Genomic DNA, 72,089 nt, shown 5'->3' on the forward strand with positions numbered 1-72,089 from the left:
TCCTTGCAATGGCATTCATGGAAAATTGATGTTTGTATGTTTCTAGCAATAATGGAAATGTGAATTTGATTCTTTAATTTGTGGTGGTGTCTAAATTTACCAAATAAGGAAAGATTCTCATCACCCAAGTTTCAATTGGACCGCAACTTGGAATCAGGCAAGTCGTATAGTATGATGAATGAAAATCTTCATCTTTGGAAAATTAAGACTAATTCCTTGTTCACATGTATATGTGAGTCAAGTGAAGGACTAAGGGATCGAGTACACATTCTTGTGCACTGGTCAAGTCCACCACAAAAGATCGATAAGACTATTCGTCATGATTTACTAAAGTTTAGTAAATATGGCTATACTTACAAATTTAAGTATAATTTTGAAGCATTGGAAAAGTTTCGATGTATGGCAGAACGAATGAGAAGAATCAAATTTGGCAGAAAGATAAACGTTTCTCAAATCTGAAAAGATGGGAGAGTACTTTAGTATCATATTTTATGATCATCTTAATGATTGTGAGACCAAATCACAATTCATCCTCTAGGGACATCATAGTGAATTCGTATTGCTAAGAAGAGGAGTCATGAATTATTGAAATGGTTAAATCAAGAAGGTGATACATACTTCGTTCCAAAACAAGTCTTAGAGTCGTACTCCAAGATTGTAATTTGAGTGATACATCTTCAAAAAGGTTTATTAACACTTATCAAATGTAAGAGTAAAATGTGTCCTACTCTTTTACATTTGAAATTGGTAAGTTGTGATGTTTTGGATAAAACAGAGACCAACTTAGGCCAATTGTGTGAAGTGTTTGCCTTGATAAGAATCCGCACTATCCCTTGAATATTTGTTTGTCAAGGAATGGGTCTTGGCAAGAGAGTCTTATATGTCAAGAGGACAGTGGGAGTCTAAAAGATCTTGAAAGAGTCTAATCTAGAATAAAACCTGTAGTTTGTCACTAGCACACGACTTGAGGTCTATAACCTATCGTGTTGACATATTCCTATTTCTGTGCCCATTCTAGTTAAAGTTGGCTTTGCATATGAGTTCTGATAGTTCTCAATTGGTTGCATAACAACTTGGAAGCAATGGCAGGCCCTTGTGCTGCTAGGTGGCAAGAAGTTAAGACTGCACAAGTTCAGTCCATATGAATTTGTCACTAACCGTGTCTTGTGATTATGGTTTTGACAAATTCACATGGATAGGAATACATACACCATAAAATCTAAGTGTCATAAGGTTTCTCTCCGATTCATGAAAATGATGGTGATGAGATGCTTTCACTAAGAGGTTTTAAGTAGATAGCAACTGTGATATTTGCATTCTCAAAGTCGTTAGTGGAGCGTGTGTGGTTAACAGTCACACTAACATGGACTTGTGAGGAATGGCAAAGGTCTAAACAATTGAAACTATGATTACGACATCCCTTTTCATAGTTCTGAAATTGTTTAGACACACATGTGTGCTATCTAAGGAAAGGTGTATGATTTTGATAAAATTTTATCAAAGCATCTCGTATCAGAAATCTGAACTTTGTTAAGAAAGTCAATAAAGTATTGATTTCTAGAAGTCCAGCGGATTTCTGAGTACATGTCAAACCTAGTGGGAGCATAAGTGTTATGCTAATAATCATCATGTTAGTGGGAGCATGAGAATTATGATAAGTGTTGCAAGTTAGCAATATTAATTATAGAAAACAAAAGTTTCAATTGGGAAAGTTGTTTTTCTATAATTAAGGGAGAGGAAATTATAATTCATTTCAATTCTAAAAGCTTAGATTGAGATTTTAATCATCTTTAGTCATGGATATATATATATATATATATATATATATATATATATATATATATATATATATATATATGAATTATATGTTGGAATGGATCAACTTGAGGAAATTCTATATATATTGCGTTCTCAAAATTTGATTATGATTACGGCATCCCTCTTCATAGTCGAATTATGAAAACATGGAAAATAAAAATATTGTAGCAAAAGACTGGTCTAGAATACTGTCTTTATGTGACACATCATGAATCGTGTCCCATATGCTTCGGGTATAGAATCGATTGAATGTGCTATAATATTTATCCTTTCTAAATTTTCCAAATGCCTATGGCATTAAGAGGGAAAAAGTACTAGAACTGGATGTGACTAAAGTAATTAAACAATCGTCGAGAACAATCTAAGGTTTACCAAAGATTGGTTGCTCAGTGACAGTTGGAAGTATGGTGTAAATTTTTGGAGAGGACCATATTGACATATTCTGAAAAGAGGCAACTCTTGTTCAGAAGTGATAGTCAAAATGGGAATATGGAAATGTTCCATAGGTGGAAGTTATTCATTAGATCTGTGTAAGATTAGGAAACTTAATGCAAGAAAGATGTTCAAAGCAATGTACTTTGAATTTGAGACTTCATTTCCATGGAATTGATCTCCATTGGAATACTCTGTAATGTCTGATGACAAGTCTTTGTGACTTTTGGGCATAGTCATTACAAGAGGATCAATGCATATAAGTCTAGAATCTAACAGATTTCGGTAAATGGTAGGAATTTGGAATTATTACATTTACGGTAAGGATTTGAGATTGTGAAATGAGAATCATTGGAATTATGTTCAACCGATCTATTGCACAAAGTAAAGATCATAGACAAACATAGTGTGCATACTTGGTGTATGGCATGACTAGTGTTCAGAAAACATAGTGTACATGCTTGGAGCATGGGACAACTATTGTTTTAATTCAAGTATTAAGTTGATAATTTTGAAACATTATACAATTAATAATGTGTAATCAATATGGTGATAAATAAAAGGTGTTCTATTTATATTCATAAGTTCTGAGACCATATTGGATTCGATTGTTCTTGTGTTTCACTTTGCATGTTTTGACTTCCAGAATAACTAGGTCATTCTTCCTGAATGAATAAGTTATTCAAACCATCCACAGTCGATAATACGTTGGAAGTAGATATTAAGGCAATATTGTCATGAAGTTGGCTTGTAGATGTCTAAGATGTTGGACATAGCAAGAGTTTCTACAACATTCATGAGTGCTCTTAAGTTCTGAGTATTGGATTAAACCCACGCTCATTTGACTCACTTCATGGATTTTATCACGAGTGATCATGAGACGATAATATATTATATTCTTCAAACCTAGAGATATGAGTTGTTGACTATGAGTTGGTTATACATTGATTGTACGAAAACGTATTGGTAACTCGATGTTATAGAACGTACCTTTGTGTATGATTCAACAAGTAGTAGAACAAGCATATGAGTCAAAGTTTATCCATTCATTTTACCCTTGATGGGATAAAAGTGATATATGTGGGCCCCTCGATGATTTAGTGATGACACCCCTAAGTGCTTGGCCAAGCCTGGACTGACTTGATTTGTCCAATTAGTCGGTCATCATAAATTGGAAATCGGGAAACAACAAATGGACAGAGACAATGATTATAATCCATGTCTCAGTCCATATGATATCTAGAATAGAGGAATATATGATCCCTTATCTGATGGAAGTCATTGACTAGGTTAGAGTTCGACATCGGCTTTAAGAGTTACGATTGCTAGTCGGGTTTTGGAGTCATACACAATAATAGTTTTAGACTTATCCAAGTGGGAGACTGTTGGATTAGTGTCTAAGTCCATAACTAAAATTGGTATGTACTTGAGCCAATCTGGCATGGTCCATTTGGGTTGCACTTCACCGGAACAATTTATATGGATAGTCTTTTGAGAATAGTATGTTTATGATTTATATTAATATATTATAAGTTCTAATATATTAATATAGAATCATATTATTTAATTAGTATTGATCAAGAATTAATTTAGAATTAATTTAGTGATCAAAAGGAACTAATTAAATATGGAATCTTATATATATATATATATATATATATATATATATATATATATATATATATATATATATATATATATATATAGCATGGGCCAAGTTCATTTAGGTTGGGCTAAGCTTGCATGGATAGTCCATGGAGTTTTTTAACCCATGGATCCTATGAAAATGAAAGGTCATGGGTATTAGGGTTTACATGGATGAAACCCTAATCCTCCATACTATATAAAGAGGTCTTTGGCACATGAAATGGCACTAGTGTGTGAGGATACAAGAGTGGGCTGATTTCTAGTGTGGTAATTATTCTCTCAAGCTTTCCAAGGTGTTTTTGGTGATTTGTGATTCCACTTGAGGCTTCTACACTATTGGGGCTAAGCTCTTAAAGTTCAAGACTTCAAGCTCCATCAAAAGGTATGTTATCTAACTAGGCTTTTGTAGTATAGTTGCTTCATATTATGCTAGTTAGGATGAAACCTTGGAATATTTAATAGTTGCATGTATAATAGAGAAAACATAGATCCAAGGTTTATAGGGTTGCATGTACACCATAGGAGTGTTAGAATGCTCAAAACCCATCAGAATCATCCAAGGGCCTTTACTTATAAGGAATTTAGAAACTGCAAGCCCAAACCCTTCTTAGGAAATGAAGGAGTAGTAGGACTGACTCGTTGGATCGAGAAGATGGAGTTAGTATTTGAGATCAACTTTTGTGCCGAGAATCGTAAAGTTAGGTTTGATGCATGTACCTTCGAGGACGGAACATCTTCATGGTGGAAAAACCATATCAACACTATGGGAGTTTGTGCAGCTAATTCCATCTCTTTGGAGGAATTGAAGCAGCTTCTGATTGAAGAGTAGTGTCCCATAGAAGAGATTTAAAAGCTAGAAAATGAGCTCTATAATCTTACCATGCAACATACATGAAGGGTTTTGAGCACTATAACACTCCTATGGTGTACATGTAACCCTAAATGCTTTGGATCTATGTTTTCTCTAATTATACATGCATATTTTCAATTTTTCCAAAGCATTGTCCTAACTAGCATACAAATTGCCAAATGAATAATACATCTAGTTAAAAGACATACCTTTTATAACGACTAGTAGTTCTTGACCTTTGAAAGCTTGAGCACCTCAAGTGTGATGCCTCTAATGGTTCACAAACACCAATATCCAAAAGGTGACTTAAGAGAATAAGTTACTTAGTTCAAAAAGAAGGTGTAACCGATTTTGGTTCATGAGGGTTCTATTTATAGTGTCGCACATGCTAGGGTTACACTTTGTAAACCCTAATGACCCATGACTTTCTACATTCTCATGCTCCATGGATTTAACCTCCATGGACTATCCATGGATTACCTCATTGGATTAGCCCATCTAAATAATCATGGATCATTGGCCCACACTACAAGAATCATTGATTTACATAATCAATCCCTATATATTTAATTAGTCTCTTTTGACCAAAAAATTAATTCCAAATTAATTCTTGATCAATACTAATTAAATAATTTCATATTAATATGTTATACTTGTAATATATTAATAAACCATAAATAACTTTATTCTAAAAAATCCATCCTATCAAATTGCACTGGTGAAGGCAACCCAAATGGACCATGCTACAATCAAGTCAAGTACATCCCAGTAATAGTTATGGGCTTAGACACCAAATCCAACAGTCTCCCACTTGGATAAGTCTAATAACTATTACTGCTAATGCGACTTCAGGATCCGACTTAGCAATCGTAAGCTTTCAAAAGCCACTGTCGAACTCTGACCTAGTCATTGACGCGTCGTTCAAATAAGGGATCATATACTCCTCTATTCTCAGGATATCTATGCCGACAAAAACACATGGAACATAGTCATACTCATTGTCCTGCAATTTGTTTCCCGATTTCCGATTCGTCTGACATAGAACATAACTGAACACATCAATTTAGTTCTGACCGGGCCCGACACATAGTCAAAATAGAATCATCGAGGGGCCCAAGATATCTCTTTTAATCCTCTTAAGATAAAAGGAACAGATAAACTTCGACATTATATGCTTGTACTAACTACTCATTAAATCATGTACAAAGACACGTTTTATAACATCAAGTTAATGATGCGTGTTCATGCCATCAATGGACAACCAACTAGTATATATATATATATATATATATATATATATATATATATATATATATGGACTCTTATATATATATATATATATATATATATATATATATATATATATATATATATCATAGGCCAAGTTCATTTAGGTTGGGCTAAGCTTGCATGGATAGTCCATGGAGTTTTTTAGCCCATGGATCCTATGGAAATGAAAGGTCATGTGTATTAGGGTTTACATGGATGAAACCCTAATCCTCCATACTATATAAAGAGGTCGTTTGCACATGAAATGGCACTAGTGTGTGAGGATACAAGAGTGGGCTGATTTCTAGTGTGGTAATTATTCTCTCAAGCTTTCCAAGGTGTTTTTGGTGATTTGTGATTCCACTTGAGGCTTCTACACTATTGGGGCTAAGCTCTTAAAGTTCAAGACTTCAAGCTCCATCAAAAGGTATGTTATCTAACTAGGCTTTTGTAGTATAGTTGCTTCATATTATGCTAGTTAGGATGAAACCTTGGAATATTTAATATTTGCATGTATAATAGAGAAAACATAGATCCAAGGTTTATAGGGTTGCATGTACACCATAGGAGTGTTAGAATGCTCAAAACCCATCAGTGGTATAAAAGGAACAGATAAACTTCGACATTATATGCTTGTACTAACTACTCATTAAATCATGCACAAAGACACATTTTATAACATCAAGTTAATGATGCGTGTTCATGTCATCAATGCACAACCAACTAGTAGTCAACAACTCATATATCTTTGTTTGAAGATTATATAATATTATCGTCTAACAATCACTCGTGATAAATTCCATGAAGTGATTGAGGTGAGTGCGGGTTGAATCCAATACTCAAATCTTATTTCAGGAGCACTCATGAATGGTGTAGAAAACTTTTGATATGTCTAACTCCTTAGACAATCTAAATGCTAACTCATGATAGTGTTTTTTCATACTTACTTCCGACGTATGATCGACTGTGGATGGTTTGAATAATTGTATAATTCTGGAAGTCAAAACATGCAAAGTGAAACAATAGTAAATAATTGACATAAGACAGTAACTTTACTTATAAATAAAACTCCTTTTATTTAATCATCAAATGTCAATTATAATTTAGCTATTACAAGTTTCGATTTATCTAATTACTAAAACTAATATCGTCTGTTAGCCCAATGCCCCTCGCATGCTGCAAGTACTTAACCCTAGTCAGTCCCTTTGTAAGGGGATCTGCTGGGTTGTCCTCTGACGATATCCCCTTTACCACGAGGTGTCCTTCTTCTACTTGATGTCTTATGAAGTGCTACTTTCTGTTGATATGCCTGGATCAACCATGATCTCTCGGTTCCTTGGTTAAGGCAACCGCCCCTTCATTATCGCTGAAATTCTCCATAGGCTCCTTTATGGATGGAATGACTCCAAGGTCTCTGATGAAGTTTTTCAACCATATCGCCTCCTTCGATGCTTCGCTTGCTGCTATGTACTCTGATACGCTCGTTGAATCAGCTACGGTCTCCTTCTTGGAACTTTTCCTTGTTACTGCTCCTCCATTCAGGGTAAACATCCAGCCCGACTGAGAGCGGAAATTATCTCTGTCGGTCTGAAAGCTGACGTCGCTATACCTTGTCACTCTCAAGTCATCACTCCCACCGAGGGTAGGGACCCAGTCCTTAGTCCTCCGTAGGTACTTAAGAATATTCTTAACCGCAGTCCAATGAGCTTTACCGGGATTCCCTTGATATCTGTTGATGATGCTCAAAGCAAAGGCCACATCAGGGCGAGTACAAGTCATAGCATACATGATCGACCCAACTACGGAAGTATATGGTATTCGACTCATCTCTGCTATCTCAGCCTTTGTACTCGAACTCTGAGTCTTACTCAGTTTGGCCTTGCCTTGGATAGGTAAGTCACCTTTCTTGGAGTTCACCATGCTGAAACGCTTCAACACCTTGTCCAAGTAGGTACTTTGACTAAGTCCTATTAGCCTTTTACTCCTGTCTCTGAATATCCTTATCCCTAGGATATAAGCAGCTTCTCCGAGATCCTTCGTAGCAAAACACTTCCCAAGCCAGGACTTAACCTCCTGCAAGGTTGGGATGTCGTTTCCTATGAGCAGTATGTCATCTACATACAATACCAGAAAGCTCACTATGCTCCCACTAGCCTTGACATATACACAGGACTCATCCTTGCTTCTCGAAAATCCAAACTCATTGACTTTCTCATAAAAACAAAGATTCCATCTGCGAGATGCTTGTTTTAATCCATAAATGGATTTCTCAAGCTTACACACTCTATTAGGGTACTTTGCATTGACAAAACCCTCTGGCTGACTCATGTAAACATCTTCAGCCAACTTTCCATTAAGGAAAGCGGTTTTGACATCCATTTTCCATATTTCATTATCATGAAATGCAGCCATGGCCAACATAACCCTTATAGATTTAATCTTCGCTACTGGTGAGAAGGTATCATCATAGTCAACTCCCAGAGTTTGAGTAAAGCCCTTCGCAACCATTCGCGCCTTATATGTGTGTACTTTCCCATCCATTTCAGTCTTCTTCTTGAAGATCCATTTGCATCCGACTGCCTTACGACCCGGTAGATTGTCAACCAAGTTCCAAACTTGATTGTCATACATGGACTGAATCTCGCTGTCCATAGCCTCTTTTCATTTTGTAGACTCGGGGCCTGCCATGGCTTCCTTGTAATTGTTAGGTTCATCCAAATTTACCAGTGTGGTATCACTGATAAATGTATCACCTTCCGTAGTAATATGGAGACCATAAAACTCAGGTGTATTTCTAACTCTACTGGAACGCCTCAGAGGTATGGACTCGTCAATTGGATCAACTGGAGTTTCCTCCTCAGGTTGATTGCTAGTGTTTGAGGTTCCTTAACCGCTTGACTCTTGAAGCTCTTTAAGGTCAATTTGCCTCCCACTGTCCCCTTGGCATATGAGTTCTCTCTCACGAAGGACTCATCTCCTCGCAACAAAGACAACATTGTCACTCGGTCTGTAGAAGAGATATCCAAAGGATTTCTGTGGGTAGCCGATGAAAATACATCGCTCACTCCAAGGTTCGAGCTTGTCGTGAGTTTCTTTTCTCACAAAAGCCTCGCAACCCCAAACTTTGATGTGGTCTAATGTGGGAACTTTCCCTGTCTACATCTTGTGAGGTATTTTGGAAACCCTTTTGGTAGGTACTAGATTCAGGATATGGGCGACAGTCTCTAAGGCATACCCCCAGAATGAGATAGGTAATGAAGCTCGACTCATCATTGAACAAACCATGTCTAACAAGGTTCTATTGCACCTCTCAGCCACACCATTAAGTCGTGGTGTCCTAGGTGGTGTCAATTGTGAAACAATTTCACATTCTTTAAGATAGTCAAGGAACTCGATACTAAGATACTCTCCTCCACGATCGGATCGTAGCATCTTTATCTTCCTTCCCAATTGATTCTCCACTTCTTGCTTAAACTCCTTGAACTTTTCAAAAGGTTCCAACTTATGCTTAATTAAGTAAATATACCCATATCTACTATAATCATCAGTAAAAGTCACATAGAAGCGGTTAGCATCCCTTGTGGCAGTTCTGAATAGTCCACACACAACAGTGTGTATGAGGTCCAACAGACCTTCACCCCTTTAACAAGTACCAGTGAATGGTGACTTGGTCATCTTTCCAAGTAAACAAGATTCTCAAGTGTCATCCGACTTTAAGTCGAATGACTACAAAACTCCATCCTTTTGGAGTTTGGCTATGCGCTTCTTGTTGACATGTCCAAGACGACAATGCCACAAGCATGCCTTATCTAAATCATTGGAAGAATCAATATTCAACACATTATTTCCTAAGTTATCTACAACCATTGCAGTTTCATATACTCCATTGCAAGGTAATGCTTCAAAAATAAAATACACCATTACGATAAGCATAAATACCACCATTTTCGTTATTAAAGGAAAAGGTAAAACCTTGTTTATACAAACTGTGAAAGGAAATAACATTTCTCGCCATATCGGCTGAGTAACAAAAATTATTCAAATCTAAATTTAAACCATTACTAAGCAATAAAGAATAAACTCCAATCTTGGTCACATGAGACATTTTCCTATTTCCCATGAGTAACTTTATCTTCCCGTGCTCCACATCCCTACTTCTTTTTAGACCCTAAAAATCAGAACAAAATGCGAATACCACAACCTGTATCAAGGACCCAAGAATTGGCATGTGATGAGTTATTAGATTGAATAGTGTAAATACCTACAAAGGTGGGCTTGATCTTGCCATCCTTTATCTCCTGCAAGTACTTGGGGCAGCTTCGTTTCCAGTGCCTTTTTTCATGACAGTGGAAGCACTCTGCTTCCTTCAGATTGGAAGAGGGATTAGCAGAACCAGCTTTGGTCCCACTTGAAGAGGATCCATCAAGAGACTTTCCCTTGCAGCTCTTGTAGAGAGCCTTCCTCTTCTGTCCCTTCCCATGTCCGATTTCCAGAACAGGGGCAGAAGTAGTAGTAGGAGTAGACACAACCGACTTGCCTTTCAGGTTGCTTTCTGCAGTCCTAAGAAGGCCTTGAAGCTTGATAAGAGTGACCTCCTCCTTGTTCATATGATAGGTCATACGAAACTAATCATAACAAGAAGGTAAAGAGTGTAGAATAATATATATGGCCAACTCTTCATCAAAATTGACATTCAATTTAAGCAAGCGGTCCACAAATCTCTGCATCTTCTGCAAGTGGGCCGTGATGGGTTCACCATCCTTAATTTTGGTTGTGATCACGGAGGCAATCATCTCATACCTCTCATGTCGAGCACTTTGATGGTATCTTTCCATCAAATCTTGATACATTTCAAAAGGATAGTACTCCTCATAGGACTTCTGCAGCTCAGCAGTCATGGTAGCAATCATTAGACACGAAACCTTTGTCGCATCATTCAGCCTCTCATTTTCAGTTCTAACACTTCATTGTAAGTGTTCCTTACTTCCTAAGGCTGTTTCCTTTACATATTAGTTGTTAAAGGCACTAATTGTATACCTATATATGTATCATTACATGCTATTTAGGACTCGTTTGTTCTCCGGGACTTCGTTCGCGAGTATAACATCCTTATTCCAGTCTTCAATCGAATCACTCACATAAGGAGAGTTCATACCCCTATAATATACCTTTTTAAATGATTTTAAATGCTTTTTAGGGGGGGGAATACAAGTAAAACACAAGGAATCTTGTGTTTATAAATGTAATTTTACTTATTTCGTTATCTTGCCATCAAAATGAATGAGAACATGAAACTTCTTAAAACATGGAAATAAGCTATCATAAGTATAGTTATGGATCATACGAACTATTTTACAAAACCCAGGTTAAAGCATGGAAATAGACTTATAAACTATGATAAATATAGTTTATGGAACAAATGGATCTTTTTACAAAACTATCAGTTGTTCATAAAAATGTTTTCGCATTATTACTTGTAAAGTCGTTCATCTAGTTTGTGAGACGCGTCTTCGGTACTTACTTAAGTACCAGTAGAAGTCCACCTTTATGAACCAGAGTCTCCTGGATGGAGAGCGTGAGTTTGCGTATAGATCTATATGGGACCGGCAATGCCTCACCTCTACTATTAGCTACAGTTGTACCGGCAGGTCTGCAGGTGACAACCGTTATAAACGATATCGACGTCTGATTCTCGTCATATCAATCAGTATGGTCATATAAATCACAAGCAGATACCAACGATATATTTATGTAGTAATATACTTTACCTAAACTTTCACAACGGATATTAACTTTATGATACTCAATATATACAATAAGATTAGATAAAACTGAATTCCGGTAGACAGTGGAATGTGTGATTTCCGCCTTACTTCCTGTTCCTTGTTTGGTTGTGGGCTTAGGGCAGAGTCACCCATTCAACTGTCTGTTCAATCTCGGTTATATACAACTCGTATGTATTAAGTGATCGTAGGAGGGTAGTATCGACGTATCAGGTTTTCAGGGTAAACAGGTCTTTATTCAGTTTAACTTATCAACAAAACTAGATATCATTGAAGTAAGTATAATGATTTTACTTGTGCTTTTCCATCTTGGAACAACATAGACAACCTGACGGTTTTATCGAAAATATAGGATTTTCTATGGTAAACATCATTCTTGTAAGATAAACAGTTATCGATAGAACTTTCTGAAAATAATAACATTTATTACCGAAAACAATGTTTCACAATAGAGTTAGTGAAACGAGAAACTTATCTATAAAAGGTTTAATACGTTTTATTAAGCTAGTATTACATAAAGGACGTCAAATGGTTAATTCTATATTTCCTTAGTTCATACATCAGAGTTATATATAAATAATATCCTGTCACAACTAGCATTTTTAGCTAGGAAATTCTCTCCAGATGTAAACATCAACTATTGTAAGACTTGTACTAGCACGCTAAAGTTTACATTATGGTTACTAATGAACCATGTATTGTTATAACGCAAATCTCTCTATGTATCTCAAATCACTCCCAAATCTCTCTATGAATCTCAAATCTCTCCCAAATCTCTCTATGTACCTCAAATCTCTCTCTAACCTCCCAATGTAGTTTCCTTAGTCAAAAATCAACTCAAAACGAAAGGAGAAAACTTGAAAGAGCAAGCCCAATTCGGAACCCCTTAAATGAATTCAGACCCTCCCACCAGGGCAATCTCGCTTCGGAACCATCTTGATCCGGAACCTCCCGTTTTGCTCCGGAATGCCTCGCATACTCCGGAAGGTTTCGTAGCTTCGAACCTTAGGAGGACCGGACAGCTTCGCACATCGTACTGGGAGCCTTGTTGCCTCGGAACCCTCGCAGCCTCGGAAAGAAGTGGTTCCGGATAAAAGCTAACTTCGGAACAAATGGCTTGACTCCGGAATTTGAGGATTCACTCCGGAACCTCTTGAATCCACTCCAGAACTTGAGATGAACTTCGGAACTCACCAAGTGACTCCGGAACTCACCATTTGACTCCAGATTTTAGACCATTTCGGACCTTTTCTTCATTTTAAGGTATTTTGACGTTGGGAATCCCACCAAAGTCGTATTTTTCATAACTTAGACCCCATAAACCCCTATTTTATGCCAAATTTAAATATTTAAAACCTATTTACATAAAATAATACTTAAGATTTATAAACATATTATTTTAAGTCATGATGAGAATAAGATAAGGATAAGAGGGTTTGACTTTGTGAGTTGATGTAATTCCTATTCTCCATGCAAATCACAGTAACCCATGCATTACCCACCAAATAACAATGCTTTGAACCTTCAGATTTCCATGCACCTATTTGCCCCCCTTTTTCTGTATCCCCTTAAAGCAACGACATAAGAGAGAGCTTTAAACTTCACCATTTCTCTCACTTCTCTCATATTCTCTCTAATACTCCTCTCAAGAGCAAGAACAAGGATCCTGTTAAAGGGTAAATTCCTCAAGTTCTCCTTAGAGTTCTTAAGACAACATTCCTTCCAAGGAAGTTCCTCAACTCATCCAAGAGTTAGGCTTGAGATTTTCACCCCATCATTCCAATCAACTCATCAACCAACTCAAGGTGAGCTTCATACCCCTACTTTTTCGAGTTTTTACTATTTTTGGGGGAGAATGCAAGTCAAAACCTTGTTTAAATATTAATATATGTGATGGTTATACATATACGCTAAGTTATGTGTGCTAAAGTTATGAAAACTCCAAGAACTCGAAATCTTGAGCAAGTCTCAGGAGTTTGAACCATCTTTCACCGTTTATGTATGGAAACAAGAACTACTATGTTACAAAGTATAAGTCACATATTTTTATGACTAAAACCATAAGGATTTACTTCAAAATTTCTTAAACGAGCATTTTAGAAGAAATGGTCCATTTTCAACTACTCACATAGTTTGAACCACTTGTGACACTTTTTGACAGATATGAGTCTTATCTGATAGGTTATAAAATGAAGGACCATTTTTGCCAACGTCAATAACAATGAGTCATTTTGACAAGTTCGATTCAAAATGAATTATTTTCAATAAACGAAAACGAAATATCTAGTCAACGAATACAACTATTGTTATTTATTAAATAAATAACGGATTACAACGATTTTTCACAAACACCTATTAATATTCTAGTCAGACGCATCTTCACAGTACCTATATATATATATATATATATATATATATATATATATATATATATATATATATATATATATTAGTGTACGTTTAAAGTCCTGTAAGAGTTATAACCAGAGTCTCCTGGAGGGCGAGCGGGAATTTCTGTATAGATCTATACGGGGTTGACACCCCACACCTTCGCTATAGCTAGACCGACCAGTCTAGGGTGACAAATGTCTTAAACGAAACCGACGCTTGAAGAACGTCAGAACAGGCACTCTGTCATATTAGTATGGTTATAACGACTCACTTAGAATATAACAGTTATTACTTAGAACTTTACGCAAGTTACACCATTCGATTAAAAACAACTATTGTTTGGATACGTTAAACGAAGCTTTGCCACACAAAGTCGTAGGGTTTCAAGACTACTATTTTATACATCAGAAAATATAGGATTTTCTGGGGAAAACGATTTTATAAAATTTCGACAACGATAAACTAAAACACACATGCAACTGTACACGATAGGAAACAAGACTTACAACTATTTTGATAAGAAAATATGGGATTTTCTGCTTTCCAACTATCACAGATTTTTATACTAAATGCTTATGAACTCACCAACATATTTTATGTTGACGCTTTTCAAACGAATTGTATTCTCAGGAAATCAATAAGCAGGTTAATGGGATGCGGATTCAAGTTTATTTTGATGTAGTTTGAAATGTACTCAATGCTGTCTCTTTTGTGTAATTCAAGAACATAAACAAGATGTAAAACTATGTAAGTTTGTTATCTCAACGTACGATGTTTGGATTTGCTATGTTTCATTTATATTCAATTGTTATGATACTGCACAATGACGTCACCCGCCTCTGGATGTTTCTGCCGTTCTGGTCCGGGACTGTGACAGATTGGTATCAGAGCGTTGTTTATAGTGAACTAGTATATCTAGCCATACAAGATATACAACTATCAATATAATGGGACTAAAATACTCTGACTAAAAGTATACATACTTACTAGGATCATATCATAACAGGAACAAAACAAAATAACTTAAAGGTTGAACACTACAGTCAAACCTGGATAGTTATGTAATCATATCTGGGATAAATATAGCCTGATCAACTATATTTATTTGAGATATGACTAACATGTGTTTGGGAGTGGTAGTGGTGATGCAACAAGTCTAAAAACTTCCCAACTCGATTTTCAAGAGCAAAACCTAAACAATTAAAATACTATAGGGGTATTTTGGAACCTATTTACACATACTCTCCTTACACGTTTCTCACCCCTCGTGCAGACGCTATGGCTGGATTTCATCATCCTGGAGATCCCTATTTCCCCAACCAGGGGAATGGTGGATGGTTAGAGCCAGAGGAAGAACCAGAGGAGGAGCCAGAGGAAGAACCAAACGAAGAGCTTATAGGAGGATTGGCCGAACCGCTGGCCGACTCAGATGAGGAGGAAGATAATGGCAGCTACGCAGATGACTCGGACGCTGAGTCCGAAGTCATCAATCCGCCCTACATGGCAAGGGTGCCCCCATACAGGATGGGTCCCAATGGTCCTACGCCCCCATGGGCGCACGAGATCTGGAGGTGTAGCCGTCAACAAGGGGTACGACCTCCATTTGGTATGAATCGGGACTACTACGACTTAAGTCACGGTAGACCTGCAGACCGAGCCCTGTCGGTAATGGTAAGGAGGACACGCGACATTGGCGAGCAGACACACGCAACCACTAGCCAAATGGTAGCCATGAGAGTCGCGGTTGAGCGCGTGGAGAGGATCACACAGGAGGTGGTCAGGGACTACCAAGCGCGCCAGGCAGCTTTGGAAGCCCGGCTTCGGACCGCCGAGCACCACCTGGCTAGACTTCAGGACACATCTTCCTCATCGTCAGCACCACCAGACCCTACTCGTCGTGCCTAGTACCCATTTACTCGCTACCGTATTGATTTTCTTTTATGTACTACTCTATGTACTATCGAGTACATGATTAAGTGACTACACGACTCATGGAGTCGTTACTCTGTCATATTTTATTTTCATGTATTGTGTGCCTTATGAAGGCAAATCTTCATGTACTCAAAGGATTATTATCAATGAAATATGGATATATATATTTTCTCATGATGTGTTACCTGTTATGTGATCTATTATTATTATTACATGTTGACTGTATGCACACACTTGCTTATATGCAACCAAATCACCGATACTATTCTATAAACAAGAAATTGTGAAACAAAATACATTGGATACTCATTTTCCCTCTATTCCATGACAGAAAGATGCCGAGGAGACCGATCCGTAAGAATAACAACACAGCGCCACCACCGCCGCCCCCGCCGGAGATGAACTCTACGGCCTTCCATGCGGCAGTTTCAGCCGCAGTGACAGCGGCTTTAGCCCACATTCAAAATGGAAATAATGGTGGTGGGAATGGCCAAGGAACGGAAAGCTCCCACCAAGGGATGAATCATGGGCCAGTAAAGGCCTGTAACTACAAGGACTTTTCCAATGCAAGACCCCGCACTTTCAACAGGACTGTAGGAGTCATAGCGTTGAAACGATGGATCGAGAAGGTTGAGTCGGTGTTCGAGATATGCAAATGTCCGGAAAGGAGTAAAGTCAAATTTGCAGCCTGCACATTTATCAACCATGCATTGTCATGGTGGAACGGTCACATTGAAGCCATGACACTCCCTGTTGCTAACGCCCTGTCCTGGGAAGAACTCAAGGATATGTTAATCGCCGAGTACTGCCCCCGAGGGGAGGTACAAAAACTCGAGCAAGAACTGTGGAACCTTACGGTGCAGAACTCGGTCATTGACGCGTACATCTCGAGGTTTAATGAACTCGCGCTTTTGTGTCCTGGTATGATTACGTCCGAGGGAAAGAAAGTCGAACGATTCATCTGGGGATTGACGCCTCACATTCAAGGTAATGTGATTGCCTCGAAACCCGAGACCTATGACAGTACAAAGCGCCTAGCCAAGAAGCTTTATGATCACAGTGACAAGAAAAGTACCAAAGCACCGAGGGAGAAAGAAAACCAGAAGGAGGAAACAAGAAGAACTGGGAGAAAAAGCTTAAAGGGCGATAGAATTCAGGGCCATCCAAGAAACCACGGACAGTAACAGTCCATTCTGCTACCGCTCCAGCCGGACCAGCTCCAACCGCCCCAGCCTCTACCACAACCGCGCCAGCAAACTCATACACGGGTTCCAATCCCAAATGTGACAAGTGTAATTATCACCACTTCGGGGCATGCAAGGACTTCCAATGTACCAACTGCAACCGAAAAGGACACACTGTCTGATATTGCAAGATGCCCCCACAACAAAACAAGCAGCCCAATGACAACAACGCCGGAGCCAGCCGTGCATGTTACGGATGCAGAGAAACCGGCCATTTTAAACGCAACTGCCCCAAGAACAACAATCAAAACGCATGAAGGGTCCTAACCATGGGGCAAGGAGAGGCGGTTGTTGAGTATTTGAGATATTGAAACTGATATGGCATGTTTGGTTATTTAGGGAAGCCTTTTTTAGGGTTAGTCGTTTTATGATTCCCTACGATGTCTTTTCAGTAGAAGTTCTTAATCGAGCTCTTCTAAGGCATTGGTTTTATACTAAAGCATATATTTTATATTTATGGCATATATTTATTGTTCCCTATAAATAATCATTAGGTTAGATTTTGAGGGAAGCTTTTTACCAGATTAGGGTTTTCTCTGTACGTTCATCTCATAATCAATATATGAAAAACCTTTATCAGATTACTTGCATATGATGGTGATCGATTCTTGATTGTTCTTGATATTCCGCATTCGTCATCTCGAATTGATTCCCAACAATTGGTATCAGAGCGGGCTCTTGTAGATCTCAGCGATTTTTGCAAGAATCGATCTTGTTTATGGCGAAATTTTATCTTGAATCTCACCTTGTTCTTCAATTTTTGTAAGTTTTTCTGAAAAGAAAGTCTATACCTCGTTTCTATTGAAAAATCTTGTTCAGATCTGTTATCTTCTACTTGTTATTTCATCTGATTTGTTCTTGAATCGTGTTCTGGAAGAGAATTAGAGGAAAATTTTCGTGTTTATTCGAATTTTTGTGTTCAGATCTACTTTATCTCTCTAAAACTCGTCTCAGATCTGTTTTCTCCCTCTAGAAATGTCACACCCCCGAACCAGACGGCAGAAACGTCCGAGGGCTCGTGTGACTTAAATTGAAATATCATCACAATGAATATACATGAAACATAACATAAACATCACCATGCATTAATACATTACAACCGTCATTGTTCACATCCAGTACATTGTTTACATTACATAATCCCAAAAATAAATTGTTTATCAAATGACATCACACAAAAGACAGTCAGACACATGCTTGATAACTCTTCATTCTAACGGTTACATGAGAACACAAGTTATTTTGAAAACGGTCAACATATATAATGTTGGTGAGTTCATAAGCAGGTTTGATATGAAAATGTTTTGTATTGCTTGTAACACCCAGAAAATCCGATGTTTTCTGAAAGAGAAATTGTTTACGAAAAAGGTGTGATGATCCATAAGTATACGTGTAAATGATTTCAAAACATGCAAAGGTGAAATGTTTTTCGAAATAGTTTCTTGTATTATAGTTGTTGTAAGTAAAAGTGAATAATGTTATTCCCCCAGAAAACCCGATGTTTTCCGATATAAATAGTATGATAGTTTTGTATTATTGTATCGTCATAGCACATGAACATGATTTCCCAATGATTACTTAGATGGTAATGGATCTCTATGTGAGTCGTTATAACCATGCATAATAATGACTAATTCGTCTGTCTTGGCATTCTAGTGAATGCTGGTATTGAATTAACATTGTGTCACCCTAAACTGGCCGAGTCTAACTGTAGCGAACAGCTTAGGTGTGGGGGAGTCACCCCCGTATAGATCTACACACAAACTCTCATTCTCCCTCCAGGAGACTTTGATTATAACTACAGACTACGACCGGCACTTATTGGTGTCGCCCGTTATTTCTCACTAATCCAAAAGAAATTGTATAACATTGTTTCACGACCCGATTTATATTTACTTGAATAAAGGTAAGCCTAACAGACGAAGAGAAGAGGACTACGGAGGCCCACTAACTTTGTATGTTATTAGAGGCTGTCGAGTATGCTACGGACATGTTATAGCCCGTTAAGCATATTATAAAGGTTTAAGGTCTTATTAGCAATACAAGTGGACCATTAAGGTCCAATAGTATGTTAAAGCTAATAAAGGCCCACTGGGTATGTAATTGGGTCACCGGAAGCCCAATAAATATGTGTGATTATATTGGGCCCAATAATCAGGATATTGGGCCATAAAGGCCCAATAGCACGAATAGAAGGTATTTGAGCCCAACCATTGAATCATTTATAATTTATTAATCTTAAGTTCGTAATATAGCTGTTGGTTATAAGTGAGATGTTTATTCGAATTGTTAAAATGTTTTGACGTTTGATTTATAACGAAGCTTGGTTATACGTATATATTTATATATTTTTTTAAAACCATGCGTTATAAACTTAATATTTTTAGCCCAATAATTTAATATTTGTCTACTTGGCCCAAAAACATTTAGTTTGACAAATTCAGCCCCTTAATCTATAAAAATGGCACTTTTAGTCCCCTTTTATGAAAATTGACATTTTTGGTCCTTACACCGTTTTTCTTGACATTTTAGACCCAAACTTTATTTAAATAATAATTTCAGCCCAAAAATATTGTATTTGTCATTTCCAGCCATTTATTGTAAAAAGTTTACACTTTTGGCTCAAATTCCGTAAGTTTTACCTTTTTGACCCCAAAATCAAAAACTTTGCATTTTTAGTCCAATTTTGCATCAAAGTCATTTTCAGCCCCTAAAAATAGTTTATTCATGTTTTAGACTCATAGTTTGATAAGTTTTCCAATTCAGCCCCTCAACATTTCATTTTTTCGCAACTTTGAGCCCAAAAACTCGTGAGGCCCATTTTAAAGCCCAATAAGCTAAAATTTATGTTTTTGACCCCTAGAAAAGTGTTATTTCATTAAAGTTAGATTTCTATGTAAATAATACCATTTTGTCCTTATAAAACCGAAAATTACATATTTTACCCAAACTTTGATTATTTTTTCAAAAATGACACTTAAAAGGACTTTGACTTTGTTTTCACTTCTTAAGCCTAAAGATCCTTAGATCTTTGAAGTAAATTGTTTATTATGTACTTTGTTTATGTATTCTTCACACTTTAGCCATAGATTTCAAGATCTAGCAAATAACATCATATTTTCATAGCATAAACCAAAGAAATCACATATAACAACATACACACATAGATCAACACATGGTACTTGTGTTCTCCCCCAAAAACAAGTAAAAACCGTTAACAAGGGGTATGAACTCACCTTGGGTTTGTTGTTTTGGTTTTTGTGAAGAAAAGATGGAGGTTTCGGCCTTGATCACTTCTTGAAGAGAGTTTCGAATCCAAGATGATCTTTAGAAGCTTAAATCACGAATGAGAGTGGTTTAAAGAGAGATTTCTAGACTATATTTGAATCAAAATTGTTGGAGTTACACAATAACTTACCAAGAATTGGAAATACTTGATGAAGATCCTTAGAACTCTAGCAAAATTTCGAGATCTTGGAAGAAGGAGAGAATGATCTTTGAGAGTGTTTGGAGAGGATTTGGAGGGATGTGTGTGTGTGTTTGGTTCTCGGCCGAAGGAAGAAAAGAGAGGGAGAAGAGAGAGGTGTGAGTTGATAGGTGCATGGGGAAGTGTAAGCCTTGCATGGATGTATGGTGGACAAGAAGGAGGTGGCACCTCCTAAGTCAACCCTTATCACCATCCTCTTTTTCCTCTTCTTTTTGATGTTGGACCGAGTTGGGCTTGGTAAAAGAAACATGGATTAACTTGGCCCACTTCTAGCCTAAGTTCGAAACTATGATATTCATAAAGGAGGTTTTCGGCCCATTGGCCTTCTTTGGATGGTTCACGGCCCATATTGTATAAAAGAATGAGTTTTATGGCCCATTAGGGCTATTTATATTTGTTATGGCCCAACAAGGTTAATTAGGCTAGTTATGGCCCAATAAGGCTTATTGGAGAAGTTTATTCCATTTTAGGCCCAATATGGCCCAAAATGTCCATTCTTATGAAGGTGGGTTGAATTAGAGCCCAATTAAGATTTCTAAGCCCAAACTTGTCAAATTGGAGACTTATTGGGCCATTAGGCCCAATAAGAAAATCCTAGTCCACATTGGACTTAAACCGGGATTTTTAGGGTTTCCAATATTTTGTTGACTATTTAAAGTGTTTGCATAGAGTGATTGATGGAACTTTGGTGTTATTGAATAAACATCATGCATACTTTCAAGTTTTAGTCACAACTGTTATCATTGTTAATGTTTACAAAAGCATTAGAATTCCTAGTTGTGACATCATCTCCCCGTTAGAGGGAATTTCGTCCTGAAATTCTTTTTGAAGCTACATTTGAGAATGTGAGAATAGGTGAGGGTACTTTTGCTTCATATGGTCTTCGCGTTCCCATGTGAATTCCGGTCCGCTTTGCGTTCCACCGAACTTTCACAATCGGAATGCGACTTTGCTTAGTACGCTTCACTTCCCTGTCCATGATTTCAACTGGTTCCTCGATGAACAAAAGATTCTCGTTGATTTCGATTTCTTCTAATGGGATGACAAGAGTTTCGTCGGATAAGCACTTCTTCAAATTGGAAACATGGAACACGGGGTGTACACTGCTGAGCTCACCAGGTAGCTGTAGCCTATAGGTCACTGGACCGATTCGGGCAAGAATCTCGAATGGCCTAATGTACCGTGGGTTTAGTTTTCCCCGTTTCCCAAAACGAATCACCCCTTTCCAAGGAGATACCTTTAGCAACACCCGATCCCCGACTTGAAATTCCAAGCGCTTTGGTCATTTATCAGCATAGCTCTTCTGTCGGTCTCGTGATGCTTGAAGTCGAGCTCTGATTTGAACTATCTTCTCTGTCGTCTCACGTATGATTTCCGGCCCTGTTAATGCATTGTTTGGTATATGTCCTCTTGCTAGCTAAGTGTCACCCACCTCAGCCCAACACAACGGTGATCTGCATTTACGACCGTATAATGCTTCGAAGGGAGCAACTTTGATGCTTGTGTGATAACTGTTGTTGTACGAAAACTCAATTAAAGGCAAGTGGATATCCCACGACCTTCCAAAGTCTATCACACATGCTCGAAGCATATCTTCAAGCGTTTGAATGGTTCGCTCACTTTGACCATCCGTTTGTGGGTGGTAAGCAGTGCTCATGTCGAGTTGTGTTCCCATAGCCTTTTGAAGAGTTTGCCAAAAGCGTGAAGGGAACCTACTATCCCGATCTGAGATGATAGATATTGGCACTCCTTGGAGTCTCATAATTTCCTTGATGTAGATTCTTGTTAGTCGCTCCATCTTGTATGTCTCCTTTATTGGCAGGAAATGGGTGGATTTTGTCAACCTATCAACTATTACCCATATGGCATCCATTCCATCAGTTGTCTTGGGTAATTTGGTCACAAAGTCCATGGTAATCCTGTAACATCCCAAAAATACCAGCTAAAAATTTCATTTTTAAATTAGGTTAATTCATAAAAACATCGTTACAAAACATTCATAATATTAATTTATGTCTGAGAACCGGTAACATCATAGTAAAATATTCAGAGTACATCCCAGAAAATCCATAGTGCGGAAAACATGAGAGTGTGTGATATGCCGCTACCGCGCCGGCTCCTGTCCCCTAGCTGAAGAGGTACCTGAAAATAAAACTATAAAACGTAAGCACGAAGCTTAGTGAGTTCCCCCATAATGCCACATACCATGCAATCATATAATGAGTAACTAAAGGATACGGGCCTCGCCCACACCCATAGAGATACGGGCCTCGCCCACACTCTGCTATCCATGGCGATACGGGCCTCGCCCACACTCCGCTACTAAACCATGACATACAAGTATCACACAGACAACAAGTATACGCAATTCTATCATACTGGCATATGACACAATCAAACTCGGCTATGAGATACGGGCCCCGCCCACACTCTGATACTAACATATCGTCTATACGGGCCGGCCTTGGTGCCTTAGACCCGTCCCTACTGGAAGAAAACTCACCTCGAGAGTAGCTGCCGAAAACCTGCTCAGACTACGCCTGGCTGCCGCACCGGTAATCCCTCCGGCTATAAATCCGTAAACATGGATTAGGTACTCATAAATACCCCTAAGGTCAAATGACCGGTCAAAGTCAACTCCTTGGTCAAAGTCAACCTTCTGATTGACTGGACTCGCCGAGTCCATATGGCGACTCGCCGAGTCCTTCTATGTCTAGCCCGACTCTGACTCATCGGGTCCCTGTTCCCACTCACTGAGCCAGCCTGGATTGCTAGACGGGGACAACTAACAAACCCGCGACTGGACTCGCCGAGTCCAAGGGGGTGACTCGCCGAGTCCGACGAACAGATCTCACAAATCGCTCCAATCTCCCATCAGAACATCAACCTTGGAGATTTGGAGATTCTGGGACTATAGCTACACGTTAAATTGCTAATTCCACGTGCGACTACGGAGGGTTGGACCTCCTACACTTAAACCCTTCTTATCCTAATGACTGATCATATGACTCGCCGAGTTGGAAGAACAACTCGTCGAGTTCAAGGCTATATTCAAGGGACTCGCCGAGTTTGAAGAACGACTCGCCGAGTACCAGGCAATCTTCATAGGACTCGTCGAGTTGTTTATCCAACTCGTCGAGTCTAAGGCCATCTTCTTGGAACTCGCCGCGTGCACTTTGGCACTCGCCGAGTACCCTTCGACTCTTCACCCATTCTGGCCAAAACTGAGACATGCAATGGTTCCAAACCATAAATCTAAGCTCCTAGGGTATAAACACACGAAGTTTGGGAGGTTTAAGGTCTTGAAATCCACATATAAGGGACAAAAAGGGAATCTATTATACTAAAGATTAAGAAGGAGCTTTCTTACCTGGTTAGGAGCTTCTCCCAGGGTAGATTTCGGATCTACCACACCTCCTTGCACCCTCCAACTTCCTCCTTCTTCTTCTAAGCTTCAAACTTCCTTCACCAAACCAAAATCACTCACAAGGATCAAAATGAGCTAGGGTTTCGCTCTACAGTTCTTCTGGAAGAGAATGGGACGAAATTGGTGTTTTAGAATGGGTAAAATAGGGTGCAATGTCTGAAAATAGAGTTTCATCCAGACAGGTGGACTCGCCGAGTCCATGCATCGACTCGCCGAGTTCACCGCTCAAATCCCGTGTCTACCCTGCTGCTACTCGGCGAGTCGGGACGCAGACTCGCCGAGTTCGTGGCAAAATTAGGATAAAAACTTAAATAAAATCATACCATGAACCCGGTGTTACAAATCTCCCCCACTTATTTTAGACTTCGTCCTCGAAGTCTGCCGCTCCCTTCCGCAACAGCTCCGGATAATGCTCCATCATCTCATTCGCGGGCTCCCAAGTCCATTCCGAGCCCTTCCGATGCTGCCATTGCACCTTCACCAGCTCCACCCTTTTGTTCCTCAGTTCCTTCGACTTCCGGTCTAGGATAGCCACAGGCCGCTCGATATAATTCAGGTTGTCGTCAACCTGGATGTCCTCCAAAGGTACCACTGCTGAATCGTCCACCAGGCACTTCCGCAGCTGGGAGACGTGGAAAGTGTTGTGGATCTGACTGAGTTCGGCTGGCAGGTCCAGCCGATATGCCACCTTGCCCACCCGGGCTGCAACCCTAAACGGTCCAATATACCTGGGACCCAACTTGCCCCGTTTCCTGAATCGGATGACGCCCTTCCACGGTGACACTTTCAGGAGAACCATATCCCCGACCTGGAACTCCAGGTCTGATCGGCGCCTATCGGCATAACTCTTCTGCCGACTCTGAGCAGTCTAAAGCCTGCTCCGGACCTGCTGAATCTTCTCTGTCGTCTTGAGCACTACTTCGGTGCCCCCCATAACTCTCTGTCCAACCTCGCCCCAACATATCGGGGTCCTGCACTTCCTCCCGTACAACATCTCGAAGGGAGGACAGTCAATATTCGCGTGATAGCTGTTATTGTATGAAAACTCGGCTAAAGGAAGATAGGTATCCCAGCTACCACCGAAGTCTAAAACACACGCCCGCAGCATATCCTCCAGAGTCTGGATGGTCTGCTCGCTCTGGCCATCCGTCTGCGGGTGAAAGGCTGTACTAAAATGCAGACGAGTACCCAGCTCGTCATGAAACTTCTTCCAGAACCTGGAAGTGAACCGCACATCCCTATCCGAAATCACTGAAGCTGGCACCCCGTGCCGTGCCACCACCTCTCTGACGTAGATATCGGCCAATTTCTCGGCCGAGATGCTCTCCTGAATCGGGATAAAGTGGGCGCTCTTGGTCAATCGATCGACGATAACCCATATCGAATCCACTCCCCGCGCGGTCCTGGGAAGCTTGGTGATGAAATCCATCGTGATGTCTACCCATTTCCACAGCGGGATATCCAACGGCTGCATCTTGCCGTGTGGTCTCTGGTGTTCGGCCTTGACCTTCCTGCAGGTCAGGCACCGCTCAACGTACCATGCTACATCCCGCTTCATGCAGGGCCACCAATAGTCCAGACGAAGATCCCTATACATCTTCGTTGCCCCTGGATGAATGGAGAATCGGGATTTGTGCGCCTCCTCCATCAGAACCTGGCGCACGCCTCCGAGGTATGGAACCCACACCCTGCGGTGTAATGTCAATAATCCCCTGCTGTCATGGTCGAAGGAGGAAACCTGTCCCACAATCCGCTCACTCTTCCGATGTTCCTCCTTTATAGCCTCCTGCTGAGCCTCCCGGATTTGCTCCAAAAGCGGTGTCACCACTGTCATCCGTATGCAAATATCCCTGATTGGCGCCGCCTTGCGGCTAAGCGCATCGGCCACCACGTTGGCCTTCCCCGGGTGATAAAGGATCTCACAATCATAATCCTTTACCACATCAAGCCACCGACGCTGCCTCATATTCAGATTTGGCTGGTCCATGAGGTACCTCAAACTCTTGTGGTCCGTGTAAATCGTACGGCGAACCCCATAGAGGTAATGACGCCAAATCTTGAGGGCGAACACAACAGCCCCCAACTCCAAATCATGTGTCGGGTAGTTCGCCTCGTGAGGCTTCAGCTGCCTCGACGCGTAGGCGATGACATGCCCTCTCTGCATCAATACCGCGCCCAAACCTGAGATGGACGCATCGCAGTATACAACAAAATCCTCCATGCCCTCTGGCAAGGCTAGGATTGGCGCCTCGCACAATCTCTGTCTCAGTGTCTCGAATGCTGCCTGCTGCTCAGGACCCCAACGAAAGACCACAACCTTCCTTGTTAACCTGGTCAGGGGTAATGCTATCTTGGAGAAATCCTTGATGAATCTCCGATAGTAGCCAGCTAATCCCAGGAAACTCCGAATCTCAGATGGAGACTTCGGAACCTCCCATCTCATCACGGCCTCCACCTTGGCTGGATCCACCGAAATCCCGTTCTGGTTGACAAGGTGCCCAAGAAACTGCACCTCGCGCAACCAGAACTCACACTTGGAGAACTTAGCATACAAGTTCTCCCTTCTCAAAGTCTCCAAAACCTCCCGCAAATGCTCCTCATGCTGCTCTCGCGTCTTGGAGTTAACCAAGATATCATCAATAAATACTATCACCGACCGGTCTAACATCGGTCTACACACGCTGTTCATGAGGTCCATGAACGCGGCAGGAGCATTGGTGAGCCCGAAAGGCATCACCACGAACTCATAGTGGCCATAACGTGTCTGAAATGCCGTCTTCTGCACATCCTCCTCTCTGACCCTCACCTGGTGATACCCTGAACGCAAGTCTATCTTGGAGAACCAAGATGCTCCCTGAAGCTGGTCAAAGAGGTTGTCAATCCTCGGGAGTGGGTAGCGGTTCTTCACCGTTACCTTATTCAGCTCCCAATAATCGATACACATCCGATGCGACCCGTCCTTCTTCTTCACAAACAGAATCGGGGCTCCCCAGGGTGAACTGCTCGGTCTAATGAAACCCTTGTCTAACAGCTCCTGAAGCTGTGTAGAAAACTCCTGCATCTCAGGAGGAGCCAACCGATACGGTGCCTTGGCTATCGGAGCCGCACCAGGGACTAGGTCGATCCTGAACTCCACCTGTCGCTCTGGAGGTATCCCAGGCAGCTCCTCGGGGAATACATCCGCGAACTCTCGTACTACAGGCACATCGCCCACCGTCGCTTTACCCGCCTCCCGGGTGTCCATGACATATGCGACATATCCTGCGCAACCCTGCTGAAGGTAACGCCTTGCCCTCGCTGCCGAACAGAAAGTTGGCCCTCGCTGTGATCTCTCACCCTGAATTACTAACTCTCCCCCACTTGGGGCTCTGACTCGTACTAATTGTTGCGCGCAATCTATCACTGCCCCATTGGGACTCAGCCAATCCATACCAATAATGACCTTGTTTCCCCGCAATGGAATGGGAACTAGGTCAACCAAATACCGCTCTTCGAACAACCTTAACACACAATCTCGGAAGACCTCTGATGCTCGCACCGACCGGTCGTCCGCAATCTCGACCTCTAAAGAGCAATCCAACATGCTCGAGGACTCAGGAAACTTCTTGCTAAGTGCAAGAGAAACAAAGGATCGGGTAGCCCCCGAATCAAACAACACCTGGACTGGAATACTGTTCACATGGAACGATCCTAAACGTATATACACAGAGCACATATCAATATCATAAATCTCATATAAATAGGTCAGAGGGAAAGAATCATACCCGTCACCACATCGGGTGCAGCGCGTGCCTCCTCGGCTGTCAGCTGAAATGCCCGGCTCCTCACCATCGGAGCCTCTGCCTTGCCCTGCCGGCCATCTGTAATCCGCAGGGTCGCTGGAGCTGGCGCCTGTACTGGCGCTGCTGCTGTCAACTGGGGGCAGTTGGCCCTCTTGTCGCCCCTCTGGTTGCAGTGGAAACACAGCAACTCATATGTCTGAATAACCGGAGCAGGGGCAGTACAATCCCTGCTGAAGTGTCCCGTCTTGCCGCACCTGTAGCAGCCTGTCGATCCTAACCTACACGCTCCCTCGTGCGACCTGCCGCACTTCCTGCAGCGGCCCGGTCCTGAATGGCCTTTCGGCCTACCATCTGATCCCTTGGGCTTCTTTCCCGAAGCCCCTATCGTCTGTCCCTCCTCTGCCTTCCTCTTCCGGATGTGCTCCAGATCTATCTCCCTCTCCCTCGCCCTAGCAATCATAGAATCCAGGGTAGGGCAAGCTGAAAAACTGACATGCTCCCGAATGTCGGCTCGCAGCATGTCATGGTAGCGGGTCCTCCTCATATCCTCATCACCTGCATACTGGGGCACCAGTAACGCCCTCTCCCGGAACTTGGCAGTGATCTCCGCCACTGTCTCTATCGTCTGCCTCATGTCCAAGAACTCCCGTGCCAACTGCTGGAGCTCCACCGCAGGCGCGAACTCCGCCCTGAATCGTGTCACAAAGTCCGGCCATGTCATAGCCTCAATGGCCGCGGCTCCCAAAGAGTCACAAACCGACTCCCACCAATCTCTAGCTCTGTCACGTAGACACCCTGCTGCAAATCGTACCTTCGACCCCTCGGGGCAGAAGCTGATCAGCTGTGCAGACTCAAGGTCTGCAATCCATCGTCTGGCAGCAATGCGGTCCTTCGCCCCATGGAAATCTGATGCACCACTGCCCCTGAAGTCCTTAAAGGACAGTGTGCGTGGTCCTGACTGGCTAGCCGCCATATCACTCCTGAACGCCCTGAGACGATCCTCCATCAACTCTACAATACCCTCCTTGATCGACCCGAAGATGATGGGAGTCGACTCAAGGATGCCCCTGGTAATCTCTAACGCGATGAACTCACGTAGACCCTCATCAATTGGTTCGGACCCTGAACCCGAACCCGATCCCGATCCTGAGCCTCCCGCTCCCTGTCGCGTGGTCACCATACTGAAAAACATAGCATAACCACCATCAAACGATATTCCTCTAACGAGGCTCACCTACATACCACTAGTCCCCGGTCTCGCCTCGGCCCTTTTTGAATCGAGTACGGATCCTCCGCTTTCAGTAGTACGGGTCCATACTACCTTCCACGTCTATCCGTACTTTCCTCAAGAATTGCCTCAACTCAACCAAGTCCCTTCTACTAATAATGCGGTTCTCGTGCTACTCTCGCCCTAGGCTTACCCTAAGTAATCGCCATCCCACTCTCTGCCATCAGCTGCACAAGAAGTCCCTGCTTTCTTTCCCTAACTAGCTTGCGAATACTATTACATATTACTCAGACTAGATAATTATTCAAATGAGAGGTCCTACCCTACAACGGTTGGACTCAAACAAGAGCTGCGAAATAGGGCTAGACCCAACCTTCTGAAATTATTTAATCCTTGCAATATGTAACTTAGCATATTCGTTCACTAGTTAGTGAAAGACGACTAGAACTCCTAATAGCACAAAGCAAGCATCATTCGGGCATTGAGTACACATAATCAAGTATATACTACTCTGGCTATCATACTGACTGATCTGTACTAGCATGCAATTCTCAAAAGCCGAAACACATAAAGCAGACACATAAGGCATCATTCCTAGATCCTTAGTCCTATTCTAGCGTGTTGTTCTACTGAAACTGAACTGATAATCATAACGTAAACTTGTATGGGCACTTTGGGGAAAACTTACTTGAGCTCGGCCGGTCGCGCACATCACACACCTTTTTTTTTCTTTCTAGAAATCCCTTTTTCTTAGTCTTTAGAAAATCATTCCTTTATAAAAATCTTTTAATCCCTCGATTTGAGTCCAGACACCCCCGAAGGTGTGTCCGAATCCCTCAAACCAGGGCTCTGATACCAACTTGTAACATCCCAAAAATACCAGCTAAAAATTTCATTTTTAAATTAGGTTCATTCATAAAAACATCGTTACAAAACATTTATAATATTAATTTATGTCTGAGAACCGGTAACATCATAGTAAAATATTCAGAGTACATCCCAGAAAATCCATATTGCGGAAAACATGAGAGTGTGTGATATGCCGCTACCGCGCCGGCTCCTGTCCCCTAGCTGAAGAGGTACCTGAAAACAAAACTATAAAACGTAAGCACAAAGCTTAGTGAGTTCCCCCATAATGCCACATACCATGCAATCATATAATGAGTAACTAAGGGATACGGGCCTCGCCCACACCCATAGAGATACGGGCCTCGCCCACACTCTGCTATCCATGGAGATACGGGCCTCACCCACACTCCGCTACTAAACCATGACATACAAGTATCACACAGACAACAAGTATACGCAATTCTATCATACTGGCATATGACACAATCAAACTCGGCTATGAGATACGGGCCCCGCCCACACTCTGATACTAACATATCGTCTATACGGGCCGGCCTTGGTGCCTTAGACCCGTCCCTACTGGAAGAAAACTCACCTCGAGAGTAGCTGCCGAAAACCTGCTCAGACTACGCCTGGCTGCCGCACCGGTAATCCCTCCGGCTATAAATCCGTAAACATGGATTAGGTACTCATAAATACCCCTAAGGTCAAATGACCGGTCAAAGTCAACTCTTTGGTCAAAGTCAACCTTCTGATTGACTGGACTCGCCGAGTCCATTTGGCGACTCGCCGAGTCCTTCTATGTCTAGCCCGACTCTGACTCATCGGGTCCCTGTTCCCACTCACTGAGTCAGCCTGACTCGCTAGACGGGGACAACTAACAAACCCGAGACTGGACTCGCCGAGTCCAAGGGGGTGACTCGCCGAGTCCGACGAACAGATCTCACAAATCGCTCCAATCTCCCATCAGAACATCAACCTTGGAGATTTGGAGATTCTGGGACTATAGCTACACGTTAAATTGCTAATTCCACGTGCGACTACGGAGGGTTGGACCTCCTACACTTAAACCCTTCTTATCCTAATGACTGATCATATGACTCGCCGAGTTGGAAGAACAACTCGTCGAGTTCAAGGCTATATTCAAGGGACTCGCCGAGTTTGAAGAACGACTCGCCGAGTACCAGGCAATCTTCATAGGACTCGCCGAGTTGTTTATCCAACTCGTCGAGTCTAAGGCCATCTTCTTGGAACTCGCTGAGTACCCTTCGACTCTTCACCCATTCTGGCCAAAACTGAGACATGCAATGGTTCCAAACCATAAATCTAAGCTCCTAGGGTATAAACACACGGAGTTTGGGAGGTTTAAGGTCTTGAAATCCACATATAAGGGACAAAAAGGGAATCTATTATACTAAAGATTAAGAAGGAGCTTTCTTACCTGGTTAGGAGCTTCTCCCAGGGTAGATTTCGGATCTACCACACCTCCTTGCACCCTCCAACTTCCTCCTTCTTCTTCTAAGCTTCAAACTTCCTTCACCAAACCAAAATCACTCACAAGGATCAAAAAGAGCTAGGGTTTCGCTCTACAGTTCTTCTGGAAGATAATGGGACGAAATGGGTGTTTTAGAATGGGTAAAATAGGGTGCAATGTCTGAAAATAGAGTTTCATCCAGACAGGTGGACTCGCCGAGTCCATGCATCGACTCGCCGAGTTCACCGCTCAAATCCCGTGTCTACCCTGCTGCTACTCGGCGAGTCGGGACGCAGACTCGCCGAGTTCGTGGCAAAATTAGGATAAAAACTTAAATAAAATCATACCATGAACCCGGTGTTACAAATCCTTTCCCATTTCCACTCGGTTATTACCGGCTGTTGTAATAGTCCCGAGGGATTTTGATACTCTACCTTCACTTTAGCACAATTAAGGCACTTGCTAACATAAGTGGAAATTTTTGCCTTCATGTTAGGCCACCAATAATATTGCTTGATATCTAGGTACATCTTATCTTAACCCGGATGGATGAAGTATCGGGTCTTATGAGCCTCATTCATGACTACCTCTCTGAATCCCCCAAGTTTAGGGACCCAAATTCGGTTCATGAAATAATATGTTCCTTCCTCCTTGACTTCGAAGTTCTTTTCCATTCCACGTAACGCTTCGCTGGTTCTGTTTTCTGTCTTCATGGCATCAGACTGGGCTTCTTTAATTTGCGAGATTAGATGTGATTGAATGGTTATCGAAAGACTTTTCACACGACGATTTGAGTATTCTTTCCGACTCAAGGCATCAGCTACCACGTTAGTGTTGCCTGGGTGGTACTTGATTTCGCACTCATAATCGTTTAGCAGCTCAACCCATCTTCGCTGCCTCATGTTTAACTCCTTTTGATTTAAAATGTGTTGGAGGCTCTTGTGGTCAGTGAAAATGGTGCACTTCATACCATAAAGGTAGTGCCTCCAAATCTTCAAAGCAAAGACCACAGCTCCCAATTCGAGATCATGGGTGGTATAATTCACCTCATGTGTCTTTAGTTGTCGGGATGCATAAGCTATCACCTTCCCACGCTGCATGAGTATACAGCTTAAACCCTGATTCGAAGCATCGCAGTAAACTACGAAGTCCTCAGTCCCCTCTGGTAATGATAGTATTGGCGCACTACAGAGAGCTCGTTTCAGAGCTCGGAAGGCAACCTCCTGCTTTTCTGTCCATTCAAATTGTTGAGTTGAAAAACTCTTAGATCGATTAGATCTTCAACAGATTAAACAATAAAATCAAACAAACACAGAAAACACAATATAGAATCAAATAATGCTTAATGATTCAAACGTAGTCACGCCTCAGCAGAGCTCGACAAAGAACTTCCACTGTAGAGGCGAGCTAGGGTTTTGTAGTACAAAGCCGAATAATAATTATCAAAAGCACTGCTTACTAAGGTTGCATGCATGCACCTTAAATACTAAACCCTAAACAAAATAATCACAGTTGGACAAGCCCAAACTGGATAGCAAAACTAGGCTAAGGACCGAGCCCATGACGCAACACTATTTAACCCAACAATCTCCCACTTTGCGTCAAATGAGGCGAGAGATTATTTCTGTTGAGTAGCCTTCACTGTCTTCACAACTTTGAACAGCCGAGGAATAATAGCAAGAAGGGTATGCCGAAACTGAATATACCGTCGTAGCATGTCAGTAAACAACTTCTTGTCAGTTGCAAAGTTCTGATTGCACCTGTGGATGATCTCCAAAATATGCTCCAAGCAAGCAGTTGAGAATAGGTGCTTATCACAAAGAGCAAAAAGACATTTGTGATTTTCACCCCTAACGAACATCACTGTATGAAATTTGGGGTCGATTTTACCCTTGACCATAACATTCACATTGCCAGTCCTGCCAGATGGCTTGATCGTTGGTCGCTTGTGAATGGCAGATGCGATTTCTTGATCCATCTTCGCTACTTCATGAATGTAGCAAACAAACATTCGCTTGATATGGTCTATAATCGGCTGATACTCCTGAGGGTTGGACAGCAGAATGTTGTTGAGGATTATCCAGTCGTGAGGGTTAAGGTTCGGTAGATCAGCCAGGGAAAAATTATGAACCGAGCCTTCAGAGCCTCGGGTCACTTTAAATTTGACATTGACAAATTTCCCGGCTGAATAAGGCTTTAGTACCTTGACAGTAGTAATCTTTTGTGAGCTCCAGGTCAAGTACTGAGGTTGAGCGAATTCCAGATAAAACTCCAACAGATCCCGATCCACCTTCGGGTCCGGAGAGGGAATAACAGCAGTTGAGGTGAAGCAATGAAAGATAAATGCCTTTCGAGTGATTGGCATATCAAATTGAGCGTCCTTCGAGTTTTCAAGGCCGAACGACATAACAGGTTCGAGCCAATGAGTACTCGGTTCATCTATAGATTCTCTTTGGAGCGATTCAATAGTCCATTCTGGAAAAATGGACTTCTTTTTCTCCAAGAGCTCCTTTTCTTTTAGCTTCTTCTCGAGCTCAACTGATTCCTTCGCAATCATTTCCTCAAGCTCCTTATCAGTGGGCTTGGCTTTCTGAAAGGGCTTAGAGGGATTTTCACCCAAGGTGTCTTCAAAATCATCATCATCATCTACATCATCTTCACCAATTTTCTTCTTCTTCTTATCCCTTTTGCTGACCGAAGCTACATTAACCTTCGGTGCAGCTGTTGATTTGGGTTCGGGAGGAGGTTGAGTATTATCCCTGCCAGTTGGACTAACCTTTTCCTTTGCTTTTTCTCCCCCTTGTTTCGGCTGGACAGAAGTCACCGAAACACCCTCTATCCGACTAAGGATATCCAACGCAGGTCTGAGTTTTTCAGCTAAATGGCATCTGATGGATATAGTCAGAATAGAGTCATGGGCGTCAAGAAGATGTAACAAAATGGAATGAACGTCACCCACGGAGCTTCTAATTACTTCTCTTTCAGACTTTAAGTCATTAAGCTCAGTTATGGCAGAACGAAGCTTAAGATTTTGAATTTTGAGCTGAGAAGTACGTTTGTCAAGCTCGTCCATAATGCGATTTTCAACAGCCAGTTTGGCTTCCAGCTGAGTCAGATGCTCCTTGACATTATCATGAAGATTTTCATTGGCAGCTTCAATGGCCTGTCGAGCGATTTCAAGATTAGACCTTTCGGTTTCAAGAGAACGTTGGAGATTTTTATCCGAAGCAGTCACTATTCGAGAGTTCTTTTGAGCAGCTGCTTGCAATGAATCGAGGAATAACTGAGCCTCAGAAATTAGTTTTTTGACTTTTGCGGTCGCATCTTTGCATTCTTTCGTTGAGGCCTCAACAGCAAGCGAGGCCTTATGACATTGGGAAGTGGAGACATCAATGGCCTTTGCTGCGGCGGAGAGAGAGGCATCATGCTCTTTAACAACAGAAGAAAATAATGCCTTTAGAGCAGCTTCGGAGTAAGCACCAGTTGATGTGGAAGAAAGTAGTTGATCGAGTTTGTCAGTAACCATCTTTAGATGGCGCTTGGTAACAGGAGCATTGTCATCGTCATCACTTTGAACACGGTAGGGACTGAAGTAAGTGGAATCAAACTCCAAGTCCTCACCTCCAAGAACAGTGTTAGTTTCGGTAGATGGGGTAGGTGATGGTGGTTTGGTAGTGACTGGAGGTTCGGTAGAGACACGGGGTTCGAGTGCTGAAGAACGAGCCCCCGTATCAGATACGTTGGTTCGAACTCCAGTAGTGGTGGTAGTAGTAGCCTTAGTGAAGATGGGTGCAGAAATAGGAATGGTAGAAGATGGTTGAGAATTAATGACAGGAAGGGATGGAGACAGGAACAGAAACCGGTGGAGGAGAAGGAGCTTGGGACCGAACAGGTACCTCAGGTGTAGGCGAGCGAGGTGGTGTATCACCACGAACCGAACCTTCATCCTCTGAGCTTTCGCTGTCAGATTCACTGGGAGGATTCGTTGGTTGATTAGGAGGCACATACTCAGAATCAGAATCACTCGAGGATTGAAGAATTAGCCGGCGAGCAGGTTTCTTTCCTTTCTTCGGCTTAGGTTGAGCCGGTGCTGCCGTTTCTGACTTTCGCTTCCTAGGGGTTTGGACTTTTGAGACTTGGCCCCCCTTATCTCCCTTTTTGACTTCTGGCTTTTTGCCTCGTTTGGCAGGTTTGTCTGCGTCTTCGATTGATTTCACCATGTCAGCAGTGAGTTCCCTTGGACCAGAAGAAGGAAGCTTCTTATATTCCTGAATAAGCTTGCTTGAAGGAGGCACAAAGGCAGACATCGATTCAGGAATGGACCCAACAAAAGAAAATTTTGAAGGATGAGTAACAATGATATTGGTGGTGTGAAACGTAGCAATAGAGGAAAGCATGTAGTCTGCCATGATAGGAACATGAAAACGATCCATTATCCACTGAGTGATAACAGTCCAGAAGCGAGCACAAGAAATCTCGGTGTGGCGAGAGGAAGATGATAAACTCTGAATTAGTTGAAGCCATAAAACCATTCCATAATCTAGATTAAGACCAAGGTACACACCATAAAGTAGAGTCATGAAGGACTTACTTGCCCCGTCAGAACCAGCACTACGTTCTGAAAGCCCTTTGAAGAGTAGAGTAAAGAGGCCATTCCATTGAGGAGGAAGGCAAGACTTTTTGAACTTTGTCACAGTGGTAAGAGTTTCAGTATAGCCCATGTTGTAGAACATTGAGAAGAGTTGACCTGTGGCAATAGAATCAAGATTAACCATGGAGTCTTCATATGCAAGCCCTAGAAGAGTGCATAATCAATTCTTGGAGATGGAGGCTTTTTGGCTAAGAATATCGAAGAAAATTTTGTCTGCCCCTTTGTCATATGTTGCAGAAGAATAGATTTGAGAGAGACAAGACATCGGAACAACTTCGACTGTGGTTAGGGCTTTGGCGAGTGGGGAATATTTCAGGCATTCCACCACTTGATACATGTACGTATCGTACAGAAAAGGGGAGAGATCGATCAGCAGGTTCTGATTAGGTTTGATTGCAAGAAGAGTGGAGCGAGCAGTAGTTTCTTGAACTGAGGATGATTCTGCCATTGATAAAGCTTGTTGAGGAAGAAGATGAACAGTGAGAAATTCATTGCCTGCTTTTGCTCTAGTGAATAGAAGTCTGGTAAGGAACAGTCGTACTGAAATTAGCCCTTATATACGATCTTGGAGAGAGAAAAATCGTAAGTGATGATTGCTGAAATCTTGGAAACAACTGCTGAAAAGGCGTGATTTTGACAGCTTGCAACCCCGATAAAGTAGAGATGACGCATGCTGACCAATTCAAATTATGGCGCCTTCGAAAGTTATCCATAATTCAAATCGTCAAGCGTTTAAACTTCCTGCTGAGTCATCGGATGAGTCTTCAATAAAATGCAATCACCATGACAATTCAAAGACGTTACACCAAACCATCGCTTTTAATTTCGAAACCGTCTACATTAACTTGTTAAGAACTGAACAAGACCTCTTTGAGATTATAGAATGTGTGTGCATAAGGGTGTAAATGAGAAAGAAATAAAGCAAAGTCTTTGTGGGAATTTGTGATGTCTATCAAGACAAAAAGTGATTGATCCCGGGCATGAATCTCTTCCTTCAAAGTCAAGAGAGACTTCAAAGTGCTTGTGTGGCTTCCCGTTGACTAACGATCAAGTACTTGTTAAGAAGCATTGAAAGGCATCTTTTTAATTAAGGCTATAAAGGGTGGCTTTCGCTTCAATCATGATTTCGATACTTGATATAAGACCGAAACAGAATGAAGTACTTGTGAGGCCAATGTGGTCTGTTAAACAAGTAGGTAGGAAACATATTCAGTGACTTGTTGAAAAAGATAACAGGAAATCTCAAAAAAAATAAAACTGGATCCTTTTGGAAGAAAGAGTCTTGGTGAAAAACAATTTCATAAAGATCACACAAAAAGAAAATGGAGATTTCATAAGGTGACAAATAATAGATAGAACGTGGAAGTGTTCACCGTCAATTCATTATGGGAGTTGGATTTTGGGTTTCACTTAATTCGTGGTGAACGAAACCAAGATCATCAACACAGAAAGAGTGTAACCATAAACCTCAGTGGTTATTGCTGAGAGTCTCAAGGGTTACAAAATGGGAAGCGAACAGTGATGGAGAAAAATAAGGTGGGTAAGAGAACTGAATGTGCCTCTGCTACAAAAGATTGACAAAACAGAAAACTCTTAACTCAATTTGAGAAGAGTAAGGCAGCTCATGATCAGAGTAAATTTGACAGCCTGATTGGTAAGACAAGATTTGTATGTATCAAGTCATTAAGTCTTTACTCAAGATCGTTCGAGGCTTTGGTCAACATACAGCAGCATGCTTCTAGGGACACTTAGCTAGTACATAGATTGAGATTGATACCTGCCCCAGCTCTATTAGTGAGAGAAATTCTTGTACACGGAGTAAGCAGAAAGAAATAAAGATCTGGAATTTATTAACAAGAAACGAAAGAAAATATTTGTGGATTTTATAAGATATTCTGAAAAGAATTAAAAACAAAAAGAAAATATTTTTGGATTTTATAAAATAATCTGAAAGGAATTAAAAACAAAAAGAAAATATTTTTTGGATTTTATAAAATATTCTGAAAAAGAATTAAAAACAAAAACAGAAAGAAAATATTTTTGGATTTTGATAAAACATCGAAGAAATGCATAAAGGAAGACGCAAGAAAAGAGTATACATACTATACAACCGAAACCATAAGATAGAAATTAGAGGCGAAACGAGCCCGATAAAACCGAACCCGAAATGGACCGAGCGTTTGGTGCATTTCGGTTCCCAAAAGAACCGAACCCGAAATGGACCGAACGTTCGCTCTATTTCGCTTCTAACTTTTATTGAGATTTTGCTACGGATTCAGCTTCCATCATTCCTAAGCCTTGTAGGATTTTAATAAAACTTGCTTCAGGCAAGGCCTTAGTGAAGATGTCAGCCAATTGATCAGTGATTCTTACAAAATGAATTTCAACGTTACCATCTTCCACATGATCTTTGATAAAATGATACCTCAGTGCTATGTGTTTCGTCTTTGAGTGTTGCACTGGGTTGTGACAAATCCTAATTGCGCTTTCAGAATCACAATATAGTGGGATTTTCTTCATATTCAGGCCGAAGTCATGAAGTTGACTTTGTATCCAGATGACCTGAGATGTGCATGATGTTGCGGCAATGTATTCTGCTTCAGCAATGGAGAGAGATACACATGTTTGTTTCTTCGATTGCCAGCTTACTAGTTTGCCATCCAGAAATTGACATCCCGCAGTGGTAGTCTTCCGGTCTAGTCCACATCCCCCAAGATCAGCATCTGAAAATGCTTGGACAAAGAACCCTGATTTGGATGGGTACCACAACCCGAGACACGTAGTTCGTTTTAGATACCGAAAGATGTTCTTTACTGCCAACAGATGAGGTTCGCGTGGATTTGCTTGAAACCTGGCACAATAACAAACAGATAACATTATATCTGGCCGACTAGCAGTGAGATACATTAGAGACCCAATCATTTAACGATAAAGAGTCATGTCTGCGGCCGGTTTGTCCAGTGAAGGGGTGAGCTTTGTGCCGAACGTCATAGGAACCTTTACTTTTGAATCTCCCATCATGCCAAACTTGGCGAGTAATGTCTTCGTGTAGGCCTCTTGATTAATGAAAATGCCTTCTGGTCCCTGTCTTATATTCAGACCAAGGAAAAAGTTAATAGGACCCATTGAACTCATTTCAAATTTAGTTTCCATCAGCTTCCTGAACTCAGCAGTTAAGCTCGGATTTGTGGAGCCGAAGATGATGTCATCAACATAAATTTGAACGATCATAAGGTGGTTACCCTCGTTCTTATGAAAGAAGGTTGAGTCAACGGAACCTTGTTTAAATTTGGACATTTTCAAAAATCTAGTTAGAGTATCATACCAGGACCGTGGAGCTTGCATGAGACCATAGACCGCCTTATCCAGGATGTAGCAGTGATCTGGATATTTTTCGTTCACAAAGCCCGGAGGTTGCTCTACATACACAGTTTCTTCCAGTTCACCGTTTAAGAAGGCACATTTACATCCATTTGAAAGACTTCAAAGTTTTTGTGTGCAGCATAGGCGAGAAATATACGAACCGATTCTAGCCTTGCTGCTGGAGCGAAGGTCTCTTCATAGTCTATTCCCTCTTCTTGACAGTAACCTTTCACCACCAGCCTCGCCTTGTTGCGTATTACGTTTCCTTATTTATCCATCTTATTTCTGAACACCCATTTTAATCCGACCACAGAAGCACCCTTTGATGTTGGAATAAGTCTCCACACTTTATTTCGTTCGAATTCATGAAGTTTGTCCTGCATTGCCTGTACCAAATAAGAATGATCAAGTGCAGTCTTGACTGTCTTCGGTTCGACTTTTGAGACGAAAGAATTGAACATACAAAATTCTACTCTTGAAAAGAGTGATGTTCGTTTCTCTTTTAATTGAGATCGAGTAAGAACTTTTTCTGTGGAATCACCAATGACTTGTGATTGGGGATGATCTTTGGTCCATTTGACGAGTGGAGGGTAATTAGGATCAAATGAAAGATCCGGTTCAGCATTTACTTCCTCTTCAAACTCCGATTGAGTGTCATCATCGTTATTGTTCACATTCTCCCCCTCGAGCGATGATACGTCTTCTATTGCAGGATTAGAATCCTTCCCTTCAAAAGATGAGACTTCCTCAGTTTCAGGATTAGAATGTCTTCTTTCGAAAGATGATAACTCCTCAAATTCGGGCTCAGAGTTTTCCATTGCAGAGCCCTCCCCCTGGAATGTTGAATCTGGGTTGGGATGATCAGACGAACCCTCCCCCCTGAGCATGTGAGCAATCCTTTTGAGGTTCACTCGCGTCTGTCTTGTTGGTGTCAACATTTTGGTTTTCTTCCATATTTGCTGCAGCATCATCAATGATCTTCTTCAAGTTATCTACCTTATTGTCTGCAGCTTTGGATTCAGAGAAAATAGCCTTTTCGGGCTCATCAAACAGCATCATGTATTATTCAAATAGGTTTGAAATAGGTATGGTAACCTGACCGGAGTTTGGAAATATGTCCCCCGCAGAACCTTCGGGGGTTTTGAGCCTCTTGACGTAGTTATCTTCGAAGGTAACATAATAGGTCTCCTCGATTTTCTTTGAACGTTTGTTGAAATCCCTATATGCTTTGGAGGTTAAGGAATAACCTAGAAAGATTCCTTCATCTGCTTTGACATCAAACTTATTCCGGTGCTCCTTTGAATTAAAGATGAAGCACCTTGAACCGAACACATGAAAGAACTTGACATTTGGCTTTCGGTTGTTTAAGATATCATATGGAGTAATCGAAAAGCATTTGTTGAGGTAAGATCTGTTCTGCGTAAAGCATGCAGTATCTATGGCATCAACCCAGAAATACAAAGGTAATGAAGCGAAACTCAGCATAGTTCTGGCGGCTTCACTCAGAGATCGGTTTCGCCTTTCGACAATACCGTTCTGCTGTGGAGTGTACGGGGCCGAGAAATTGTGAGTAGTTCCTTTTTCTGCAAGAAACTCTTCAAAATCTTTGTTCTTAAACTCCAATCCGTTGTCACTTCTTATGTTACGAACAATCTTTCTCAGCTGAACTTCTACGTGCTTGATGAAGAGCTTAAGTTTAGGAGTGGCCTCCGATTTCTGATTCAAAAAGAATACCCAGGTAAATCGGGAGAAGTCATCGACTATGACAAGTATATACTTGTTTCCACCAACACTTTCGATTGAAGATGGACCACATAAATCAATATGAAGTAATTCAAGTGGTTCAATTATTTTTGTGTTGACACGAGAAGGATGATTCTGTCGACTTTGCTTCCCCATTTCACATGCAGCACACAGGTGTTCTTTATCGAATTTCAGAACAGGAAGACCCCGAACATGATCCCCAAGCACCAATTTGTTGATGTCTTTAAAATTCAGATGGGAGAGTCTTCGGTGCCAAAGCCAGCTTTCGTTTGATTGAGCCTTTGATAGCAAGCAGATAGCTGGTTTTCCCCGTATGAGATTGAGATTCAAAGGGTACATTTCTCCTTTTCGCTTTGATTTCAACAGAACATTGTTTGACTTCTTTTCAGTAATCTCAGATTCCTTGTCATCGAAAGACACCTTTAGCCCAGTTCTAACCACTAGTTGAGAAACACTGATAAGGTTGTATTGCAAACCTTCAACATACGCCACTTTTCTAATTGAGAACTCTCTATTAGTAATCATACAATAGCCTTTGATCATGCCATATGAGTTGTTACCATACTTGACACTGCCACCATTTGTAAGGGACCGAAACTCCCTCAGTTCTTCTCTTCTGCCTGTCATGTGACGCGAGCAGCCACTATCTATGTACCATTCATCATCAAACTGCTCGTCATGTATAACCTGCAAAAATTAAGCAGATTTAGGAACCCAAAGAGTCTTGGGTCCTCGTGAGCCTTTTACAGAACAGGGATTTGTAAGTGAAATATCAACTAAAAAGGTTCTTTTTATTAGCGTTGTTTCATCTTTTCTTTTTAGGGTGAAAACTCTGATTTTATCTTTAGGTGGAGTTGTCGAGTATGTGTATTTTACATTAGAATACTTTCGATCAACATCAGGCTTAGATGACGAATCCTTTGAATTTACTTGACAAAGTTTTTCTTTTCCCTTTTGATCATTCTGTGAGGGAAGGTTAGAGCTAGGAAAATGAGATTTGGAAATGATGTTAGCCTTTTGGATATGGCTCTTTTGTGATTTAGAGTGAAAGCTGCTTTCCTTTCGTTTCTGCTCACTGCTCAGTTTGGAACTGAAGCCTTGAGTTTGGTTGACCTTCTCTTGTGGACCGAAACTCTGTTTTCGGTTGGACTGATGATTCGGTTCGATATGTTTCTTTCGGTTGACATGGTTCTTAGGACCGAAACTCTGTTTTCGGTTGTTATTGCCATGCTGAGTGTGACTGTTGGAGTTTTCTCTTCCTTCCTTCTGTTTCTTAGAAGGTTTTTCATAGTGAACATAGTTGGGATTTTGAGAACGCCAGAACTGCTTCCTTTCAGTAAGGTTTTTCTTGTACCTCACATTCCTTTGATGCTTTCGTTCTTTCACCTGTTTTGAATTTCTGTGGATGTTAGCCTTTTTCTCAAACTTTTGAACAGGAGCTTCACTTTTAAGTAAAGAGGTTTCGTTTGAGACTAAGCCTTGTTTGTCTGAAGGCATTTTGGTTCCACTTGTGCTAGGCTCATAAAAACGAGTAGGATCATTGATTGGTTCGGCAACATATCTTCCTTTCACTCTCCATGATGTTTTCTGTGACAAACCTACTGTCTCATCTGCATTGTCAATGGGGGCTGACCAGAAATATTCATCACAGCCTTCAGCATTATCTTCTGCAACTATTGCCGTTAGTTCGGCTGTTTGTTGCAAAGAAACTCCATTGACTTTCTACACCTGATTTGGAGTGGTTTGGACCTTTTGATACACAACAGCCTTTTCTTTAAGGACTTTGGTCTTGTCTTTGGACAAACGAGCAAACTCAACCGAATTTTCAGAAATAAGATTTTTGTTAGATTCGGGTTCGCTTTTGACAAATTCGGAACAATCAACCACATCATCCACAGAAATGACACTCATATCATCATCCTCATCGAATTCAGAAGTATTTTCAACATCAATTTTATTTTCTGAACTCAACTTGGCATTCAACAAGTCAAATTTTTGTACTGTTTCGGTTTGAATTTTCAATTTGTCATTTTCATCCAACAGATTTTTGAGCATGTCCTTATGGTCTTTGGACTTAATGAAGGACTCAATTTTGTCAAGACCAATTATGTAAGCAGGAGAAACTTCCTCAGAAGAAACAACGTTTTCACAGTTGTATGCATCAGCATCGATTTCATCCTCCTTTAATTCAAGGAAGGGTAAAATCATACGATGTATCTTCTTCCCTATTTCACAATCAAGATCCAATTGAGTAATATTGGTATATAACCGCTTAGCAATTAAACAGAAAACATTTTGTTGTTTTAAAAGCTTCAAATTATCTCTTTGCAAATAAATTGTTTCATCCCTAGACCTAATCAACTCCTTCTCCTTTTGCTCAATCCACATTCGCCTCTCCTCACTCTTCGATGACACCCTGCTGATTTGATCAGTTAGGTTAGAGTTTGTGACGCGAGTTTGAGTTAAACTTCCACTTAAACTAGAAAATTTAGATTTTAATCCATTGAGTTCATTTTCTTAGTTAGTGATTGGAATTTTCAGAGAGATAAGAATAGATTGTACCTTCTGGATCAACTCATCGCAATCGTTGATCTGCTGACTGACAGGCTTTGCTGCGAAACAACGGTCTTTTCTCTCATTCTCTTCATCATTTCCTACGTCAGTGGTATAGCCCCGCATGTGTGACACTCCAGACGTCACCATCAAACACCTTCCTGTATTGTCATCTTCCTTCACCAACAGAGCCTTGCCATGAGTCGGCTTCCTCACTTCTTCGTCCTCTGAATCAGTCGACCAAATTTCAACGCCTCCAAATTCATCATCGACTACATTTCCCTGCACAATAAGAGCATTCATGGTGTTGTTAGATCCTGCTTTCTTCTTCCTGATTTCCACCAAACGCCTTGTGAGGTTCGCTTCCTCGTCCTCATCTTCATTCTTCTCAGACATCTTTCTGAGCATGCAGTCTTTGGCGAAGTGATTTTTACCTCCACAGTAGTGACAGGTAAAGCCCGAGTCACCTCCAAGTTTCGTTTCCTTCTTTGGTTCTTCCGTCTGAGAAACATTTTTCGGTTCCTCCTTAGCTTTCTCGGCGCTGTAACTACCTTGCCAGTTATGGTTTTTGTTTGTTGGAAATCTTCTGTTGATGAACTTCTTGGGATTTGACACCATCAGAGAATACTCTTCGCTTGTTAGATCATATTCAGAGAGATCTAAATCTTCCTCTTCCTCAGCAGCATTCTTACCTTTGGAGATTAGAGCCAACGATCCCATGCCGGAAACCACATTTGATTTTTTAGTCAAGGCGCTCTCATGCGATTTTAGTATCCCCACCAATTTAGCAAGAGAGTAACTTTTGAACTGTTCATGTGCCTTCACAGTTGACACCACAGCCATCCATTCCGATCTAAGGCCATTCATGAATGTTACCTTTTGTTCAATGACTTTCCTTTCGATCTCGTGCTTAATCATCTTGCTTAAGAGATGATTGAAGCGATCGAAGGATTGAACAAGCTTCTCTTCAGGCTTCTGCTTAAAATCACCAAATTCTGAGAGCAACAGTGTTTAGATTGAGTGCTCAAGATCTTCATCTGTAGAGTACAATTCCTTCAACCTGACCCATATTTCCTTTGCTTTCGTGCATGAGCTTACCAGCCAAAACGTGTCTGACTGTAATGCAAACCTTATCATCCTTAAAGCTTTGATATTGCACTGAAATTTTTCCTTCTCGTCTTGAGGTATATCTTTTACGTCACTGATGAGTTGATTATATTCCTTTTGAGTTTTAACAACTCTTGAGATACTTGCATGAACGAACGGACCAACAGTGATCGCCTCCCAGATTAAGTATCCATTATCTTCTGAGCCAATCACGTAGTCTTCAAAGTGATTCGCCCAGACCTCATAATCTTGATTGTATAAAATAGGGATCCTTGTCGTCGATCCTATGCTGTTTGAGATGTTGATTGGGTTTGACTGAGAATCGTCCATGGATGTTAATGCTTGTTTAAACCTGCTTTAGATCAGACTTGTAAATAACGTTAGGGTAAGATCAAATATTCAATGAACCACGTCAATAGCAGATGACGGCTCTATTAATATCAATCTAAGCGGAAAACCCTAAGATCTTCTTCAACAGAAGAGATGTGTATGAATTACACAGTCTCCTGCTCTCATACCAATTGTTGAGTTGAAAAACTCTTAGATCGATTAGATCTTCAACAGATTAAACAATAAAATCAAACAAACACAGAAAACACAATATAGAATCAAATAATGCTTAATGATTCAAACGTAGTCATGCCTCAGCAGAGCTCGACAAAGAACTTCCACTGTAGAGGCGAGCTACGGTTTTGTAGTACAAAGCCGAATAATAATTATCAAAAGCACTGCTTACTAAGGTTGCATGCATGCACCTTAAATACTAAACCCTAAACAAAATAATCACAGTTGGACAAGCCCAAACTGGATAGCAAAACTGGGCTAAGGACCGAGCCCATGACGCAACACTATTTAACCCAACACAAATGGTACGCCTTTTCGTGTAAGCATGGTAAGTGGCTTGGCTGTTCAGGAGAAGTTCTGAATGAATCTTCTGTAATAGCCTGCAAAACCCAAAAATTGACGAATTTTTGTGGGTGTCGTTGGGACTATCCATCCTTTAATGGGTTTGATCTTAGAAGGGTCCACATGTATCCCTTCTTGGCTGACAACATGACCTAAAAAGTTTAAGCTACGGAGCCAGAACTCACACTTAGAGAGTTTTGCGTATAACTTTTCGGCTCGCAAGATTCCAAGACTTGTCGGAGGTGTCGACTATGTTCCTCTTCGCTTCGAGAATAAACCAGAATATTGTCGATGAAAACGATAACAAAATTGTCGAGGAATGGTCGGCAAACTCGATTCATCAGGTCCATAAATGCGGCAGGGGCATTCGTTAGACCGAAGGGCATTACAACAAATTCATAATGTCCATAGCGAGTTCGAAAAGCGGTCTTGGGGATATCCTCTTCCCGGACCTTGATTTGGTGGTAGCCGGATCGCAGATCTATCTTAGAGAAGTAATTTGCTCCCTGAAGCTGGTCGAATAGATCGTCGATTCGTGGAAGTGGGTAGCGATTTTTGTTAGTGAGCTTATTCAGTTCTCTATAATCGATACACATCCTAAAGGATCCGTCCTTCTTTTGTAGACACTTTTGTGCCTTAATACATGAGATAAGACGAAGGTTCGTACTGGGTTTGTCTCCGTATATAATTAGGGTTTCGTGGTTAGGGAGATGAAGGCGAACGACCTTCTCGTGACACATAATTTCGGCATGATGGGGGCTCAACCAATCCATGCCGATAATCACATCAAAACTCCTAATAGTTACAGGCATCAAGTTTATTTGAAATGCGTGGTGATTTAAGGTTAGGGTACATCCTACATAGATTTCCCCAGTTGATTCTGTTTTCTCATTAGCCATTTCCACCGTAAAGGTTTCATTAAGCTTCTGGGGTTGTTGTTTTAGCAAATGTTTGAACTTATTACTCATAAAACTCCGCTATGCCCCGGTATCAAACAGGATGCATGCATATGAGTTGTTAAGGAGAAACGTACCAGTGACAGCAGCGGGATCCTGATCCGCTTCTCCTTGACCCATGGTCAGCACTCTCCATGCTCCTCCATTCCCTTGGTTATTGACATTGGGGCAGTTTCGACGGAAATGTCCTGTCCTGTCCTTCCATATCCATAACAGGTGTGGCTAGCCCCAGCGTTGTTGTCGTTGTTGTTGTTGGTGGTGGTGGTGTTGTTGTTGTTGTTGCGGTTGTTGTTGTTGTTTCCTTGTTGTTGGTTCTGGGGAGGATAGGTCCTACAGTATTTTGCCGTGTGACCCTTTCGGTTGCAACTGGTACATTGCATCTCCCTGCATTCACCATTGTGATGGAGATTGCACTTGTTGCACTTTGGGAGATTTCCTGAATATTTCTTAGGGGCACTTGGGGTGGATGAGTCTGGAGCATGTGGTGCGGAGGGAACTTGGGTGGTTGCAGCATGAACTGTTACTGTTTGTTGTTTCTTTGAAGACTCTGAGCCTTTTCGTCCCTTCCTCTTGTTATTCTTTCCTTTCTTGTTATCACTCTCCTTCTTGCTTTCAGTTTCCCCTGCTTTCTCGCCCTTCTTATTGTTGTGGTTGTACAACTTTTTGGCCATCCTCTTGGCACTGTCAAAGGCTTCAGGATTTGCGGCTATCACGTTTCCTTGAATTGGGGGAGTTAATCCCCAGATGAATCGTTCGATTTTCTTCCCTTCCGAAGTAATCATGCCAGGGCACAACAGAGAAAGTTCACTAAACCTTGATATGTAGGCATCGATGTCGGAGTTTCGGACAGTGAGGTTCCATAACTCTTGCTCCATTTTCTGAACCTCGCCACGCGGGCAGTATTCAGCCATCAGCATTTCCTTCAATTCCGTCCATGGCATAGCATTAGCCACCGGAAGAGTCATAGCCTCCACATGTCCATTCCACCAGGTGAGCGCTTGATCAACAAATGTACATGTTGCAAACTTCACCTTGACTTCTTCAGGGCATCTGCATATCTCGAACACTGATTCCACCTTTTCAATCCATCTCTTCATGGTTATCATTCCCCATGTGCCATTAAAGGTCTGTGGTTTGGCGTTGGTGAAATCTTTGTAAGAGCATGTCTTGGTAGGTCCTTGGTTCATCCCGTTGTTTGAACTTCCGGCCCCCTGCCCGTTGCCTTCACCATTGTTCCCATTGTGGATATGCGCCAGTGCTGTTGTGGCTGCCGCAGAGACAGCTGCTTGAAATGCAACTGAGTTGATTTCTGGTGGTGTCGGTGATTGATTGTTTCCACGGTTTGGTCTTTGCGGCATCTTGCTGTTACGGAACAGAAAGATGTTGAGTACGTATTGTATTTAAGTTGGGAATTCCGTGAATCGATTGAGCGTCAAAGTGATTCCATATATTTACACCAAACAATAAGAATGTAAAACACATAGCAAATAACAACAACACGATAAAACACATAATATTTCCCACTAATAATACTCGTACTTTGATACATGAAAATTTTCCCGAAAGGGCATACATAAGGGTACAAAGTTCGGCAGCATAACGACTCTATGAGTAGTGTAATCACTTAAACATGGAGTCGGTAGTACATAACATGGTAAGCATAAGAGAACATAGCACTAGTAGGGGGTCTACTGATCTGGAGTGCTCCGAGATGTGTCGGGTGGTGGGGCTGATGATGTGGATGCGCCCTGAAGACGCGCCACTTGTTGTTCTGTGACTCGTAGTCGATCCTCCCAAATTGCTTGACGTACATGAAAGTTATGGACTACTTCCTGAGTTTCTCGTTCCGCTCTTGCCACTGCGGCTCGCATCTGGTTCAGCTGCTCGGCTGTGTCCTGGGCTAGGTCGCCGGTGTTTCGCAACCTCCTCACCATAACAGGAAGTGCTCGGTCAGCCGGCCCTCCATCCCTCATATCATAGAATTCCCTCGCCATGTCGTACGGGGGCCGCTAACCTTGCTGCCTACTCCATCTCCAAATGTCAACTCCCCATGGAGGTGTAGGGCCATTAGGGGCCATCCGATGTGGTGACACCCTAACTGGAAATGGTGGGTTGATGACTATGGACTCTGCGACCGAGTCATCGTCACTACTGTCGCTAGATTCTTCCCCTCCAGAGTCGGCCACAGGCTCTGCAGGCCCGTCTTCGATCCCAACCTCTTGTTCCTCCTCAGACTCCTCTTCAGGTCCCTCCTCAGGCTCCTCTTCAGGTTCCTCCTCGGGTTCCTCCTCAGATTCTCTTCTTGGTGAAACCATCCATACTGTCTGCAAGAGGGTATATAATTAAACCATTATTAATCCTAAGATATTTTTGTTATTATTGAAATTGGTTTGATGTTCTCCTCTTGGTTAACAAAAGGGTATGCCTTAGGTTTATTGACCATCGCGATCGCTCTAGGGCATGCGATAGTTGTATTCTGAGGGAAATGTAGTTGATAAGGCTACATTCATTCCTAATACAACTGTGAACAGTCCTGGCCTAACCGAGATGTCAGGATTTTTCCCAATGTCTTATTTGAATTGTTATTATGTTCATTTTTCTAAGTCGCACAAGTAAGAATGTTTATTATTATGTTTTATTCGTTTTGTTCAGAGTTATTTAGTCCCTCTTTGGGTTTATAGTTGCATATCAATGTGTGGTTAGATATGCCAGTTCACTATAAACAGAGCTCTGATACCTACCTGTCACACCCCCGAACCAGACGGCGGAAACGTCCGAGGGCTCGTGTGACTTAAATTGAAATATCATCACAATGAATATACATGAAACATAACATAAACATCACCATGCATTAATACATTACAACCGTCATTGTTCACATCCAGTACATTGTTTACATTACATAATCCAAAAAATAAATTGTTTATCAAATGACATCACACAAAAGACATTCAGACACATGCTTGATAACTCTTCATCTAATGGTAACCTGAGAACACAAGTTATTTTGAAAACGGTCAACATATATAATGTTGGTGAGTTCATAAGCAGGTTTGATATGAAAATGTTTTGTATTGCTTGTAAAACCCAGAAAATCCGATATTTTCTGAAACAGAAATTGTTTACGAAAAAGGTGTGATGATCCATAAGTATACGTGTAAATGATTTCAAAACATGCAAAGGTGAAATGTTTTTCGTAATAGTTTCTTGTATTATAGTTGTTGTAAGTAAAAGTGAATAATGTCATTCCCCCGGAAAACCCGATGTTTTCCGATATAAATAGTATGATAGTTTTGTATTATTGTATCGTCATAGCACATGAACATGATTTCCCAATGATTACTTAGATGGTAATGGATCTCTATGTGAGTCGTTATAACCATGCATAATAATGACTAATTCGCATGTCTTGGCATTCTAGTGAATGCTGGTATTGAATTAAGATTTTGTCACCCTAGACTGGCCAAGTCTAACTGTAGCGAACAGCTTAGGTGTGGGGGGTCACCCCCGTATAGATCTATAGACAAACTCTCATTCTCCCTCCAGGAGACTTTGATTATAACTACAGACTACGACCGACACTTATTGGTGTCGCCCGTTATTTCTCACTAATCCAAAAGAAATTGTATAACATTGTTTCACGACCCGATTTATGTTTACTTGAATAAAGGTAAGCCTAACAGACGAAGAGAAGAGGACTACGGAGGCCCACTAACTTTGTATGTTATTACAGGCTGTCGAGTATGCTACGAACATGTTATAGCCCGTTAAGCATATTATAAAGGTTTAAGGTCTTATTAGCAATACAAGTGGACCATTAAGGTCCAATAGTATGTTAAAGCTAATAAAGGCCCATTGGGTATGTAATTGGGTCACCGGAAGCCCAATAAACATGTGTGATTATATTGGGCCCAATAATCAGGATATTGGTCCATAAAGGCCCAATAGCACGAATAGAAGGTATTTGAGCCCAACCATTGAATCATTTATAATTTATTAATCTTAAGTTTGTAATATAGCTGTTTGTTATAAGTGAGATGTTTATTCGAATTGTTAAAATGTTTTGAAGTTTGATTTATAACGAAGCTTGGTTATACGTATATATTTATATATTTTTTTAAAACCATGCGTTATAAACTTAATATTTTTAGCCCAATAATTTAATATTTGTCTACTTGGCCCAAAAACATTTAGTTTGACCAATTCAGCCCCTTAATCTATAAAAATGGCACTTTTAGTCCCCTTTTATGAAAATTGACATTTTTGGTCCTTAAACCGTTTTTCTTGACATTTTAGACCCAAACTTTATTTAAATAATAATTTCAGCCCAAAAATATTGTATTTGTCATTTCCAGCCCTTTATTGTAAAAAGTTTACACTTTTGGCTCAAATTCCGTAAGTTTTACAATTTTGACCCCAAAATCAAAAACTTTGCATTTTTAGTCCAATTTTGCATCAAAGTCATTTTCAGCCCCTAAAAATAGTTTATTCATGTTTTAGACTCATAGTTTGATAAGTTTTCCAATTCAGCCTCTCAACATTTCATTTTTTCGCAACTTTGAGCCCAAAAACTCGTGAGGCCCATTTTAAAGCCCAATAAGCTAAAACTTATGTTTTTGACCCCTAGAAAAGTGTTATTTCATAAAAGTTAGATTTCTATGTAAATAATACCATTTTGTCCTTATAAAACCGAAAATTACATATTTTACCCAAACTTTGATTATTTTTGCAAAAATGACACTTAAAAGGACTTTGACTTTGTTTTCACTTCTTAAGCCTAAAGATCCTTAGATCTTTGAAGTAAATTGTTTATTATGTACTTTGTTTATGTATTCTTCACACTTTAGCCATAGATTTCAAGATCTAGGAAATAACATCATATTTTCACAACATAAACCAAAGAAATCACATATAACAACATACACACATAGATCAACACGTGGTACTTGTGTTCTCCCCCAAAAACAAGTAAAAACCGAAAACAAGGGGGTATGAACTCACCTTGGGTTTGTTGTTTTGGTTTTTGTGAAGAAAAGATGGAGGTTTCGGCCTTGATCACTTCTTGAAGAGAGTTTCGAATCCAAGATGATCTTTAAAAGCTTAAATCACGAATGAGAGTGGTTTAAAGAGAGATTTCTAGACTATATTTGAATCAAAAGTGTTGGAGTTACACAATAACTTACCAAGAATTGGAAATACTTGATGAAGATCCTTAGAACTCTAGCAAAATTTCGAGATCTTGGAAGAAGGAGAGAATGATCTTTGAGAGTGTTTGGAGAGGATTTGGAGGGATGTGTGTATGTGTGTTTGGTTCTCGGCCGAAGGAAGAAAAGAGAGGGAGAAGAGAGTGGTGTGAGTTGATAGGTGCATGGGGAAGTGTAAGCCTTGCATGGATGTATGGTGGACAATAAGGAGGTGGCACCTCCCAAGTCAACCCTTATCACCATCCTCTTTTTCCTCTTCTTTTTTATGTTGGACCGAGTTGGGCTTGGTAAAAGAAACATGGATTAACTTGGCCCACTTCTAGCCTAAGTTCGAAACTATGATATTCATAAAGGAGGTTTTCGACCCATTGGCTTTCTTTGGATGGTTCACGGCCCATATTGTATAAAAGAATGAGTTTTATGGCCCATTAGGGCTATTTATATTTGTTATGGCCCAACAAGGTTAATTAGGCTAGTTATGGCCCAATAAGGCTTATTGGAGAAGTTTATTCCATTTTAGGCCCAATATGGCCCAAAATGTCCATTCTTATGAAGGTGGGTTGAATTAGAGCCCAATTAAGATTTCTAAGCCCAAACTTGTCAAATTGGAGACTTATTGGGCCATTAGGCCCAATAAGAAAATCCTAGTCCACATTAGACTTAAACCAGGATATTTAGGGTTCCCAATCTTTTGTTGACTATTTAAAGTGTTTGCATAGAGTGATTGATGGAACTTTGGTGTTATTGAATAAACATCATGCATACTTTCAAGTTTTAGTCACAACTGTTATCATTGTTAATGTTTACAAAAGTATTAGAATTCCTAGTTGTGACAAGAAACCATCTCAGATCCATTTTCTCTCTCTAGAATTCTGATCAGATCTACATTCTCTCTCTTCAAGTTCTATCACTTATTGAAGATCTAATGGATGAAACGAATTTATTGTTTGACTACATTTTAGAACTTGGATTAAAGGTTACAAAACCAATCTATGGTGTTAACAATGTGACCATGTTTCAAATCAGTGGTCAATATATGTTGAATGATATTCCTGAGCTGTATAATCTTCTTGTTGATAAGAAAATATATGAATACTCATCTGTTAATTACTGGGAGTTAAAAGAGAATGAGAGAATAGTAGAACAATTGCGTATTATCTATGGACATTTAGATCGGGAACATAAACAGATGTTGGAGATGAAAAGGGTTGAAAAAGAAAAAGAAGAAATTCATCATGTTCTTAGTGAAGTTCATAATGTTCTTCATGGTTCTGAAGAAAAGATGACTCGATATGTTCTTGTTGAGGGGGACTCAAGTGGTTCATGTTTTTCAGAAGTTTTACAATCTGAATCTTTGTGTTCTGATGATGTTTTTGAAGGATTGGTTCCTTACAAAAAGCCAATAATTCAAGATGTTCAGATTTATCAAACTCCTAAGGATTGTGTTCAAAAGTCTTCTAATGTTCAGATTCAGAATGGTGAAAAGGTTGTTCAGATTCACAGTTTGTCACTGAAGCCAAGAAATAAGAAAAGGAAGAAGAGGAGGAAGAACAAGAGTAAAATAAAGAAGGTGTGGATGCCCAAGGGACAAATACCTAATGCTTGTGAAAAAGTTGAGAAAGTTGAAGTCAATCATGTTCAAAGAAACTTTAATTCTCATTTTTCTTCAGTTAAAAATGTTAGAAGTTGGAAGGAAAAGAAAAGAGAGTTTCGTTGGTTCAATGAAATTAATGGAAAAGAAAAGGGAAATTTTTGTTTTCCAACTAAAAGGCGGGTATTATTTTCAGAAGACGATAGATTCTTTTCAAATAAGTGGTTGTGCAAGAAACCAACTTTATTGTTGAATCTTAAATGGGTACCAAAAGTCCCATAAAAAGTTTTGACCTTTATCAAAAAAATAAATCGAAAAAAGGAAAAATATGTTGAACAATCAGTCAAAAGATATGGAATTTGGTTGGAGAAATCAATTTTATTGACTTTTAATTGTTGGAAATGACAAAAGGTTAAAAAAAGTTGAAAAGATTGGGTGAAAGAGGACATTTTCTGCAAAAAGAAGGCTGCCATCTGACACATTTCAGCAAAAAAGGTGCAAGCTGTCAGTTCACTGCAATCAGGAGGGTCAGATTCGCATTTATGGAAATATTGGGGTTAGTTTCGCTGTTATGCTCGTTCCTTTGAAGCGGATATGAAAAACAACAATGATGCGAAAGTCACAAGAACACAGATGCGAGAGTCCAAACTGTGAATCACTGCGAACGTTCGTAGACATTCACACTACAACATTTTCGCATTTACAGTCCTCCATTCGCAGGTATAGGTTCGCATTTAAGGACTCGTAATCGGGTCAGCGGAGGTTCGCATTCAGAAACCAAAATCAGATTCGCATGTATATCACCAATTGGAATTTGACGATCGTCTACGAATCGCTGCGAACGTTCGCAGGCATTCGTAGTCCTTGAAATCGATCGACGATTCGTGGTCATAGCTCGATGGTTCGCAGTCCTTTATAGGTTAGTTGTTCTTGGCTCGTGAGAACCAGATTCGCACTCAAAACTTTCGTTCGGAGTTTCTTCCCTATATCCACTGTGTTCAAACTCCGATTCCTTGGATATCAAAATCGTCGCTATCAGAAACGACAATCGGGAGTTCATCTGTAAACGAATGTTCATATAATTTGGATCCAAAATCAGATCTTGAAGCTTCATTCAGAAATCGAATTTTATCTATTGGCGTTTGGTGTTCAAGGATCAGATTTTGCCATCGTCTCGTCATCAAAGTTTGAGTCTCAAAAGCTGCAATCGCATTCAGCAGTCAAAACCAATGGAATTGAAATTATCAAAATCGTTGGAATCAATCTTTTGGAACCAGTAATCAGTAGTCCAATTGAAATCGGAATGATGCTATCCTGTCGATCGGAACTTTATTTCATTCTTTTAATTGGACTGAATAAGATCGTTCATCGATTTTGACTTTTAATAGTCAACAAAGCATGTTCATCTGATTGAATGAAGAAGATGACTAACACATTCAATTCTGGTCCCCACAGTGTGCATAGATCGACAGTTTCTACCCCCCCTTTGACAGTTTTAGCATTAAATTGAAGATAATGGGATTTATTTTCATCCTTAGCCCCCGGAATTTTAGATCTTCACATATTTTACCCAATTTCAAAAATTCTTCCACAACTTTTGGATTTTTACCATTTTTACCCCTTCTTGCCAAAATACTTTCATTTCTAATTTTTTTCCTTGGTCTTATTCTTTTTAATCCCTTCTAAATAAATTGATTCTTTTCTATTCTTTTGTCTAAATTTAAATATTGGAAAAATACAAAATTAAATTTTTGTTATTTTTCCGTTGTTAATTTTTGAAGATTGGGATTATTCTAAAGGGGTTTATTTCATCAAATCTGACGGGTTTCGAAGATTGTTGGTGATTCTTCTTAACTTTCCGGATTCTCTCCATGGTATTTGTTGAAGATTCAAGGGGGGTGATGATTATTCAAGGGGGAGTTCGTATTTGGAAGATTATTTCTATTTCTCTCACTTTGAAGACCCCATGTGCTGATGAGTCTCACAATTTAGGGGGGGAAATGCCAAGAAGATCGGAAATCGTGATCTTCATCAGTTTCAACGTCTAGGGGGAGATTGTTGAGTATTTGAGATATTGAAACTGATATGGCATGTTTGGTTATTTAGGGAAGCCTTTTTTAGGGTTAATCGTTTTATGATTCCCTACGATGTCTTTTCAGTAGAAGTTCTTAATCGAGCTCTTCTAAGGCATTAGTTTTATATTAAAGCATATATTTTATATTTATGGCATATATTTATTGTTCCCTATAAATAATCATTAGGTTAGATTTTGAGGGAAGCTTTTTACCAGATTAGGGTTTTCTCTGTACGTTCATCTCATAATCAATATACGAAAAACCTTTATCAGATGACTTGCATATGATGGTGATTGATTCTTGATTGTTCTTGATATTCCGCATTCGTCATCTCGGATTTATTCCCAACAGCGGTGCAAGATCCAAAAGTGGTGACTGGTACGTTTCCCCTCAACAACTCTTATGCGTGCATTTTATTTGATAGTGGTGCTGAGTGAAGCTTCGTAAGTCACAGATTCAAACACCCACTCAGTCAAAATCCCCACAAATTGAATGAAACTTTTACGGTCGAAATGACCAATGGTAAAAAAGAATCCACCAACGATATCTACGTAGGGTGCACACTAACATTAAATAATCACTCCTTCCCAATCAATTTGATGTCTGTTAATATTAGGAGCTTTGATGTGATTGTTGGCATGGATTGGTTAAGCCCCCACCGTGCTGAAATTATGTGTCACGAGAAGGCCGTTCGCCTTCACCTACCCAACGATGAAACCCTAATAGTTTATGGCGATAAACCCGGTGCAAACCTCCGACTCGTTTCTTGCATTCAAGCACAAAAGTGCTTGCATAAGAAGAATCAGGCCTTTCTTGCTCATGTCGTGGATAAAACAAAGGAGGAGAAAAACATTAATGATATTCCAGAAGTACGTGACTTTCCCGACGTATTTCCTGAGGATTTGCCAGGAGTACCTCCCGAGCGCCAAGTCGAGTTCCGAATCGATCTTGTACCTGGAGCCACTCCAAACGCCAAATCACCTTACAGGTTAGCTCCTGCCGAGATGGAATTGTTATCTAGCCAACTAAGTGAACTTCTTGACAAAGGATTCATCACTCCGAGCTTTTCACCTTGGGGTGCTCCGGTCCTGTTTGTCAAAAATAAAGACGGATCTTTCAGAATGTGTATAGATTATCGAGAGTTGAACAAGATCACCGTCAAGAATCGATACCCACTCCCTCGAATCGATGATCAATTCGATCAACTCCAAGGATCCAGCTACTTCTCCAAGACAGATCTGAGGTCCGGATACCACCAAATAAGGGTCCGAGAGGAGGATATCCCAAAGACTGCTTTCCGAACCCGTTATGGGCATTTTGAATTTGTAGTCATGCCTTTTGGTCTCACAAATGCACCCGCAGCCTTTATGGACCTGATGAGCCGAGTCTGTCGGTCGTTTCTCGACAACTTCGTGATTGTTTTCATCGATTATATACTCGTTTACTCTAAGAGTAAGGAAGAGCACATCAGACACTTACGACAGATTTTGGGAACACTGAGAGCAGAGAAGCTTTACGCAAAGTTCTCCAAATGCGAATTCTAGATTCGAAGAGTGGAATTGTTGGGACATGTAGTCAGTGAAGAGGGAATACATGTGGACCCTACCAACATTAAAGCTATTGAGGGCTGGGCAACCCCAAGAACCCCAACCGAAATTCGACAATTTTTAGGCCTTGATGGTTATTACCGAAGGTTCATCAAAAAATTTTCCAAAATCGCCAAGCCTCTCACCACTCTCACCCAGAAACGTGTACCTTTCCATTGGAATGACAAACAAGAAGTTGCCTTCCAAACCATGAAACAAGCCCTCTGCAGTGCTCCAGTGATGTCCTTACCAGAGGGAACGGAGGACTTCATAGTGTACTGCGATGCTTCTAATCAAGGGTTAGGATGTGTGCTTATGCACTACGGAAAAGTGATAGCTTACACATCTAGACAACTAAAGACCCATGAAGTAAACTACACCACCCACGATCTCGAGCTCGGAGCTGTTTTCTTCGCCTTAAAGATTTGGAGGCACTACCTATATGGTACAAAGTGCACCATTTTCACAGACCCCAAGAGCCTCCAACACATTCTGAATCAGAAGGAATTAAACATGAGACAACGAAGATGCGTCGAGCTTCTAAACGACTATGAGTGCGAAATCAAGTACCATCCAGGCAAGGCAAATGTGGTAGCTGATGCCTTAAGCCGAAAGGAGTACTCGGGTCGCCGAGTAAAGACGTTAACGCTGACCGTCCATTCCCATATATCCTCACAAATTAAAGAGGCTCAGCAGGAAGCATTGAAGCCAGAAAATGTCGCCAATGAGGCATTGCGCGGAATGGAAAAGAATCTGACGGTCAAGGAAGACGAAGCCTATTATCTTACGAACAGAATCTGGACACCGAGGTTCAGTGGAGTCCAAGACGTGATAATGAATGAGGCTCACAAAACAAGGTACTCTATACATCCAGGTTCTGACAATATGTACCTGGATATCAAGCAACATTATTGGTGGCCGAATATGAAAGCGGAGATTTCCACTTACATTGGCAAGTGTCTCACTTGTGCCAAAGTTAAAGTGGAGTATCAGAAGCCCTCGGGTCTACTTCAACAACCTGAAATACCCGAGTGGAAATGGGAGAGGATAACAATGGATTTTATAACCAAATTACCCAAGACGGCAGACGGTATGGATGCTATCTGGGTGATCGTTGACCGATTAACAAAATCTGCCAATTTCCTGCCAATAAAGGAGACGTACAAGATGGAAAGGCTGACGCGAATATAACTGAAAGAGGTAGTGAGACTTCATGGAGTCCCCATATCTATTATCTCAGATCGGGATAGTAGATTCACCTCTCGTTTTTGGCAGTCGCTCCAGCAGGCATTGGGAACCCGACTGGATATAAGCACTGCCTACCACCCTTAGACTGATGGCCAAAGCGAGCAGACTATACAGACTCTAGAAGACATGCTCCGAGCATGTGTAATGGATTTTGGCAAATCCTAGGATACCCATTTGCCCCTAGTTGAATTTTCATATAACAACAGCTACCACACGAGCATAGGACTCGCTCCCTTTGACGCCTTGTATGGCCGGAAGTGCAGATCGCCCCTTTGTTGGGCTGAACTGGGTGACACCCAACTGGAAAAAGGGCAATCACCGAATATCATACTTACGGGACCAGAAATCATTCGAGAAACTACAGAGAAGATACTCCAAATCAAATCCCGACTCCAAGCATCGCGTGACCGACAAAAGAGTTAAGCCGACAAACGACGAAAACCTCTAGAGTTCCAAGTCGGAGATCGAGTGCTATTAAAGGTCTCTCCCTAGAAAGGGGTGATCCGTTTTGGGAAACGAGGAAAGTTAAACCCGCGATACATCGGACCATTCGAGATTCTTGTCCGAATTGGTCCGGTGGCCTATAAGCTGCAGCTACCCTCAGAGCTCAGCAACGTACACCCCATGTTCCACGTATCAATTTTGAAAAAGTGCTTATCAGATGAAACCCTTTTCATTCCTCTAGAAGTGATTGAGATAAACGAGAATCTCCTGTTCGTTGAAGAACCGGTCGAGATAATGGATAGGGAGGTGAAGCGCACGAAACAAAGTCGCATTCCTATTGTGAAGGTTCGATGGAGCGTTAAGTGTGGATCGGAATTCACTTGGGAACGCGAAGACCAGATGAAGCAGAAGTACCCTCACTTATTCTCGCGTTCATGATCATACCTTTCAAAAGAATTTTGGGAAAAAATTCCCTCTAACGGGGGGATGATGTCACAACTAGCATTTTTAGCTAGGAAATTATGTCCTCGTGTAAACATCAACTATTGTAAGACTTGTACTAGCACGTTAAAGTTTACATTATGGTTACTAATGAACCATGTATTGTTATAATGCAAATCTCTCTATGTATCTCAAATCTCTCCCACATCTCTCTATGAATATCAAATCTCTCCCAAATCTCTCTATGTACCTCAAATCTCTCTCTAATCTCCCAATGTAGTTTCCTTAGTCAAAAATCAACTAAAAACGAAAGGAGAAAACTTGAAAGAGCAAGCCCAGTTCCGAACCCCTTAAATGACTTCGGACCCTCCCACCCGGGCAATCTCGCTTCGGAACCATCTTGATCCGGAACCTCCCGTTTTGATCCACAATGCCTCGCATACTCCGGAAGGTTTCGCAGCTTCGGACCTTAGGAGGACCGGATAGCTTCGCACTTTGGACCAGAAGCCTTGTTGCCTCGGAACCCTCGCAGCCTCGGAAGAAAGTGGTTTCGGATAAAAGCTGACTTCGAAACAAATGGCTTGACTCCGGAATTTAAGGATTCACTCCGGAACCTCTTGAATCCACTCTGGAACTTGAGATGAACTTCGGAACTCACCAAGTGACTCCGAAACTCACCATTTGACTCCGAATTTTAGACCATTTCGGACCTTTTCTTCATTTTAAGGTATTTTGACGTCGGGAATCCCACCAAACTCGTATTTTTTATAACTTTTAAACCCCTATTTTATGCCAAATTTAAATATTTAAAACCTATTTACATAAAATAATACATAAGATTTATAAAGAAATTATTTTAAGTCATGATGAGAATAAGATAAGGATAAGAGGGGTTTGACTTTGTGATTTGATGTAATTCCTATTCTCCATGCAAATCACAGTAACACATGCATTACCCACCAAATAACAATGGTTTGAACCTTCATATTTCCATGCACCTATTTTCCCCCCTTTTTCCTTATCCCCTTAAAGCAACGACATAAGAGAGAGCTTTAAACTTCACCATTTCTCTCACTTCTCTCATATTCTCTCTAATACTCCTCTCAAGAGCAAGAACAAGGATCCTGTTAAAGGCTAAATTCCTCAAGTTCTCCTTAGAGTTCTTAAGACAACATTCCTTCCAAGGAAGTTCCTCAACTCATCCAAGAGTTAGGCTTGAGATTTTCACCCCATCATTCCAATCAACTCATCAACCAACTCAAGGTGAGCTTCATACCCCTACTTTTTCGAGTTTTTACTGTTTTTTGGGGAGAATGGGGAGAATGCAAGTCAAAACCTTGTTTAAATCTTAATATATGTGTTGGTTAAATATACATGTATGCTAAGTGATGTGTGCTAAGGTTATGAAAACTCCAAGAACTCGAAATCTTGAGCAAGTCTTAGGAGTTTGAACCATCTTTCACCATTTATGTATGGAAACAAGAACTAGTATGTTACAAAGTATAAGTCACAGATTTTAATGACTAAAACCATAAGGATTTACTTCAAAAAATTTTAAACAAGCATTTTAGAAGAAATGGTCCATTTTCAACTACTCACATAGTTTGAACCACTTGTGACACTTTTTGACAGATATGAGTCTTATCTGATAGGTTATAAAATGAAGGACCATTTTTGCCAACGTCAATAACAATGAGTCATTTTGACGAGTTTGATTAAAAAGGAATTATTTTCAATAAACGAAAACGAAATATCAAGTCAACGAATACAACTATTGTTATTTATTAATAAATAACGGATTACAACGATTTTTCACAAACACCTATTATTATTCTAGTCAGACGCATCTTCACAGTACCTATTATATATATATATATATATATATATATATATATATATATATATATATAATAGTGTACGTTTAAAGTCCTGTAAGAGTTATAACCAGAGTCTCCTGGAGAGGGAGCTGGAATTTGTATATAGATCTATAAGGGATTGACACCCCGCACCTTCGTTGTTCGCTACAGCTAGACCGACCAGTCTAGGGTGACAAATTTCTTAAACGAAACCGACGCCTGAAGAACGTCAGAACAGGCACTCCCTCATATTAGCATGGTTATAAAGACTCACTTAGAATATAACAGTTATTATTTAGAACTTTACGCAAGTTACACCATTCGATTAAAAACAACTGTTGTTTGGATACGCTAAACGAAGCTTTACCACACAAAGTCGTAGGGTTTCAAGACTACTATTTTATACATCAGAAAATATAGGATTTTCTGGGGAAAACGATTTTATACAATTTCAAAAACGATAAACCAAAACACACATGCAACTGTACACGATAGGAAACAAGACTTACAACTATTTTCATAAGAAAATATGGGATTTTCTGCTTTCCAACTATCACAGATTTTTATACTAAATGCTTATGAACTCACCAACATATTTTATGTTGATGATTTTCAAACGACTTGTATTCTCAGGAAATCAATAAGCTGGTTAATGGGATGCGGATTCAAGTTTATTTTGATGTAGTTTGAAATGTACTCAATGTTGTCTCTTTTGTGTAATTCAAGAACATAAACAAGATGTAAAACTATGTAAGTTTGTTATCTCAACGTATGATGTTTGGATTTGCTATGTTTCATTTATATTCAATTGTTATGATATTGCACAATGACGTCACCCGCCTCCGGATGTTTCCGCCGTTCTGGTCCAGGGGTGTGACATATCCGATAGGCAGTGGAATGTGTGATTTCCGCCTTACTTCCTGTTCCTTGTTTGGTTGTGGGCTTAGGGCAGATTCACACATTTGACTGTCCGTTCGATATTAGATTATATATAGCTAGTATAAACTAAGTGATTATAGAAGGAACTATTGTGGTTACCATTTTACTAAAGAAAATATGTGATTTTCTTAAGGAATATTTTCATCAGATATAAAAGAACTATTACAGTTAACTCCATAAGCACCTAGTGAATACGTTAGAGTTATATACAATAAGGTTCTAACAAACAATGGGATGTGTGACTTCCGCCTCGTTTCATGTTCCTTGTTTGGTTGTGGGCTTAGGGCAGATTCACACAATCGATTGTCTGTTTGAACTAAATTGTATATAACTTGTATTCATTATGTACTCATAGAAGGAATTGTAAGAGTCATTTTTACTTGTCATTCATCACAACAGAAAATATAGGATTTTCTGGAGGAAAATGCGAACTTTTCTAAAGAACTTAGAATATACTTTTTATAACAAAAATACTTATGAACTCACCAACTTAAATGTTGATCCTCTCTTTCAAAATAACTTTTATTCTCAGGAAACTAGTAGACAGGTATCCTCTCGGGTGTTGCGAAGACAGAGCTTTACGTCTTAACTTTTGTTCAACTTTTAATGTATTTCAAGTAATGTTTTGAACACAATGTAAATATTATATTATCAATACGATGGTTGTTGTTACTTTGATTACTATGATGCATGTGTTGTGATACTTAACATGAAGTCATCCACCCCCGAATGTTTCCGCCGTTCCGATTTGGGGGTGTGACAAGGGATGCCGTAATCCAATTGTAACATAGTTGAAGGTAGGTAAATGACGATTAACCAATTTCCACCATGAAAAACAAAATAGATTATTAAGTTTTAATTGGATTGAAATTCCTAGATCCTTTGATATTCATTGAACTTTTCAATGGCATGTTTAAATCTCGATTATGCCCTTCAAGTTTGTGATTGGGATGCCGAGGATTACAAACAAGGTGTGAATAACCATGCAAATTAGCTTGGTACACTCAATGTTACAAATCACCTAATCAATGTGTCGGTTAACCACACACGCTCCATTGATCTATGATTAACATCAAGCTACCCTTTGCTACACATTGTCAGTCCCAGATTAGTGTGCCGGTTAACGACACACACTCCACTAAAGACTTAACAATGAGCAAAGTGTAATTTCATGGATTAGCACCAATTTCACATTTTCCTAAAGTAACTAAGATTGGGAATTTAATAAAATTTTAGTTACTTTATATTTTTATTCATTATACTTTTAACGAGGGAGAATTAATGTCCTATCCTACCCGTTCAGCTAACGACCCTCCACCACTCAAGGAAGCGGTGGGTGAGAGTGGACACCCATTAAACTGTTGGGTTTTGAGCATTCTAACACTCCTATGGTGTACATGCAACCCTATAAACCTTGGATCTATGTTTTCTCTATTATACATGCAAATATTAACTATTCCAAGGTTTCATCCTAACTAGCATATTATGAAGCACCTATACTACAAAGTTCTAGTTAGATGACATACCTTTTGATGTAGCTTGATGTCTTCAAGCTTTAAGAGCTTAGCCCCAATAGTGTGGGAGCCTCAAATGGAATCACAAATCACCAAAACACCTTGGAAGAACTTGAGAGAATATATATGCACACTAAAATCGGCCCACTCTTATTTTCACGCACTTGTGCCAATTTTGTGAGCCAAGGACCCCTTTATATATTATGGAGGATTAGGGTTACATCCATGTAAACCCTAATACCCATGACCTTTCATTTACATAGGATCCATGGGTTAAAAGCTCCATGGACTATCCATGAAAGCTTAGCCCAACCTAAATGAACTTGGCCCATTCCATATATATAAGAGTCCATATTTTATTAGTTCTTTTTGATCACTTAATTAATTCTAAATTAATTCTTGATCAATACTAATTAAATAATATGATTCCATATTAATATATTAGAACTTATAATATATTAATATAAATCATAAATATACTATTCTGAAAAGACTATCCATATAAATTGTGCCGGTGAAGTGCAACCCAAATGGACCATGCTGGGTCGGGTCAAGTACATACCAAATATAGTTATGGACTTAGACATTAATCCAACAGTCTCCCACTTGGATAACTCTAAAACTATTATTGAGTATGACTTCAAAACCTAACTGGCAATCGTAGCTCTTAAAGCCGCTGTCGAACTCTGACCTTGTCAATGACTTGTCCATCAGATAAGGGATCATATATTCCTCCATTCTAGATATCATATGGACTGAGACATGGACTATAATCATTCTCTCTATCCATTTTTTGTTTCCCGATTTTCGATTTATGATGACTGACTGATTGAACAAATCAAATCAGTCCTGGCTTGGCCAAGCACTCACATGTGTCATCGCTAAATCATCGAGGGGCCCACAGATATCGCTTTTATCCCGAAGGTAAAAGGAATGGATAAACTTCGACTCATATGGCTTGTTCTACTACTTGTTGAATCATACACAAAGGCACGTTTTATAACATCGAGTTACCAAATGCGTTTTCGTGCAATCAATGTATAACCAACTCATAGTAACAACTCATATCTCTAGGTTTGAAGAATATAAGATATTATCGTCTCATGATCACTCGTGATAAAATCCATGAAGTGATTCAAATGAGCGCGGGTTGAATCCAATACTCAGAACTTATGAGCACTCATGAGTGTTGTAGCACCACTTTGTCCACCAACATGGACCTCTACAAACCAACCCATGACAGTCTTGATTCATATCTACTTCCAACATATGACCGACTGTGGATGGTTTGAATAACTTAATCATTCAGGAAGAGCGACTTAGTTATTCTGGAAGTCAAAACATGCAAAGTGAAACACAAGAATAAATGAATCAAATATGGTATCAAACCCTATGAATATAAATAAACACTTTTATTTATCACCATACTGATTACTCATTATTCATTGTTTCGGTTTTATCAACTTTATACTTGAATTAAAAACACTAGTTGTCCCATGCTCCAAGCATGTACACTATGTTTTTCTTAAACAATAGCTTTGCCATACACCAAGTATGCACTCTATGTTTGTCTATGATCCTTACTTTGTGAAATAAACCAATTGAACATAATTTCAATGATTCTAATTTCACACTCCCAAATCTTTATCGAAAAATGTGAGAATTTCAAATTTCTATCATTTATCGAAATCTGTTTAGATTTTAAACTTATATGCACTGACCCTCCTGTAATGAATATGTACAAAGTCACAAAGACTTGTCAACAGTCATTATAAGGTATTCCAATGGAGATCAACTCCATGGAAACTAAGTATCATATTCAAAGTACATTGCTTTGGACATGCTTCTTGCATTAAGTTTTCTAATCTTACACAGATAACTTCCACCTATGGAGACAACTCCATATTCTCATTTTGAATATCACTTCTGAATAAGAGATGCCTCTTTTCAGAATATGTTAATATGGTCCTTCCAAAATTAGCACTATACTTCCAACTGTCCCTGAGCAACCAATCTTTGGTAAACCTCAGATTGTCCTCGACAATTGCTTAATCATTTTAGTCATATCCAATTCTAGACCTTTTCCCTTCTTAATGCCTCTGGGCATTTGGAAAAATTTAGAAATGACAAATATTATAGCACATGCAATCGATCCTGTACCCAAAGAAAATGGTACACGATTCATGATGTCTCACATAAAGACATGATTCTAGACCAGTCTTTTGCTACAATATTTTTATTTGCCATGTTTTCAAAATTTGACTATGAAGAGGGATGCCGTAATCATAATCGAATTTTGAGAACGCAATATATAGAATTTCCTTAAGTTGAACCAATCCAACATGAAATTCATATATATATTCTTGACTAAAGATGATTAAGGTCTCAATCTAAGCCTTTAGAACTGAAATGAAGTATATCCTCTCCCTTAATTATAGCAAAACAACTTTTTCAATCCCTGCAGCCTCACGAATTGAAACTTTTGTTTTCTATAATTAACATTGCTAACTTGCAACACTAACAATAATTATCATGCTCCCACTAACATGATGATTATTAGCATAACACTTATGCTCCCACTAGCTTTGAAATGTACTCAGAAATCAGCTGGACTTCTAGAAATCAATATTTTATTGACTTTCTTACCAAAGTTCAGATTTCTGATACGAGATGCTTTGATAAAACTTTATCAAAATCATACACCTTTCCTTAGATAGCATGCATGTGTGTCTAAACAATTTCAGAACTATGAAAAGGGATGCCGTAATCATTGTCTCAATTGTTTAGACCTTTTGCCATCTGCTTCAAATCTACTTGGTGGAAGTGTTTCCTCACCATCATTTTCATGAATCGGAGAGAAACCTTATGACCCTTAGATTTTATGGTGTATGTGTTCTTATCCATGTGAATCGTCAAAACCATAGTCACAAGACAAGGATAATGACAAATCCAAACTCATATGGACTGAACTTATGCAATCTTAACTTCTTGCCACCTGGCAGTATTGGGCCTGCCATTGCTTCCAAGTTGTTATGCAACCAATTGAGAACTTTCAGAACTCCTATGCAAAGCCAACTTTAACTGGAATGGGCACAGAATATGTCAACACGATAGGTTATAAACCTCAAGTCGTGTGCTAGTGAAGAACCTCAGGTTTTATTTTTGATTAGTTCTTGAAATTCTTTTTAGGATCTTTAAGACTCCCACTATCCTCTTGACATATAAGACTATCTTGCCAAATATTCAAGAGATAGTGCGGATTCTTTATCAAGACAAACACTTCACACAATTGGCCTTAGTTGGTCTTTGTTTTATCCAAAACATCACAACTTACCAATTTCAAATGTACAAGAGTAGGAGACTTTTACTCTTACATTTGACAAGTGTTTTAAACCTTTCTTTAAGATATATCACTCAAGTTACAATCTTGGAGTATGACTCTAAGAATTGTTTTGGAACGCAGTATGACTCATCTTCCTGATCTAACCATTTCAACAATTCATGACTCCTCTTCTTAGTCATAAGAATGCACTAAGATGACCTTTAGAGGACTAATTGTGATATGATTTCTAAATCATTAAGATGATCACAAACATGATACTAAAGTACTATCCCATCTTTTTAGATTTGAGAAACTTTTATCTTTCTGCCTAATTTGATTATTCTCTTTCGTTCTGCCATACATTGAGACTTTTCCAATGTTTCAGAATTATACTTAAACTTGTAAGTATAACCATATTTACTAAACTTTAGTAAATCAAATAGTCTTAACGAGCTTTGTGGTGGACATGACCAGTGCACAAGAATGTGTACTCGATCCCTTTAGTCCTTCACTTGACTCACACATCCATGTGAACAAGTAATTAGTCTTGATTTTCCAATGCTTGAAAGTTCTCATTCATCATACTATTCAACTTGCATGATTCCAAGTTTCGGTCCAATTGAAACTTGGGTGATGAGGAACTTTCCTGATTTGGTAAATTTAGACACTACCACAAATGAAAGAATCATATAAGCAACAATTTTCCACAAATGCCATTGTAAGGATACTTCAAATAAATAAAATTAAACAATTTTCTTTTATTTTAAAACTTTGCGGAAAAACTTATCCTTACAATCCACATGGAAAATTGTTGTTATCTATTCCTTAGCAATATATCATAACTTCTTAAGCAACTGCTCAAAATTCTGATGCGATCGAAATCCACCTTCGTGATTAGAATCAGCATATACTTCCTTTAAGATTTCTCTCTATTCTTTGATTCTTAAAACATCAACATGTGACCCAGTCACATCATGTAATGAGGATCTCAGAATAGAACTTAACAGAGTTAGATAATGGGCTCTACCTGATGTAGAGTCAAACTTATTGACTTTAACATCCTTAGGTAAATTTGGCAGCTTTGCAATCAACGCCCCTTCCTTTGGCAAAATAAACATATGTACCCTTTGGTAATGGGACTATCCAGACTTAGCCTTTCTCTTTACCATTTGGTCAACCGGGTTGACTATGGCCAATCCCTTTCCATTGGGAAGAGAATGCTTTTTCTGGATTTCCAGTGTCACCATTGTCACTGTCCATAAAGTTTTTGGGAAGTTGATCTTCTAATCAAATTTGCTTTACTATCGTTCCAAATCATTGTTGATTCAGCAGCACCAAGAAAATAGATATGATCATTAAGGTTCATGTCATAGTCTGTTTCATAGTAGTCCCAAAGGAACTCACTATGTGACTTAGAAAGTGATTGAACATCCAACTTTCTCAAGACTTTGACACCCAACTCTCCCGGCTTGTCAATATGTGACTTCATCTCTAAGATGTTATCACACATAGACCTTGCTTGCCATTAGGGCTTGAGTGACCTTGAACTTGTGGGTTAGGGAGAATAATTGGAGGAGGTGGAGGAAGAGAAGTATGACTTCCATGAGCCAAACTCGGGAAGTCATATTCATTAGGAAAGCTTGGTTTGGGAAGATCATTGTTGTCTAAACCAGACATCAACAATGGGAGAAATTCACGTAAAGTTGATTTAAGTCCTTAATATAACACCCAATATGATATATTAAGGCTAGGACCCAACAAACTATTTTATAACTTGGAAGAGGGATGCCGTAATCCAAGCTATAAAATATTTGAAGGTAGGTGAATGACGATTCACCAATTTCCACCAAGATAAACGAAATGTATTATTAGGTTTTAATTGGTTTTGAAACTCCTAGATTCTTTTGAGATTCATTGAACTTTTCAATGGCATGTTTCAATATCGAGTGTGCCCTTTAGGTTTTGTGACTGGGATGCCGAGGATCACAAAACAAGGTGTGAAGTAACCATGAAAATATACTTGGTACCCTTAATATTTACCCCTCAATCAATGTGCCGGTTAACCACACACGCTCCAACGATACTATGATAAACATTAAGTTACCCTTTGCTTACCTTTTTAAGTCCAGGTTAGTGTGTCGGTTAACCACACACGCTCCACTAACAGCTTAAACAAAGTGCAAAGTGTAATTTCATGGATTAGCACCTTATTCACATTTTCCTAAGTAACTAAGATTGGGAATTTATAAGTGTTTAGTTACTTAGTATTTATCATTATACTTATAATGAAGGGAGAATTATAGTCCTTGTCCTACCTGTTCGGCTAACGACCCTCCACCGGTCAAGGAAGCGGTGAGTGAGAGTGGACACCCATTAAACTGCCATTTTATAGGCAGTAACCTTATACCCTCCTTATAGACCGGCTTCGTGAATGAGGCCTACTAATGGTAAGACGACTTGCTCTTATACATATAATATATTAAACTTTTAATATTATAATAGTATAAGGGTGTATTTTAGACATTTAAAATACTTGGTGGTTTAATCTATTAATTAAACTAGACTTTTAATTTAATTAAACTCAAACCATATATTTATGGATTAATAATACTCTTTTAATTAAACGCTTTAATTAACTATTAATAAAGTCCATAAGAGTTAATTTGAACTATTCAACAAAACATCATAATTCCAATTATTAAACTCAAAATTAAAACCATTTCATTAATTGTTTAAGTTATGAACCCAAGAGTTTTAGAATTCAATTCTTTTTTTCATAAAAAACTTTTCTCAAATTCCAAAACTTGAGGGCAAGTTTTGTAATTCTTGAAAACCTTTGGATTCCATAACTTATGGAATTAATGGTGTTTTATGATGAAACTTTCCATGTTCCATAACTTATGGAAGTTTCAAAAACCCTTAAGATCACAACTTAAAAAAAAAACTTTTGAGCTCCAAAATTTTATAACAAAATATGTAACTCCTTAAAACATTTAGATCAAACTTTTAAAACTAATAAAATAATCATATCATTTTATCTTTTACTAAATTTGGCCTAATTCAACTCATATAACAAATGATTCAAATTTTACAAATAATTCGTTTTTCACAAAACAAGTAATTATCTTAAAATTTGACAAACGTCATGTTCTTTTTTCTTTTTTTTTCAACTTGAAAATAAAACATTTGCATCAATATAACAAAAAACAACCTGGCTCTGACACCAGTGTTGGGTTTTGAGCATTCTAACACTCCTATGGTGTACATGCAACCCTATAAACCTTGGATCTATGTTTTCTCTATTATACATGCAAATATTAACTATTCCAAGGTTTCATCCTAACTAGCATATTATGAAGCACCTATACTACAAAGTTCTAGTTAGATGACATACCTTTTGATGTAGCTTGATGTCTTCAAGCTTTAAGAGCTTAGCCCCAATAGTGTGGGAGCCTCAAATGGAATCACAAATCACCAAAATACCTTGGAAGAACTTGAGAGAATATGTATGCACACTAAAATCGGCCCACTCTTATTTTCACACACTTGTGCCAATTTTATGAGCCAAGGACCCCTTTATATATTATGGAGGATTTGGGTTACATCCATGTAAACCCTAATACCCATGACCTTTCATTTACATAGGATCCATGGGTTAAAAGCTCCATGGACTATCCATGAAAGCTTAGCCCAACCTAAATGAACTTGGCCCATTCCATATATATAAGAGTCCATATTTAATTAGTTCTTTTTGATCACTTAATTAATTCTAAATTAATTCTTGATCAATACTAATTAAATAATATGATTCCATATTAATATATTAGAACTTATAATATATTAATATAAATCATAAATATACTATTCTCAAAAGACTATCCATATAAATTGTGCCGGTGAAGTGCAACCCAAATGGACCATGCCGGGTGGGGTCAAGTACATACCAAATATAGTTATGGACTTAGACATTAATCCAACATAAACTACCATTTTATAGGCAGTAACCTTATACCCCCCATATAGACCGGCTTCGTGAATGAGGTCTACTAACGGTAAGACTGACTTGTCTTATATATATATATATATATATATATATATATATATATATATATATATATATATATATATATATATATATATATATATATAATATTAAACTTATAATATTATAAAGTATAAGGGTTGAATTTTAACTTTTAAAACTCTAGGGTTTGAAATTAAAGTATTCATAAGTGTGACTTTACAAAAATCCAAAACTTGAGGGCAAGTTTTGAAACTTTTCAAAACTTTTCATTTCCATAACTTATGAGTTTAATGACTTTTTTAAAGAAAAGACTTTTCAAATTCCATAACTTGAGGACAAGTTATGGAGTCCATTAAAGGCATTTAGATCATTATTTTAATTAGAGTAAATTACTGAAATCGTCCCTGTGGTTTGGTCAAAATTGCACGTTTGGTCCCTAACTTTTTTTTTGCACTCGGATCGTCCCTGTGGTTTGATTTTGTTGCGTTTTTCGTCCCTGTGGTTTGATTTTGTTGCATTTTTCGTCCCTTGCATACATAAAGTTAGGGACCAAACATGCAATTTTTACCAAACCATAGGGACGAAAAACGCAACAAAATCAAACCACAGGGACGATCCGAGTGCAAAAAAAAGTTAGGGACCAAACGTGCAATTTTGACCAAACCACAGGGACGATTTCAGTAATTTACTCTTTTAATTAACACAATAATCAAATAATTCATACATGATCTAATTAAACTCATAAGAACAAGATAATTCATATAAACAATCTTCAAGAAATTAGCCTAATCATATAAACTAATAAAAATTTTGAAATTATGACAATTATCTTTTAATTGGACAAGCATGATCACTACCATATCAAAAAACAGATTTCATGGTTCAAAAAATAGTTTGGGATAATGATCCTAATCCAATTATTGCCAAAAACT

General features: G+C 39.8%; 2 long non-coding RNA genes across 2 annotated transcripts; both read right to left on the bottom strand.

The window, feature by feature from the left end:
• Positions 1-22,900: 22,900 nt before the first annotated feature.
• Positions 22,901-24,291, bottom strand: LOC145163256 (uncharacterized). Its single transcript, XR_013739683.1, has 3 exons — positions 24,224-24,291; positions 23,357-23,421; positions 22,901-22,995 (listed from the first exon to the last, which is right to left on the bottom strand). It is a non-coding gene; the product is annotated as an uncharacterized LOC145163256 (long non-coding RNA).
• Positions 24,292-30,322: 6,031 nt separating this feature from the next.
• Positions 30,323-31,648, bottom strand: LOC145163258 (uncharacterized). The gene is made up of 3 exons (XR_013739685.1): positions 31,581-31,648; positions 30,735-30,799; positions 30,323-30,373 (listed from the first exon to the last, which is right to left on the bottom strand). It is a non-coding gene; the product is annotated as an uncharacterized LOC145163258 (long non-coding RNA).
• Between the last annotated feature and the right edge of the window lie 40,441 nt (positions 31,649-72,089).

Source organism: Lactuca virosa, chromosome 3, assembly GCF_052849685.1.
Source record: "Lactuca virosa cultivar CGN04683 chromosome 3, Lactuca_virosa_CGN04683_v6, whole genome shotgun sequence".
Lineage (NCBI taxonomy): Eukaryota > Viridiplantae > Streptophyta > Magnoliopsida > Asterales > Asteraceae > Lactuca > Lactuca virosa.